Below are 72,089 nucleotides of genomic sequence, written 5' to 3'. Positions count from 1 at the left end.
GCGGCAGTGGAAGCCCGCACGGAGAGGACTACGAGGGTTCACTGGTTCGGCTACGGTGTGAGGCTGCCGTCGCCGCAGGGCCTGACCAGCGATGGGAATAGTAGGGGGCGTTGAGGCCTCTGCAGCAGCACAACCGGCCACGGGAGGCAGGAGCATGCGGCACGACCGGCGCTGCTTTGGGCGGCTGGAGCAAGAAGACCATAGGTTGAAGAAGCACTACGGCCGTTGGATGGACATCGTATGGTCACTGGAGCTAGAATCGTTCATATTGACTAAGTTGACAAAGCCCTTCGTCCCCATCAACTTAGTAGGCCCACAAGTCAGCCTCCCAGCAAGGTGGGTCCTAGCTAGCCGGGTGAGTATTCATTTTTTTGTGCGTAATAAGGAGGCACTTCCGGTGGGTCTGAGCTGATAGCGGGGGGGATGTTTTTTCGTGAAATACGGTGGCTCGTCCGGTGGGTCCCAGCAATCAGGGGGAAACGAGTTTTTTCGCAAAATACTGGTGGCCCGTCCGGTCGGTCCCCGCTGTCAGGTGGAGGAATAATTATTTTCCACGTAATAAGGAGGCACTTGCGGCTGCCGTGGACCAAGCTGTCAGCCTCTCTACATACAGTACTCTTCCGATGGAAGTCGATCGTTGACCACGTTGACCACGCCGTGCCGATTGCACCAGGGCGGTGGATGACAGCGAGGACTAGGAAGGGGACGACTTGGAGCCGGGGAAGATGCAGCAGTGGATGCCCACGCGAAGAGGAGTACGAGGGTTCACTAGTTCGGCTGCGCTGTGAGGCTGCTGTTGCCACAGAATAACAGGGGGTGTGGGTGAGTAGAGGGATGGCCTGGCCAGCGGTGGGAGTAGTAGGGGGCGGTGAGGCCTCCGCGGCATCACAGCCGGCCACGGGAGGCAGGAGCACGCGGCACGACCGGCGCTGGTTTGGGCGGCTGGAGCAAGAAGACCAGAGGTTGAAGAAGCACTACGGCCGTTGGATGAACATCGTATGATTAGAGGAGCTAGAATCATTCATATTGACTGAGTTGACAAAGCCCTCCGTCGCCGTCAACTTGGTAGGCCCACAAGTCAGCCTCCCACTATGCTGGGTTCCAGCTGGCAGGGGGAATATTCATTTTTTGTGCGTAATAAGGAGGCACTTCCTTGCGTGCGAAGATAGCTAGTGGGTCCGACATGTCAGCGGGGGGCACTTTATTTCGCGAAATACAGAGGCCCTTCCGGTGGGTCCCAGATGTCAGGTGGAGGAATCATTATTTTGCGCGTAATAAGGAGGCATTTCCTTGTGTGCGGCCATGGACCCAGCTGTCAGCCTCTCCACGCACAGTCTACTTCCGATGGTGTCGTACGTTGACCACGTTGACCACGCCGCGCCGAGCGCATCCAAGGTGGTGGACGACGGCGAGGCCCCGGACAGCAATGAGCCGGAGATGGGAAGATGCGGGAGTAGAGTCGCAGATAGAGAGGTGTACGAGGGTTAACTGGTTCTAGTGCGGTGTGGTTCGGCAATCGGTGGAGAAGAACAAGAGGTGTGGAGGGGTGGAGGGATGGCCTGGCCAATGGTGGAGTAGCGCTTCATAGCGAAGCGTGCTAAGCAGAGCTGCTAGCAGCAGGAGGCAGGAGGTGGTCCCGGTGGCGCTGGAGGAAGAAGACGAGAGATTGAAGATGGATGTCGGTCGTTAGATGTAAATCCAACGGCTAACATGTCAGAATCATTTGTTGACTAAATTGACAACAACTTGCATTGGCTTCGACCTATTGGCCCACATTTCAGCCTCCAAAAATGTGGCACGTATTCAACCCATTTTTTCAGAATTTAGAGTCTTTTTTGCATGGTAGAATTTACAGTCAATTTGATTTTTTTTTGAATTACAGCCATTAGCTGGGCTGGGTGAACAAATAATGTAGCATCCATGCGTCCCGTTTATTTTATTTCCTAAAAAATTACAGGCCATTTGCACTACATGATTTTGCTGGGCTGATTCTAATTATAATGTTGGGTTGGGCCAGCAATGTTATCAAAAAATAAAAAGGGGCTGAGCATTTTGTTATAAATATATTTAAATAATAGGTGATATTATTACATTCGTCCTTAAATCTTACCAAGCTTTTGTACACAATCACTAGGATTTTCGTGCCAAAACAATCCAAGAGTTAATAAGATGTGGGATATTGTTTTCTTACATATGTAAGTATCTGTTAAATATATGATGAAAATAAAAATAATATATAATAACATATAAAATATATATTTTTAGAAAAACTGGGAGCATCTCCCCAGTTCCATTGCTGAGAACGAAACCACAACATATTCTGATACAGCAGCTCAAAGAGCAGTTCGAAAGCAAAGGTAGAAAAGCTACAAACTAGGGGGTGGATGAACAAGTTTTCTGAATAACACAAATCACCCGAGCGGTGCCAAAGGCAGAGCGGATAGAGCACTCAAATGACACAAGGAGGATCCACCGAAGACTTCATGGTCTTCAGCCGAGGGGCTGTGTCAGCCTGCGGCGACCAGTAAGCAAGCGAGACACCGGGCTAGAAGGCGTAGCATGGTGGATGTCCCTCTTTTTCGGCGCCAGGTGCCCATCATCTTCATCATAGATCTTGAGACGAGCCCACAGGTCCAGCCCCAGAGCAGGTCGAGCCTTGTTCAGCCACAAGTGATCGCCAACGGTTTCTGGAGGGAACTTGTTAGGGTTTCCATGAAGCTCATCAACTTGTCCTTGTCCGATCCGGAGGAGAGAATCGCTCAGTTCCTCACCATGTTCCTGATCAACCTCAAGACCTGTGGAATGGAAATCCAGGAGGTGTTACTGAAAATCATAGAATTTCTATATTTCCAGAGGCACCAAAGGACAGCTGAGCTAACAGTGTTTAAAACTGAGCACTTTTTGGTAGCAATCCAAAATCTGGCGATAGATTCGAAGGATGAGCCAATCTGACTAGAGAAATATTTCTCAATGTGGGCCCAGAGATGTTTAGCAACTATACATTCAAAAAATAGGTGAGAACAAGACTCTTCTTCCAAGCAGTAAATAGAATCAAGGGGTTTGATGATGTGTCTCTTCCTAAGGTTATCCCTAGTCATCAATTTGTTTTTGGAGAGAAGCCAGATAAATACATGAATTTTAGGGGGAACTCTCAATTTCCAGACAACAGGGATAAACACGGATTGAACCCCTCTAAAGTTGATAACATCATAGAGGGAGCTGGAGCAATACTTCCCCTTATTGTCCAGCTGCCAAATTAGGGCATCCGGCTCGGCAGTAAAGGTAATGCTTTTGGCAATTTCCTCCAACTGGAACCGTTGTTCCATGAGACTATCACTAAAGTTCCTTATAAAAGAGAGTTTTAGGCATTGACCGTCCCAAAATTCATTGACACTTTTGTTAAGCTCATTGTGGACAGAGTAAATAGGCCAAAATTGGACTGCTAGGGGGGATGTGCCAAACCAAGTATCTTCCCAGAACCTGGTTCTGCTCCCATCCCCTATGTTCCATCTGTAGCCAAATTTCACAGCATGCATAATAGATTTTAATCCTTTCCAGAATCTAGAGGTCTTAGTGTTGGAGGAAGGGACAAAAATATTAGGTTTATTTTCTAGGTATTTATGGGCAATAAGAAGCTTCCAGGGTTTCAGGTCTTCCTCATAGAATCTTTTAATCCAAGACCCTAGAAGACAGATGTTAATTTCTTGGAGGTTAGGTATGCCTAGGCCTCCAAAATCTTTTTTCAGAGACTAGGGCCCAATTAGCAAGGTGTAGCTTCCTATTTCCCTAAAAATCATTCCACAAGAAATGAGACATCTGAGAATTGATGAGGTTCACTACCCATTTAGGGAACTTGAAGAAGGAGAGGAGATACACTGGAATGCCAGCCAAACAAGCTTGTATGAGGATCAATCTACCTCTGTAAGAGAGAAGTTTTCCCCTCCACCCAGCAATACTTTTAATGATTTTATCCAGAAGGGGTTGGATATCCTCTCTCCTCAGTTTATCATAGTGGAGAGGGATACCTTGGTACTTAATGGGGAAGTTACCTTTATTACAGACTAGAATAGAGAGGAAGTCGGCTAACTCCTAATCATCCATGTTGATAGGGATGAGTTCACTTTTAGAGTAGTTGATTCTCATGCGTGAGACTTGTTCAAACCAGGTTAGAACAGTTTTCAGATTGCTAGCATGTGTGGAGTTATTGTCTAAGAAAAGGATGGTATCATCTGCATATTGAAGGCAGATGATGCCACCAGGGCAGACCTCGGGATAGAGCCCTGCAATCAGACTATGATCAGCAGATTTGCTCAGCATTTTAGTAAGAACGTCCACTACTAAATTAAACAAAAGCGGGGATGAGGGAGTCCTGGATTAGGGGGTGTTCGGTTAGCCAGACTATACCTTCAGCCGAACTCTTGGACTATGAAGATACAAGATTGAAGACTCCGTCCCGTGTCCGGAAGGGACTTTCCTTGGCATGGAAGGCAAGCTTGGCGATACGGATATGAAGATCTCCTACCATTGTAACCGACTTTGTGTAACCCTAACCCTCTCCGGTGTCTATATAAACCGGAGGGTTTTAGTCCGTAGGACAACATACACATCAACAATCATACCATAGGCTATCTTCTAGGGTTTAGCCTCCTTGATCTCGTGGTAGATCTACTCTTGTACTACCCATATCATCAATATTAATCAAGCATGACGTAGGGTTTTACCTCCATTGAGAGGGCCCCTGGGAAAAACTTCGTGTCCCTTGTCTCCTGTTACCATCTGGCCTAGACGCATAGTTCGGGACCCCCTACCCGAGATCCGCCGGTTTTGACACCGACATTGGTGCTTTCATTGAGAGTTCCTCTGTGTCATTGCCGTCAGGCTCGATGGCTCCTACGATCATCGATAGCGATGCAGTCCAGGGTGAGACCTTCCTCCCCGGACAGATCTTCGTCTTCGGCAGCTTCGCACTGCGGGCCCATTCGCTTGGTCGTCTAGAGCAGATCAAAAGCTACGCCCCTGGCCGTCAGGTCAGATTTGGAAGTTTTAACTACACGGCTGACATCCGCAGGGACTTGATCTTCGACGGATTCGAGCCACTGCCGAGCGTGCCGCACTGTCACGACGAGCATGATCTAGCTCTATCGCCGAACAGTGCCCTGGAGGCCGCACCCTCATCGGCTCTGACCCTTAATTCGGAGCCAACTGCGCCGATCGAGGATGGGCGGTTGGACGTCACCTCAGGGGCTGCGACCCCAACGGCGATTGAGCCAAGCACCAGCCCCGTACTCTGCGAGACTCGTAACTCCAAGGAGCCGGACTCTTCTCCGGACTCCGAACCCTCGGCGCCCCTGCCGATCTAATCCGATTGGGCGCCGATCATGGAGTTCACTGCTGCGGACATCTTTCAGCACTTGCCTTTCGGCGATATCCTGAAGTCACTGAAGTCTCTCTCTTTATCAGGAGAGCCCTGGCTGGACTATGGTCAGCGAGGTTGGGGTACGGACGATGAAGAAATTCAAAGCCCACCCACCACCCACTTTATAGCCACCGTCGACGACTTAACCTACATGCTTGACTTCGACTCCGAGGACATCGACGGTATGGACGCCGATGAAGGAGATGATGAAGAACAGCGCCTACTAGGCCCTGGAAAGCCACCTCATCGTATGACATATACATGGTGGACACCCCAAAAGAGGGAGATGGCGATGGAACAGCGGAGGATGACCCCTCCAAGAACAGCCTAAGCGCCGGCGTCAGCGGCGCCGCTCAAAATCCCGCCAAAACAAACATGGTGATTCCAGCACGGGAGATAATAATACTCCGGAAAGCGCCGAAGAAAACCCCCTCCAGCAAGATTTAGCACAGGAGGATGGAGAAACCAGCCCTCATGAGAGAGCGGCAGACAGAGAGGTCGAGGACGATAATTATATGCCTCCCTCCGAAGACGAGGCAAGCCTCGATGACGACGAATTCGTCGTGCCAGAGGATCCCATCGAGCAAAAGCATTTTCAACGCAGGCTTATGGCCACGGCAAGAAGCCTCAAGAAAAAATAGCAACAACTTAGAGCTGATCAAGATTTGCTAGTCGACAGATGGACTGAAGTCCTTGCGGCCGAAGAGCATAAACTCGAACGCCCCTCCAAGAGCTACCCAAAGAGCAGGTTGCTACCCCGATTAGAGGAGGAAGCACTTGATGCGGCCGACCGGCCACCTCGTGGTCGCGACAGAGAGGCCTCTCGGCCCTCCACTCAAGCCGCACCCCGTACCAAGGCACGGGAATATGCGCCGGACTTACGAGACATGTTGGAGGACAAGGCAAGGCAAACAAGATCAATCTACGGATCGCATGGGCACCCCACGGCTCGAGACGGTAACCGTCACGTCGGCCACAAATTTGGCGGGGCCGACCACAGTAGACAAGGCTCATTGGAGCTACGTCATGATATAGCCCAGTACAGAGGCGCCGCACACCCACTCTGCTTTACAGACGAAATAATGGATCATTAAATCCCCGAGGGTTTCAAACCCGTAAACATCGAATCATATGATGGCACAACAGATCCTGCGGTATGGATCAAGGATTATCTCCTTCATATCCACATGGCCCGCGGCGATGATTTCCACGCCATCAAATACCCCCCACTCAAGCTTAAAGGACCAGCTCAGCATTGGCTTAATAGCTTGCCAATAGGATCAATCAGTTGTTGGGAGGACCTAGAAGCCGCATTCCTCGACTATTTCCAGGGCACTTACGTGCGACCCCCAGACGCCGATGACCTAAGTCACGTAATTCAGTAGCCAGAGGAATCGGCCAGGCAATTCTGGACACGGTTCCTAACAAAGAAAAATCAAATAGTCGACTGTCCGGACGCCGAGGCCCTAGCAGCCTTCAAACACAATATCCGTGACGAGTGGCTGGCCCGGCACCTTGGACAGGAAAAGCCGAAATCTATGGCAGCACTCACGACACTCATGACCCGCTTTTGCGCGGGAGAAGACAGCTGGCTTGCTTGTAGCAACAATATGACCAAGAACCCTGGTAATTCGGACACCAAGGACAGTAGTGGCAGGTCGCGTCGCAACAAGCAGAAGCGCCGCATTAACGGCGACAATGCTGAGGATACGGCAGTTAATGCGGGATTCAGAGGCTCTAAATCCGGTCAGCGGAAAAAGCCATTCAAAAGGAATCCTAGGGGCCCGTCCAGTTTGGACCGAATACTCGACCGCTCATGCCAGATACATGGCACCCCCGAAAAGCCAGCCAATCACACCAACAGAGATTGTTGGGTGTTCAAGCAGGCAGGCAAGTTAAACGCCGAAAATGAAGACAAGGGGCTGCATAGTGATGACGACGAGGAGCCCCGGCCGCCGAACAACAGTGGATAGAAGGGTTTTCCCCCACAAGTGCGGACGGTGAACATGATATACGCAACCCATGTCCCCAAAAGGGAGCGGAAGCGTGCGTTAAGGGACGTATACGCGGTAGAGCCAGTCGCCCCAAAGTTCAACCCATGGTCCTCCTGCCAGATCACCTTTGATCGAAGGGACTATCCCACTAGCATCGGTCATGGCGGATTCGCCGCATTGGTTCTAGACCCAATTATTGACGGATTTCATCTCACTAGAGTCCTTATGGATGGCGGCAGCAGCCTGAACCTGCTTTACCAGGATACAGTGCGGAAAATGGGCATAGATCCCTCGAGGATTAAGCCCACCAAAACGACCTTTAAAGGCGTAATACCAGGTGTAGAGGCCAACTGTACAGGCTCAGTCACACTTGAAGTGGTCTTCGGATCTCCGGATAATTTCCGAAGCGAGGAGTTAATCTTCGACATAGTCCCGTTTCGCAGTGGCTATCACGCACTGCTCAGGCGAACCGCATTCGCTAAGTTCAATGCGGTATCACATTACGCATACCTTAAGCTCAAGATGCCAGGCCCTCGAGGAGTAATTACGGTCAATGGAAACACCGAACGCTCCCTACGAACAGAGGAGCACACGGTGGCCCTTGCAGCGGAAGTTCAAAGCAGCCTCTCCAGGCAGTTGTCCAGTCCGGCCACTAAACGACCGGACACCGTCAAGCGCGCCCGGAGTAACCTACAACAAGACCGCCTGGCACGATCCAAGCAGGCGTAGCAATGCGGCCCCAACCCCAACCCTCGCAAAAAGGCGACGCCGGTACTTCGCGTACATAACTTCGCTCTAGAAAACACGGCTTAAACCATACTAGGGGCTGCCGATTTTTTAATTTTCTCTTACTTTCAGGACTTCCTCCTTTGGAAGGCCTGTTCGGCAGTTCAATTGCCACACAAACGATGCAAGAACCAGGGAAGCAGACAAGCCACGCCGCACTACGGAACTCCCAGGTGGTCTCTATCACGAGCAGTATACCCGTTCCGCATACTATTCCGCAGCTTGCCCCTGGAACGGACATGTTAACTAGTCCAACCTTCCACTCATCGCATTATTTGTATCGTTCTGCCTTGATCGCACACCTTTTTAATAAACAATGCATAGCTTTCATCTATTTTTGCATTACCTTTTTTTCTTTATATATGTTCCTTAACGACATGTTGCACCCGTACACGTTGGTATGGCCAAAATACGCCAGGGGCTTTACTAACCCTCAATATGGTGTGAGAAGTCCGAACACTTTAACAAGTGCGGCACCCCAAACTTATAGCATTATATGCATCGGCTCCGAATCATGTCTTGGGTCAATAGTTGGGTTTGCCCGGCTCCTATGTTTTGGTGCCTTATGTTCCGCTATATCGGCTAAGGTAGCACTAGGAGAACCACTGCGATTGTGCCCCGGTTGAGCTGGGTCGAGCACCTCAGTGGAGAAAGCTAAAACTGACTGTCATGATGAAGCGAGAGCTAGTCGCTGTTCGAGAGGTTTTTTCGAGTCCCTAAAGACTTATGCCGCTTAGGGCGAGGAGCCGGCTCTGTCCGTCCAAGGCGTGGATAGCGCCCCGAACTCGGTCTTCCGAATACCAGGGGCTTCGCCGAAATTTAAAATTATAGAATTCTATGGCTAAGTGAGAGTGTTCACGCATTATAGTCTGATTGCCTTGTTCGTTGGGCTGAGCGCCTCCCTCGAAGGACCCAAACATGGGAAAAAGAGCGCTTAGGTTTATCCCCGAAACACCCCAGCACTAGCGGCACGGGGGCAGAAGCCGACGACTCGCCATCTCTCAGAATTGATAAACAGCTGCACAGAAGGTAATATTTTAAATTCCAACAGCATTGCTTAGCGCATATAAACAAGTTTTCAGCGCACAGGACAAAACGAGCAAGTTTCACTCAAAAATTACATCCCTAGAACATTCATCCGCCACAAGGCGGGCACCCTTCAGAACATCCTTATAGTAATTCTCGGGCTTGCGATGCTCTTTCCCCGGCGGTGGCCCGTCCTTCACAAGCTTCTCAGCATCCAGCTTCCCCAGTGCACCTTAGCACGGGCAAGGGCCCTACGGGCACCCTCAATGCAGACGGAGCGCTTGATGACTTCGAGCCTTGGACAGGCCTCCACCAGCCGCCGCACCAACCCGAAATAGCTCCCAGGCAGAGCCCCTCCAGGCCACAGCCAAACAATAAGGCCCTTCATGGCCTGTTCGGCCGCCTTGTGGAGCTCGACCAGTTGCTTCAGCTGGTCGCTCAGGGGCACGGGGTGTCCGGCCTCAGCGTACTGAGACCAGAACACCTTCTCCATCGAGCTGCCCTCCTCAGCTCGATAGAATGCGGCGGCATCAGACACACTCCGGGGAAGATCTGCGAATGCTCCTGGAGAACTCCGGATTCGGGTAAGTAACAAGTAACTCACGTTTATGTGTTTGCTTTGCATAAAGAATGCCTTACGCGCCGCTATCTTCTTCACCTCATCCAACTCCTGGAGGGTCTTCTGGGATTCGGCCTTGGCAGATTTGGCATTTTCAATAGCCAACGCAAGCTCGGATGCTTGCGTCTTCGAGTCAAGCTCCAAACTCTCATGTTTTTCCATGAGAGCCTGGAGCTATTGCCGCACCTTGCCAACCTCGGCCTCATATTTCTCCCGCTCGGTGCGCTCCGAGGCCGCACTCTTCTCGGCCTCGACTAGCGCTTGCTTAAGGGTCGCCACTTCAGACGTGGCCCCTACAATAGCCACGATAATCCTGTCATTCTTTGCAATTGCACCTTTTTATATATATTTTAACAAGGTATTTCTTACCTTCATTTTCCTCGAGCTGCTTCTTGGCACGCTCGAGCTCTTGCTCGGACCGCTCAAGGTTCTGCTTTAGCGTGTCCACTTCCGCAGTCAGTGCGGCGGACGCAAGCCGGGAAGCTTGCATACGCATATTGACTCATTTTTGTTAGACTCCTACGAATTCTATTTGATCCTCTATTCGGCTTTTCTTCCCGAACGCCAAATAGAGCAGCAGGGGCTACTGTCTATGTAGTACTATTATTTACACATTCTTTACTTACCTCAAAGCCTGTCAAAAGGCTAGTACAAGCTTCAGTCAGTCCGCTTTTGGCGGACTGAACCTTCTGGACCACCGCACTCATAATAGCGCGGTGCTCCTCGTCGATGGAGGTGCCTTGGAGCGCCTCCAACATATTGTCCGGCGCCTCCGGTTGGACGGGGGCCACCGGCACGGCGGACTTGCTCCTCTTGGAAGGAGGTCCCCCGCCAGACTCTGGAACCTCTAAAGGTTCCGGAGCGGTGTCCGGCCTAGAGCCGGACTTGGAGCCCCGGGGGGTTTCATCCCCTTTACTCCTGGAGTCCGGGAGGTCGCCCTGCGGTGCCTCCAGGACCATCTCCTCCCGGCTTGGAACCTGTTGGGACAACACTTCAGTGTTGTCCGTAGGGCGGGGGGAGGAAACCGTCAGAAGCGAGTTCACATCCGATGAGTCCAGTGAGCCGCTCGACGATGCGTCGAGCCGGTCTTTGGGTGGGCTGCATAAACATATTCGACGTAAGGGAAAGTTGTGCAATAAACGAATACTATGAATTACTCTGGTATCGGGATACTTACGATTTTGCCAGGGGCTTGGCCCTGGGCTGCCACTCCTCTCCGCTGCCGTCGGTGTCGGTGGAGTAATCCGAAGGAAGGGTTTTCCCCTTGTTGGACCCACCAGCCTCCCCCGAGAGGGCGGCCTTCCTTTTCTTCTCTCCCCCCGCTGGAGAGGTCTCTTCTTCTTCCTCCTCGTCTTCATGGGAGGAATGCGCATCGGAACCGTCGGATGATGGATCCGACGCCTCCTGGCGCCGGGCACTCTTTCGAGTCCCCGTGGCCTTTTTTGTGGCCTTCTTCTCCGGCACTACATAGGGCGCCAGAACCAGCAGCTTCGCCAAGCGAGTATCCGCTGGGCCTTCGGGCAAAGGAGCCGGACAGTTGATCTGTCCGGACTTCGCCTGCCAATCCTATCAAGGGTAAGGGAGCTTAAATCCCGCACAGAGTTAAAACTATGAAAAACTAGTGCCCTGTAAAAGGTACAAAAAACTTACCGCGCTAGCGTGAGGCTGCGCGTTGAATCCCCGATCCTCGGTAGAGGATGCGGGAGCCTCCGCGCCCTTGAAAAGCACCTTCCAGGCATCTTCATACGTCGTGTCGAAGAGCCTGCTCAGAGTTCGGTGCTGCACCGGATTGAACTCCCACAGATGGAAGGCCCGTTGTTGACACGGGAGGCTCAGGCGTATGAGCATAACCTGGACTACGTTGACGAGCCTGAGCTGCTTGTTCGCCATGGATTGGATGCATGTTTGCAGTCCGGTCACCTCCTTTTGGCTGCCCCACGACAGGCCCATCTCTTTCCAGGACATGAGCCGCGTTGGGGGTCCGGACCGGAACTCGGGGGCTGCGACCCACTTAGGGTCACGTGGCTCGGTGATGTAAAACCACCCCGATTGCCACCCCTTCAGGGTCTCCACAAAGGAGCCCTCGAGCCATAGGACGTTGGCCATCTTGCCGACCATGGCTCCTCCGCACTTCGCCTGGTTGCCACGCACCACCTTCGGCCTGACGTTGAAAGTCTCGAGCCATAGGCCGAAATGGGGGCGGGTGCGGAGGAAAGCCTCGCACACGACGATAAACGCCGAGATGTTGAGGACAAAATTCGGGGCTAGATCGTGGAAATCCAGGCCATAGTAGAACATGAGCCCCCGGACAAATGGATGGAGAGGGAAACCCAGTCCGCGGAGGAAATGGGGGAGGAACACCACCCTATCATTGGGCCTAGGGGTAGGGATGAGCTGCCCCTCTTCGGGAAGCCGGTGCGCAATGTCGTTGGACAAGTATCCGACCTTCCTTAGTCTTTTGATGTGTCTCTCCGTAACAGAGGAGACCATCCACTTGCCTCCCGCTCCGGACATGACTGGAGAAGGTTGAGTTGGGCAGTGCGGAGTTGGGCGCTGGAGCTCGAGTCCGCAAGAATGGATAGGCGAAGGAGGAAGAAGGCGTAGGTGAAAAGGTGGATCTTTATCACCTTATATGGGTGGACGCAACTACATGTCCCCACCAGCCTGGTAAGACTCGCTTATCTCCAAGCGCTGTAATCAATGGCGCGGTTGGGTTACCCACGCCCGTATTGATGAGAATCCCGGAATAAGGGGACACGATCTCTGCTTCAACAAGACGTGCCAAGGAAACCGCCTTGCATAACGCACTGGGATGGGACAGTAAAACGGTTCGAATAAAAGCTTGGCCGTGGTGTGATGTCACACTACGGAATACGTCAGTAGATTAGATTTGTGTAAATATTATTATCTCTATGGCAATATGTGGAAACTTATTTTGCAGAGCCGGACAATATCTTTGTTTTCAAAATCTTCTATGAAGTACTTGGAGGAGGAACCCGCCTTGCAATGCCGAAGACAATCTGCACGCCGTACTCGTCGTCATTGAAGCCTGGTTCAGGGGCTACTGAGGGAGTCCTGGATTAGGGGTGTTTGGATAGCCGGACTATACCTTCAGCTAGACTCCTGGACTATGAAGATACAAAATTGAAGACTCCGTCCCGTGTCTGGAAGGGACTTTCCTTGGCGTGGAAGGCAAGCTTGGCGATACGGATATGAAGATCTCCTACCATTGTAACCGACTTTGTGTAACCCTAACCCTCTCCGGTGTCTATATAAACCGGAGGGTTTTAGTCCGTAGGACAACATACACATCAACAATCATACCATAGGCTAGCTTCTAGGGTTTAGCCTCCTTGATCTCGTGGTAGATCTACTCTTGTACTACCCATATCATCAATATTAATCAAGCAGGACGTAGGGTTTTACCTCCATCGAGAGGGCCCGAACCTGGGTAAAACTTCGTGTCCCTTGTCTCCTGTTACCATCCGGCCTAGACGCACAGTTCGGGACCCCCTACCCGAGATCCGCCGGTTTTGACACCGACAGGGGAGATGGGGTCACCTTGCCTAAGGCCTTTACCAGCAAGGAAAAAAATCACTTTCACGGTTATTTAACTTGACCCCAATAGACCCCCCATGAGTAAGTTGCTGGATCCAACTCTCCTCTATGAAAGGCTTGGAAAATATCTAAGAGATCATTTTTCACCAAGTCCCCAAAACGCTGGTAAAACAAGAAGGGAATCCCATCAGGACCAGGAGCCCCATCAGGATATGAGCTAAAAATGGCTTCCTTCACCTCTGTTTCTGAAAAAGGGGCTTCTAGTAGCTCATTTTCAGCAGGAGAGACTTTTTCAGAAGCAGAGAAAAAATTGTTTTGTAGAGAGAACCCAGAAGGGTTTTCTTTCTGAAACAGATCTTTGTAGAAGTCAATAGCCACTTTCAGCATCTCATCTACCTCAGTAACAGGGCCATTAGGGCCATCAAGGGAGTGAATGAGGGTTTTCCTCCTCCTCTGGTTAGCTACTGCATGGAAGTAAGCAGTATTTCTATCACCCTCCTTAATGTTCCTTTCTCTAGACCTTTGTTTGGCTTTGATTTCTTCTTGAAGCCAAATTTTCTTGAGCTCTCCATGGACAAAGTTTAATCTATTAGTCTCAACCTCAGAGAGGTCAGTGGTTTCTGCCTTAATATCTAGAGAATCGAACTCAAGGAGGAGAAGCCTTTTGTATCTTCTAAGATTAGCTTCCTCATTGGAGTTCCACTCTTTGGTAGTTCTTCTAAATCTCCTGATTTTGATCTGCCAATTTTTTAGGGGGCAGCTGCTCCCAGTAGGCTCATTCCAGATTTTCCTGACTAGCTCAGTAAAATCTTCTCTAAGCATCCACCACTTTTCAAATTTAAAACTATTGCTCTTTGGAGTTTGGTTAAGACCAGAGTCCCAGAGAAAAGGAGTGTGGTCACTACCACATCTAGGCAGAGCTCTACAACTAGAAAGGCGAAAGAAACTATCTAATTATGTGTCACAGAAAATCCTGTCAATGGTGGACATAATCCTGGAGCAGCACTTCCAACATATCTAGTAGAACTATGGGTTTTCCTTCTGACAGGGCAATTCTCAACTTTATGGGTAACCATTTTGCAGATAAAACAACTCTTGGGCTTGACACATTTATCCAAATGATGCCCTGGTTCCCCACAGTTGTAGCAGATCACCTCAGAGTATGCCATAAGGCCCGAAGCAGGGGCAGGAGCAGTTTTCTGGATGTCCTATCTCTTCTTTTGCTGATTCTTGCCTTGAGATTTCCCATTGATCTGAGAGTCAGAACCACCAGCAGATTGATCTTGGGAAATTACAGGAGCCTGCCCAGATTATGCCCCCATTTGGGGCGGAGGTGGGACGTACCACTGCCCAACCGACGCTCCCCCCATTGTGATAGGGGAAATTCATCAGAGTTCCTGGTTCCTTATCATCCTCCAGCCAGATGTTGTCTCTCAGGAAGCAGAAATAACCATCAGACAGCTCAATTGAAGCAAATTGCAAGCCTAATTTCAATCTTCTGCAGGTTTGGGGGAGAGATAAGGTAGGGGATCCACCTGCTCCGTCTCCGGTGGCGTGCTGGTGGGCAGGAGTCCAGTGAAGCATTCCCATCTCGCAGCACGGCGTGGATCTCCTGAATTCACTTCTCCTTTCGCCCATCGAACGAACACAATCGGCGGCTCACTGGGGTGGGGCATCCTGTGCTTCTCCGAGAAATCTCCTTCGAAGTAGATCCGCAGGGCTAGATTCAGTAGCTCCCAATCCACCTGATCCTTGCACATCCGAGCATACCTGCGCGAGTGAGAGAACGGATTCGGTCCCTGCTCGGCTTCCTCTCTCACAGCTTCCTCCTCTGCTTCCCTCCATTCGCGCGTGCACTGGGTCCAGGAGAGAGTGTCATCGCGGATCCGCATCGCTCGCTCCCTCCATCTCCTCCCCCGAGTCTCCCGCAGCAGCGCCGGCGCGACGGAGTCGAGCGGTTGGATCATCCGCGAGAAGGCATTGTAGACATGTGGGAGATGCATCTTGTACATCTGCCTGTCTTCCAGCCATTCCCCCGTGGATATGGCCGGTGACTCCATGGGGCGCGCGAGCGGACTTGCTGAGGGGGGCAGGCGCGCTCGTAGTCAGGAGGCGGGGGTGGCGGCGAGATCTATTTGCCAATTACTCCCTCCTTTTCGGTTTATAGGGCTCAATTCAAAAATCTCACCAACCAAGGTAGATGATGAATGGTGGAATACTTTTTGTAGTTTGCAAAAGGACCTAATTAATGCACTTGTTTTCCTCAAAAAATTATGTTTATCAATGCATAAATTGCAATGCATGCATGCATAAAGTACATCCATTGGTCAATTTTCTCTTAATACTTGCATGCAATGATTTAATGCACCTTGGAATCTGAACATGTGATGGAAAACAACCAAATTGAGCCTTATAAAATGGAAAAACTAAAATTTTGAGATAAGCCCTATAAAACGAAAAGGAGGGAGTATGTGAACTAAACAGTCAACATATAAAATAATTTAAATATATATAATATAGTTAGAAGGGAAACATAAGTTGGACCTGGCGTTCCTATTCTTATATAGAAAAATAGAACAGACCTCTGCGTTTTCTTCAAAAAATACATAAATTGGGCTGCCAAAAATAAAACCTCGGATGGGAGGTCCATAGGCCGGTCGATACATGACGGCCCTAAGAAAATACAAACAGGCCTATGGACCTCCCATCCGAGGTCGTGGGCTGTGCATGTTAAAAATGAAAGCCTAGACAGGGTAGGCCAAAACCACGTCCAACACTTGCCAAAACTTCGTCCCTCGTTTTCTCTGTGTTTCGCACACTCGACATTGTGTGGGAATTTTGACTGTGCATCATATGAAGATGTGCTATGCATGAATGTTGATTAGCATGATGTTAACTGGCTGGTAGTTCCATTTTCGACCATGAATAGAACTTCCAACATGATGTTAACCCTGTTTGAAAAGGTCGTGTTAATATAAATGATCTGCCTCTGAAAGTTTCAGTTTCTTATCTAAAACTGAACTTGCAGTTTCTTATCTGAAACTAAAACTTGCAGTTTCTTCTCTGAGAATCACATTGTCTGCACTTTTATACTCCTATGAAACTACATTTTTTTAGTGCGAAAAATAGATCTCTAGAATTCATAAAATACTTTATATGCTCAATACTGCAAATTTGAAATTCAAAAGACATTCATATCTGAAAGTACTCTCAAAATACACAGCACAAAACACAATTCACAACCTGCAAATACTGACAACCCTAAGCTCCTCCTGACAATTCACAACCTGCCCGACTATTGGGCTGGGGGGGGGGGCAGCCCCCTCCTATTCCTCGGCGGCAGACAGCCGCCCCGTGAGACGATGTGAACAGCGAGGGAGACGATGGCGGGGAAGCGTCATCGAGCCAACTGCTTTTCTCCTCTTGCAGTTGGGTTCGGTCGACGAAGACTCCACCGGCTCACTCTGGCAGGACACCCTCACAAACGGCACCCTGTAGATGCTCAATCCTTCAATCTCTGGTGGATGCTCCATCTGGGATCGATACTCCCACCACCGCTCCCTCACGATCGGATTCGATGAATCTCTTCGCTCTATGGCCCAAAGGAGCAGCTCTATGTACTCCAGCGTGACTCCCTCCGGGAGTATCGCCGCCTTTTCGCTCTGTTGCAGATATTTGGCCATGGATGTCGTCGTCGCCGCTAGTTGGTCCTTGTTGTCAAACCAAGACTGTATCTCCAACATCCTAGCTAGCTTCATAGGGTCGCCATCTGCGATCCTCATGTATCGGTTGTACTCCTCCATCGATCTACTTCTCCACAGCACCTTCACTCGCCGGCGGTGGTTTTTGAATGGAAGAGGAGAGGAGCAGCGCTGGTTTTGGATTAGAACGGGAGAGGAGCGATGCTGGTTTTGGACTAGAACAGGAGAGGAGGAGCGGTGGTTTTGAAATGGAAGAGGAGAGGAGCGGCGCTGCATTTAGATTGGAACAGGAGAGGAGCGGCGGTGGTTTAAGAGGAGAAGAGCGGAAGAGCGGCGTTGGTCTTGGAAGTATTTTGTTGTTGTTTCGCGTATTTTGGGTCAAAGTTTGACCACGTACTGTATTTGACAAGCAAAATGTGAATGCATGTCACCAAAAATTGTATCGTTTGGTTCGTATCTGAATGTACTTTCAAATTATACTCCCTCCATTTTTGTAGACAAGGCCACAAACTCATATTACAGGTACCAAGGTAAAAATCAATGCTATGTTTAAGTCAATGTTGCAAGCTAGCTTGTCACCTTGATTGTCGTGTTAATTAATGTGGTTTTTCTCTCCCAAGCACAACAAGCCAACCCTCTTACTCCTCATTGGTTGATTAATGTTGGGAATGCAAGCTAACCTTCTCACTCCCTCATGCACACAAGGGATATTAATGTCCTCGGGTGCTAGTACGAGGCAAACGCCATCAATTTTGCCTCGATTAATGTTAGTGGCCTTGTATAGTTGCAAATTGTAATTTTGATAGTGGCCTTGTATACAACGTATAACATATATTTTATATGTGAAAATCATGATCAATTATGACCCAGAATAAAAGGGAGACTAGTTAATGTTGGGTTGCTTTCTTAATTGAAGGGTAAATTGATTTTGATTTTGATCCAGTCAGAGGGCGCCGACCCTCTCGTCCAATCCTAAATCGCTGCCGCACGCTCCTCTCCCTCTTCTCCATTGCAAAACCACCTCCTCTCCTCTCCATCATCTCCATTCCAAAACCACCGTCTCGCCTCTCCCTCTTCTCTATTGCAAGACCACCGTCTCTCCTCCGTTTTCTAGACGCTTTGCTCCATTGCACGGGCGCAATCCATGGATACAAAATTAGTATACTGTATACTATTTAAAAGTCGAGGGCGGGGCTTTTCCTGCGCGGTAGGCGGCGGTTCGATAGAGATGCGAGAAGACGAGGGAGTAGACTGCTGCAAACATAGGGCTATGTGATTTGACAGCGAGTTACTGCTGGACAGGTGGGGCCCCGTGATTTGACTTTCCATTATCATTTTAACTGCGATGCTACGACCGGCGTGAGTCTCCCAGATTCCTGACCACCTCCATACAGGTGCTTCTCCCAATGCTCCACCATGTAGTAGAGGCTGGCTCTTGCATGAGAGCCCACTTCTCAACTTTTTCCTTGCCTCTCTTTCCTCCACATATGCAAAAATGCCATGTAAAGCGCACTATTGTACTTACTTTTACTTGCTCCTACAGGTGCTTAAGCTTGCCACATAGGCATAAAGTGTGATGTGGCAAGTTAATCAAGAAGAGAGAGATTACTTTGGTGCTAAGTGCGTGTACCTAGGTGAAAAGACAATTTTGCGTCTATAGCTAATTAAATGAAGCAAACTTAGCAACACCATTTCATTGGAAGAGGTAACTCCTTGGCAAATGCAATAAATACACGCTCTTAGCACCGTTTCTTCCTTGAGTACGAAGAAAGAGATAGAGAGGAGTAAAAAAATACACTTATAGCCAACCTTGTTGTAGTATGAGTGACTAAGCGATGACTATGTATGACATGCCAACATCAGATAGCTTAACGCACCGTGTTAAATCTCCAAGGGCGCGACCGCGCGAGCGACGCGACGGTCGTGGTAGGCGCGACCATGATACGGGCTGCTGGCAGCCCTTGGATCTGAGATCAAACGGTCGCATGCTAAGTTGCTGAAAATTTGCAGAATAACCCTCCAGGATAGGATATTCACCGATAGGTCTAGAATCACGCCATGCAACCGTTCGATCTTAGATCCAAAGGCTCTCGGAAGTCCATATCATGGGAGAATGGAAAGCCACTACCCTTCTGTTCGCACGCTGGCAGTTCGCTCCTACTTGTCCCCACACATCCTTCAATACTACGGCGGTTCGCTCCTAGTCGTCCCGTCCATTCACATTACGGCAGTTCCACTAATCCTAACCCTCCTCCCAAATCCATGGCATCCCAAATCTCCACGATCATTGGTTAGTACAAGGTTAGAACCATCACCGGCGATGAGTTCGACGTCATCTACACCCGTTCTTCCGCGATGGTGAAAGGATGCCTTTCTCACTTCAGACGCATGGTCGAAAACTCAGATGATGAGTGGGTCACTGGGCTAGATGTTGAGTACACCACAGTCCTGGGACGAGAGAAGGATCTAAACGACGAAGAGAGAAAGAAGCCCGCTGTGATCCAGGTTTGCGTACATAATGTTTGCTTGGTCTACCACATATGCCATGCCGACGTTGAGTGCCAGGATTTTAAGAACTTCCTCGAGAGCAACCTAGTCAAATTCGTTAATGTAGACTTTGGTAACGACAAAGAAGTCCTGCGTCGGATAGGCCTCGTTGTAGGCAACACCTTCGACCTCCAGAAGAATCGGCTGGTGTCCTCTCATCAGCCTTCAATGTTGACCCTGGCAGGAGGCATGGTTCATCCTTCGTACGGTAAACTGGAGAAACCTCATTACACGTTTCATCGTCATGCATGGCAGTGGAATGTACTAGATATAGACCACATCTACTACGCTGCAATGGATGGCTACCTTTGCTTCAATATCTACAAGGGTTGGATGAAGAGCAACAACCAAGTGTGCGGTTCAAGCAAAGAAGTATCGGCCAAGAGGAAGAGGGACAAGGACGAAGTCGAGGATGTGGACGAGGACTCCAAGTAAGGTGGCAGTGTCATTGCTCATGGTGGTTCTAATGCAGTGTCTACCGGAATAGTTGCAAAGTTTAATTTCAGGTGTGCTTAATTTAATTTGAGGGGTGTGTTGTGCTGAGCCCCCAGCAGAACTATGTTATGTTTCTTCTCGTTACTTTAACTCTTTAGTTCGTACATACTAGTATTTCTTACATTTCATCTTTTAGTTAGTATAGTACTACCACTCGTTTCTTCACATTATATACGTACAATATATATGGCCAACATCATATAGCCAGCAGTTTAGTTGTCAAAGAATTTCAGCGTGCTTAGTTTTGTCAAAGAATTCCAGGATGCTTAGAGGGTGCTTGGATCCAAGGGACTTATTTTAGTCTGACTAAAAATAATCTCTTTAAGAGGCTAAAGTTCCAAGCACCCCTGACTAAAGAGGGGCTAAAACTAGTCTTGAGACTAAAAAAATTTTAGTCAGGGGTACCCCTACTAAAATGTGGATTAGTCCTCTCTCTACTCATTTAACTCCTCTCCTTTAACACAGGCGAGTTCTGGATTGGAGGGTTTGGAGGATAATAAATGCTCATTAACTTGATTTTAGCCTTTTTAGTATTTGGATCCAAGCATGGGTGAGGCTAGCATGTTTTAGTCCCACTACTTTTAGTCATGGGAGCAAAACGTATCCAAGCACCATCTTAGTTTTATTTGAGGGGTGGGTTGTGCTGGACACCATTATTGTGACTAGCCTTTTTAATAGTACTATATGCATAATTTGGTGACGAGCGCTCTCTATATGTACCACCTTTTTTTAATTTCAAGTTTTGCTCCATGGCACAATCCATCGATACTACTTCTGTACAAAAGTATACATTTTTTAAAAGGCTAAAGGGTGGGGCAGTCTAGCTTGGTTGGTTTCACGAGAGGTGAGGGCCTTTGTGATTTGACGGCTCATTACTGCTGGAAGGCGGGGCCTTGTGATTTGACTGCTCGTATAAATGCGCCGATGAACTGATCGAGGAGGAGCAAAGAACCGTGCAGTATACTCAAGTTTTCCACTGGAGTAGTACTGCGACGGAGGAGCACGAAACATGGCAGCCCAGTGCCATATGGCGATAAAAAATGATCTAATTTGCTAGTCATCTCATTGTTAGCATTGTTCTATTCATTCCCTCAAAAAAACATTGTTCTATTCATGCCTCATAGAGAACGTGACACGTGCGGCGAAACACCCGAAGCAAAAGATGAAACACAGGAGCAAAAGAAGAAGGAAGATTATCACCCCAAATGATCTATTTCGCCACGGAGTCGTAACTGCTTCTTCATCGCCTCCACGACCTCCATCTCCATGTGTCTCCTCCGCCATCTTCATCATTGTGTCCATGACGCGGCATTTCTCGACGAGCCTTCATCATCTGTTCCACGGCCATATTACGTACCTGGACACCAGCCGGGTGCTCGATGCGGAGCTTCGCCAACGGTTCCTTCTGTTCCATGGCGAGGGCCTGCAGAATCTTCATCGAGGAACTACTATTCTCATGCAACTTCTTCCAGCCGGCGTTCTTCTCCTTCAACAGGTCGATCTCGTGGAAGAGCTTCGCATTGTCCTCCCGAAGTCGCAAGATTCCGTCGGTCGCCTTCTTCTCCGAGGCAATGCTCTTCTTCAGCAGCATCACCAAGCCGGCGGTCAACTCCCCCTGCTGAATGAGCTCGGCGGGCATGTCGTCGAGGCTCTCCTTCAGCATATCCATCAAGCCTTGGATGAACTCCTTCTTCTTATTGAGCTGATCGGGCATGCAATCAAGGGATAACGACTCCAGCTCCGCCGGCTCAGCATGTTCGCCTCCACGGATAGGGCGCTCCTGTGAGCCATCGCCTGCCCGTGAGAGATCTTTCGAGGTCTCTGCGTGGCAGTGAGCCCTCTCTTTTTTTCCGCAGCCTTGGTTGCCGCTCCCTTGTTACGAGTAGTTCTCGACCTAGAGCTCTGCTCACCGGCCATGGCAACGACGGACGAAGAAGATGCACTTATGAGGAGGAACGGTAGAGTGATTTTCGGTTAGGTAGTTCCCCTTTTTATAACCCAAGTACTAGCACTAGTACTAATACCTGCATAGTGGGAACACGTTCAGGTTTGGTACATACTACTAGTAGGTCTGAGCAGGCTTTCGAATGTCATGGGAATAAGGTAAAGATTAATTGATGGTTTTGGTTTCGAGGCCCGAAACGGCTCCCGATAGGTTTAGCGGAACATAAATTTTAAGTACTACACTGCTCAAATGCGTAAATATTATGTTACTGTTAAAAATTGGCACAAAATACGAAGGAGACCAATGGAAGTACTACTAGCAACCCATGATTTAACTACTCGCATGCGCGCAGTGGGGTAATAATGTCTTTCTTCTGCCCTCACGTCCACTCAATTTGCATGCGCTGCATTAATTGGCCATCAATAAAGTGAACGACTTTACACGCGTAAAATTATCACATCGGGTGGATCTTGGTACAAAATTGCGTCCGCCCGTGTACCCGCGTGTGAGTGCGAGGAATGAGTGCGTGCATGGCGTGCGTGCACATCTTCGCTTTGTGCATGTACCGCCAGTATGGCTCAGGGAGGACGAATACATTCTTCTGGAACCAGCAACACGTCACTGTGATCAATCCACGCAAGGAGGTCGCGACAACGCCTACACATGTGCCACGTGGCTTCATGAACTGTAAGAGAGACACTGTTTAGCGTGCCATTGGTATTTCTAATTTACGTGTTTTGCACATACTCGAAGTACTATTAAGGTACATGTGCATTGCACGCATCAGATTTTGCAACCAAATTATGAATAAATACCACACTATAGCATGTAAGCTCTGAGTCATATATGCCTGATGTAGCCCTTCGTTTAATTCTTATAGTTCATCTCATTCAAAATCAATTAGTTTTTATAAAAAAGCTAAGAACACGGGAATAGGAAAAACATGGGATTATAGTGGAATGTCGTCTTGAATCCTACATGATTGTACGAGTGTTTGATTGTGCATAGAAAAAACGCAGAATTCTTTCAAAGAGGTTTGAGTGGATGGGATGTTTCCTATGAAATCTAGTGCAAATGAATCATATGGAAAAATTCCTATGGTTTACAATCCTACAAATCAAACAACCAAGATAGGAAAAATTCCTAATGATTAGAATCCTCCAAAATTCCCTTGAGAATCCTTTGAATCAAAGAAGCCCTTAATCTATTTTATGATTCATGGAAATGTGTGTTGTAAAGCATAAAGTAAAAACAAATAATGGCAATTCAACTAGAAAAAAGTTTGGGCAGTTATGATACGGAAGATTCTAGAACAAGAGAGAACCACTGTTGTTTTGAGATTTGTGCATTATGCTTAAGTTCAACCATGGAGTCTGCTAGATTGTTCATGTGGCAAAATCTGGTGGGGGGCTAGAAGATGGTGTGAGGGGCCGAGTGGAGGGAGACTATGAAGGAATGCACAAGTGCGAGATTGATATTTAGAGAGAGGGGGCAAACACGTGCGCTGATGCGCGCAGTGGCGGAGCCATGAAAAATAAACGAGCTAGGGGGCCAAGCATTGCTAATCCTTTACGAGGAGGGTCAATTCATGAACTTAAACCATTTTTAGCAGCAATTGTCTAATGATCACATTCATATTAGCCTTGATATATAGTAATGTTAGGGGGGAGGGGGGCAGGGCCCTTACTGCCCCCTGTCTTCGCCATTGTGCACGCGTCCGAGAGATGAAGCAGAAGGCATGGATGATGAGAGGGGGACGTTGGATACATAATTAATGTGGGTGTATTAGCTATATATGTTAATCCTATATAGAGAGGTATAGATTGATCGATGTGGACGTGGGAAAGAGGGTGAGACCTCACTGGATATATCGATTGATCGGTTTGTGTGGAAAACTATGAATGACCTAGCTATATACACACATACATAGAGGAACATCGATCGTTGCGCATGCACGCGTGAGAGATAAAGAATGCCCGATATGATGGAGAGGGGGATGTGTGTTGGTGTGTGACTTCATGGGAGACCGACCTGAAGAAAAAGATTGCATGTGTGCGATGGATAATGCCGACTGATAGTGCGTGTGCATGCATGCATGAGAGAAAGTTAGTGGTACAATTATAAAGAGAAGACTACTGTGTGGGTGTAAAAGAATAGCTGAATAGGTGAGGTCACAATCAATGTAAAGTTGAATTCAAATATTTGAATAAGAGATCCTGATGTTTGAAACCCATGCATGCAGGAATATAATGGAGATCTGCGCGGTGTGGTTTGGAAACGAGCATGTTGTAATGTATACACATTGAACAAGGTCAGACTGATTTGAATTTGAGATACCGATGGCAGACATCATTTGGCCACGTCGCATCCGTGCATGGACACACTATTCTAATTGGAGATGATGGACGCCTTTTGCATCACATATCTATATCTATACCCCTATATATATTATATATTTTTTATTGTGTGCGGGTAACTTTAACTTTGAAAGATGGTCGTTGGATGAGGCGAATCCGATGGTCCAAAGATGGCAAATTTGAGCATTATTGGCCATTGGATATCATCTAGATTCCACCAGATTTCGCCACATGTATAATCTAGAAGACTCCATGGTTGAACTTAAGCATAATACACAAACATCAAAACACAAGCACTTCTTATTTGTTCTAGAATCTTCCATATCAGAATTGCCCAAATGTTTTTCTACATGATTTGCCATTATTTATTTTTACTTTATGTCTTACGACGCACAATTCCATGAATCTTAAAATAGATTAGCTTTCTTATAAAAACTAGATGATTTAGAATGAAATGAACTATAAGAGTTAAACGAACATCTACATCATGCATATATGACTCAAAACTTGCATGCTATAATGTGGTACCTATCTATTATATAATTAAGACAGAAGTAAAACAAGCCATCACGTTTATCCACATATGCTAATATTATTTGCACCGTTTGATCAAAATAATAATGGCTAAGATTTAAAATTGCTACGTAACATGGTAAACATGTACATATGGTCGCATTGAACCGTCACGTGTATATATATGCATATGTAGGGCAACTACATCTGGAATCATAAACGGAAGCGTGCGGCAGTTAAAATTAACAAATAAAAAAGTTACATGCAAATATATCTATCACGTGCCTACATAGAAGTACACACCTATACGTTTGCATGCACCCAAAGAAAAACTGCTGTGGGAGATGCACAGTTTCAAACGGACACGGCGACAGGCCAACCCACCAAGCGGCCGGTAATCAACTGATTAAAAAGTTATAAAACTATAAACCAGAGGCACTCTATAAAAAAGGTCCCGATAACTGCCACACGTGTGGTGTATCAGGTAGTTGTGCCACACGCCACGTCTGGCATGGACAGCAACCAGTCCACACACCTACGTGTGGGCAAAACAACTAATGCCCACACACATCTTTTTTTCCCTCCTGAACCCTCTCACATGCATGCGTGTGGGCGAAGTTGATAACGCCCACACGCCCGTATGTCAGGCCTCGTACCCTTCTGGTCCCGCTCGCGATGCGTGACGCCCACCGCGCGCCCGCAGTTGCCATGGTCCAGACCCTCGTCCATATTCGTTTATCTGCAGTTGCCATGTCGCTGAACTACGGTTGCCATGTCGAACAACTGTAGTTGCCATGGTTGCTCAACTGCAGTTGCCATGTATGGTCTGATCTAATGTAGTTGCCATGATTTCATAACTTTAGGAGCTGCCACATACTAACACTAGGCAGTTGAGAGAGTTGCCATGTGCTCACAAGCATGCTAGGGTAGTTGCCATGTAAAAGGAAGAGTTGCCATCTGCTTACGTGCACGTTAGGGCAGTTGTCATGTACCATGCAAAAACACATGGCAACTCGGTAAAAGACAGTTGCCATCTGCTTACGTGCACACTAGGCAGTTATCGTGTACCCTGCAAAAATACATGGCAACTCGGGTAAAAAAAGAGAGTTGCCACCTGCTTATAAAGCACACTAGAGGCAGTTGCCATGTGCACTGCAAAAACACATGGCAACTAGCAGCTTACGTATGGGAGAGGAGACGGGCCTGTGGGCGAGATGGCAAACGCCCACACACCAGCCCTTGTGCGTGACTGAAAATTGGTGTGTGGGTGAACTGCTAAACGCCCACACACCGACCCCTCCGTGTGGTAAAACGGATGTGTGGGCGAACTATGTCACACACCACACACACGCCTTGTCCTACGTGACACAGAAAATCAGCCAGATTGTGTCAAGATTCGTGCATATAATACTGGACGGTGATGGATGCGTGTGATCGAGATGGTCAACGCCCACATGGGTGGGCGTTAACATTTCCGTAAAAAGAAGGCTAAAACCAGCCCGTACTTGAAAATATTAATGTTAGAAAGAAAAAAACAAGCCACCACATCCGTTCATGGTACAAAATTATTTAATCCATTGATTATAAAAATTTATGGCCCATATAAAAGATATTTTATAAATAAATAAAGGATGTGTATGTTCCCGTCTGTACCAAGGACACGATCAATCATTCTGCTTAGCTTAACTATTTTGCCTCCCTAAGAAAGATAATAATATCCCCGTTGAGAGCAGCAAATCGCTTCACCGCAAAAAGGAAAAAGGAAGAAAAGTATAGTAAATCTTTTGGTGGCCAATCTAAGCCCAACGCCTACGTGAATACATGTTACTCATGTGCTCCAGCAAACAATTCTAAAAAATGTATTCCAACGAAAATTAAATAGCTGAACCATTCAATTGCCTAGAAAACAACCAAATCAGTCAATAAAAAAGAGTCTTGACACTTCAAAAAAGATGTTGGATCGTGTTTATTAGAAGGATCTCAAAAATTATTTCTGGCAAAAAAATATAAAATTATAACTAATATGATTATAAAAAAATATATCTGATATAATGTCTTGATATCGCGTGCATGTCCATTGGTAGAAGTCGAGCAAGTAATTCTAGAAGACATGTGTTTGTCAATTTGTGGGAGATAAAAGTAATATTTGACAACTCCCCAACTCTAAATCTTCTCTAGAATTTACTTTTTTTAATGCCAAATATTCTCTAGAGATATTCTGCATGTTGCGGGTGGATGGCACGATGGGTCACAAGGACCTTTGAGACATGGCATAGATGCATCAACATGTCCTAGCCGGCTGGGATAACTGAGACTCACATGTCGTGACGAAATTTACTATCCAAAATACATGCATGATCAACTACTTGCATTTCCATATTGCTTATGTGATGATTAATGGTGATAAGTAGGCGGGCTTTGCAAAGCATGATTAACAACAGATAGCACATGGTCGTTCAGGCGCAAAATCATAAATATAAAACATAATTTCCAATAATCCATCCAAGTGCAATTAATTATATATATTGAATTCAAAATAAAGGGGAAAAGACAAATTTTATTTTCTGCGACTGCCATATTGAGAGTCCATACAGAACTAAAATTAAAAGTCTTCTATTCAAAATTGAATCTAGACACGGCATGAAGTTATCATTTTGAATCATATTGAGTCTATGATTTGGCACAACATGTAGTTGAGTGGAGGCAATCATGGTTGAAGGACACTCACGAGATGCAATGGAAAGGATGCTAGGAACATTGTAAGTTTCGTCTTTCTTTTACCACCCTAGGTTGCTTATCTCACCGACACCACTCATTTGTTGTCATAGATAGATCAGTGATCTACCCAACAAATACAATTGTCAGAAGGATCTCTAACAAATCTCCAACGATGATTTATGTACATATTGGCTGCAATATTTCTATGTATTTTAGACCCTCTATATTTTAGACCATAAATTGATGCTACTATTGGGGCCAATCTACTATGTTCTTCCACATAGGCTAAATTATCAAAACTATTGATCGTGACAAGTTCGAAATTACATTAGCGTAGGTGGAACCATTTGGGTTGCCATAAATATTCCACTTTCAAAGGTTCATATGAAGCTCAGAAGTAAATAGCATGATGAACAAAATTTTGGTTTTTGTGCGCATTCCATATAAAGCCCATGGATAAATGAGGGGTGTCAAAGTAAAAAAGCTTCGGGTTAGCAGAGTACTTAACGACAACCCATCTGCAGAATGTGTTTCTAATAAAGCCTAATCATGTTGTGTGAAATTAAATCGATTAAAGTTCACTATGGGGCCAGTGATCGTCGGACATAAAAATACAAGATAATTTTGAGCATGTTATGATGTGGCTCCATGGTCTAATACAATTTAGAATGCTTATCTAATAGAAAACCAGTAGTTCATGACTAACATATGTATATAGATGTAAAAATATGAACAAGACAATACCTTATACATCTAGCCGCGCAAATGCGCGGGTCACACTGCTAGTTTATTCATAATTTGGTTGCCAAATCTCATGCGTGCAATGCACGTGTACCTTACTCTAGTCTAAAGGGTGTTTGTGTGTGTGTTGTGCGTGTTGAGGTGCAAATTGTCTTTTTTTGGGTACACGTTAAGCTTGTTCTTCCGAAATTTCAAGCCGCGCCTTGTTATGCCGAAAATTCAAGCTAGCGTCTCTGTCTATCGTGCTGCGAAACTCCCGCCTCTTCAACCCGCGCCTTGTTAGCCCGAAATATTTAAGATATATCTTTGTCTCGTTGTGCTCCGACAACTCCCTCCATCTCAACCCGCGCCTTGCTATTCCGAAATTACAACGCGCGCAAAAACTCCCACCTCCTGTGAAATCCCGACACGCGAAATGCCCGTGATACCCCTGAACCGAAAGAACCTGCCTCAAATCGGTGCGGGTACTTTTGTAACTTACCCCACATTTCGGACAAGCGTGTCTCTAAGCCATGGTTTCCCACTGCCATCCCATCCGCCCACCCATTCGTACACCGAGGCCGCGAAAACCCACGACGAAACCCCACACCCTGCTCCGTCCGCCACCCAGCCGGAGCCTCTTCCCCGACGACGTCGTCCACAACAACACCTCGACGTCCTTCATCCACCGTACCGGATGAGGATCCGTTGTCGATCTCATCGTCCCGTCGGTTCAGCCACCCGGTCCTCCACCTCTAAGGAGCTGCCTCGACATTCCCCTCATCTTTCGCGCCACCTCCATTCCCACATCGCCGTCTTCACCTGCACCACTGGAAGAGCATCACCATCACCGTTTCCTCGGATGAATCTGTGGCCTAATCGGCGCCACCAAAGAGGTTGTACACCAATCGCTTCATTTTCTTCTTGATTCGATCTCACGGTGCTGCCGGCGCTCGGTCCCGAGCCGACACGGCGCGGCTCCATCCACGGCGGCGTCGCCAGCCACTTCCTCCACGACGTCGCTCCCTCGGCGGCGACGTCCACATCAGTAGGACCTGCTGCTGCTTTAGCTCTCGCTCGCGCTGCTGCTCTGCTCTTGCTCTTGGTCCCCTGCCTGGTCTGCTCTTGCTATTGCTCTTGCTCGCGCTGCTGCTCTCGCTCTTGCTCTTGCTTGCGATGCTGCTCCGATTTAGCTACACTTCACTCCGATGCCGCCGGGGTGAAGGAAGAACCAGCCGCCGCGGGGAGGGGGGCTTGCCGGAGAGGTACCCCACTATCTATCTTAGGGTTCAGGATGGGGGGCGGTGGTCGCTGGCGGTGGCGGGGCGTTGGCGAGGCGGTGGCGTGGGGATCGCCCTTAGAAAAAGCTCGACACGGGGGGCGTAGAGGGATGGCCGGGGCGGCGGCAGACCGGCGGTGGGGAGTGTTTTTGGGGCGGGTGGGGCGGCGCACCACCGGCCGCGGGCGGCGCGGGGCTACTGTTTGGCCGGCTCAGGGGTGGAGGTTGAAGATGAACCGCATGCCCTTAATTTCGTATCCAACGGCTGCAAAATCAACTGACCAGAGATGAAAAAGTCAGTCGACCGACGTGAAGCCTCACCTTGCTAGTGCGTTCAGTTTCGACAGCAAAATTCAGTTTCGACAGCAAAATTCAGTTGCAACAGTTAAGTTCAGTTTCGACAGTTAAGTTCAGTTTCAATAGTTAAATTCAGTTTCGACAGTTAAGTTCATGTCACAGCCCTAGCTTAGTCTTGCCTATCCTTGCATAACCTCCATGCATCATGTTTACTTTTTCTCAGAAACTTGAAATGGGGACGTTCAAACCCTAGCACCACATGGATTTCAAATAGGCTCAACTAAAGTCATTTTCAATGAACCCAAAAATGCCCTTTGAAAATGTTCATGATTTCTGATAAGGGTGAAAACCTCTGCCAAAAATGATGAACATATTTCTAGGTCATTCCTGGATTTTTGAATTAATTCATATTGTATTTGACTTTGGGCATTTAAATACTATAAATAAATTAAATGCTCAGATAATGCTGAAATTAAATGTGGGCCACTAGAATAATCTAGAGAGTGTCCACAAATTATTCCAGCATTTTACAAAATGCTTTAGTATTTTTACTAAAGCCAAAACAACAGTAGAAAAATAGAAAACACAAGAAAAATAGAATAGGAAGGAAACCCACCTAACTTACCTGGCAGCCCATCCGCAGCCCAACACTGTGCAGCCCAGCAGCAGCCCAGCCCACCGCAGCCGCCACCGTCTTCAACCTCCTGCCAGTAGGCAGGAGGGCGTGTGCCCGACGCGCGCGCGCACGTGCCGGCCACCTCCTTCTTGCCTGCACGCCGTTGGATCCACCTGAGGGCGCCACGCACCCTCCCTCGACCCTCTGCACCTCCTCCCTCCTCGCAGCTCTCTCCCCTCCCCTCGCTCTTCCGAAGCCGAGCGGAGCTCGTCGCCGCCGTACACCATAGACGCGGCCTCCGTGCTTCCCTCGCCTTCCCGACGTGTCCACGAGCATCGCCACGCCTCCCTCGTCCTCTCCGTCCGGCCACGGCTCGCCGGAGGCCTTGCATCGACGCCATCTTCATCGTCTTCGTCGCCAGCCACCGGAGATGCCTCTCGCCGCCCCGCTCGCTCCAGTGCTTCCCCGATCACGCCGAGGCCACCTCTGTGTCCACCGTGAGCCCCTGCCCCTAACCCGCCTCCTCTATGCCTCGGTTGCGCCCCCTAGCCGCCATCTCCACCGAGCCCGAGCACTCTGCTCTGCCGGTGACGCCGTCGACGTGGCCACAGCCACGCGGGCTCGAAACCGAGTCCGTCACCGCGTTTGCCACACTCCCAGGAGGCCGTAGCCCCTCTCCACGCCTCTGTTGTGCATCCCAGCGCCGAACCCGAGCACACCCGAGCTCCGGCCGCCGCCACGAGCTCCGTTCTGGCGAGCTCCGGTGCCCCCACGGCCACCCACCTACCTCCCTGGATGCGGGCCAGTCTAGGCTACGCCCCGATGCCCTTAGCCACCGCCCCCGTCGCCTTTAGCACAAGTCCGGCGCGTTGCCGCCGCGGGTTTGGTCGCCGCCGGCCAACTCCGGCGACAGCCGACGTGGCGGGGTCATTAGTGCTAATCCCCGCCAGCTGGACTTCACCTAGTCACTGACATGCGGGCCTCGCCCGGCTAACCCAGTTAGTTAGAGCTAAACTTAATTAAGTTAGTTTAGTTAGTCACTGACGAGTGGGCTCAGTGTTGTTTAGTTAGTCTAGTTAACCCAAATAGTTAACTGTGAGACTGACTAGTGGGGCCCAGCCGTCAGGTTTGACCTGCACATCCCTATTGACCTGCTGACGCCAGCATGACGCAATGCTGACGCAGTTAATCATTTTCTGGATTTAAAATAACTCAGAAATTCTAGAAAATGCCTAAAACTTCTAAAAATCATAAAAATTCAACCATAACTCCAAATGAAATAAATTATATATGAAAAATTATCAGAAAAATTCAAGGAATCCATCTGTACAATTTTCATGCATGTTAGAACAACTTAAGGCCACTTTTTAGGACAAATCAAATGAATGGTATTTTTATAACCACATGTGGAATTTGAATTTGAACTTTGGGTTCAAACCAACTTCATTTAATTGTGTTGCTAGTTGCATTAGCTCAATAAACAACATATTGCCATGTCATTGTCATGCATCATGTTGTGCATTGCATTGATTGTGTTCCTTCACTGTTGCCCGTGGTTGTCCCCTCTCGATAGACGTTGTACCGACGCTATGATCGTTGACACTGATGAAGACCCAATGATATCTTCAGAAGTGCCAGGCAATCAAAACCCCCTTGTTCATTCTGATACAACCCCACTCTCTCGCTCCTGCTCTCTTTTACTGCATTAGGACAACAACGATTCATTTGTTACTTGTTGCGGTAGTTGAACCCCTTATCCTCTGCATGACCTGTCATTGCCACAGTAAATAGATGAAACCCACTAGAATGAGTAGGAGTTGTTTGAGCCCTGATGTGCCTACTCATTCATGCTTGTTTGTCATGCCTGCTATTGCATAGAGTTGCGTCCGGTCTGATTCATCGGGAATGAATCGGAGGTGTGTGAACATGTCCTACTGTGTGTGAGCTAAGTGTGTGAACACGTTTTTGGTAAAGGTAGCAGTGAGAGGCCATGTAGGAGTACATGGTGGGTTGTCTCATTGCAGCCGTCCTCAGGAACTGAGTTCTGTGTCTGTGATCCATGAACAGCTACTACCACTCATTGGGATCCTTAATTGACCCTCTCGGCTTCTTAATCACCCTAGTACTCTATCCAGGAGTTGCAACTAGTTTCTGGTGTTTGTAGGTTATGTGTTGGCGGCTGTGCGTAGCGCTGACCCTAGGGGTGGGCTATGATGCGGTAGATACACCGTGGCACGGTGTACCGGGCGCACGTTTGGTGTCTCGGGAACCCTGTTCACATCGTTCGGGCCGTATGTGGAAACCTCGGCCGGACTCCCTGTGGATGGAACCTGGATAGGCGATAAACCTGGACTAGAGACTTGAGTGTTTAGGTAGGTCGTGGCCGACACCCTCGGTGGGCTTCCTCTTGAAGGTTTCCGAGTACATGTCATGTAAACGGCGGTAAGTGGTGGGAGCGTGTGTGAAGAAGTACACCCCTGCAGGGTTATCATTATCTATTCGAATAGCCGGATTCCTCGGATATGGAAACTTGGACCCCTTGCATAGTTCATAGACAAGTGAAAGTGGATACTCTAAAATGCGCAAGATAAGCGTGAGTGCTATGGATGGCCTTCTCGTAGGGAGACGCGAGCGGATCCATAGTGGTGTATTGAATGGTGAATATGTGGACTCGTGTGCGCCACCTCAAAAGAGTTGCTTGCAGTCGTAGCTTAGGTTAGCCACTGAGTCAAAGCTGGCTTGCTGCAGTTAAACTCCACCACCCCCCCCTTGTTGATACCGATGCATATGTAGCTAGTTCTGATGTAAGTCTTGCTGAGTACCTTTGTACTCACGTTTGCTTAATTTATGTTTTGCAGAGAGAGACTTCAGTCTCGCTAGTAGTTCCGCGTGGACTTCGACGTTTAGCTTGATACCTCAGCTACGATCTTGTGCCCTCGGCAGGATCTGGTAGATAGTCAGGCTTCTTAGCCTTTTTTCCATTTGTAGATGTCTGTACTCAGACATGTTAAGCTTCCGCATGTGCTTGATTTGTATGCTATGATTGTTGGGTCATGAGACCCATGTTTGTAATATCTCGCTCCTCGGAGCCTAATGATAAATACTTGAGTTGTAGAGTTATGTTGTGATGCCATGTTGTATTTACACATATCGAGCATATTGTGTGTATGATTGAAATGCTTGGTATGTGTGGGATCCGACAATCTAGTTGTTTATCCTTGGCAGCCTCTCTTATGGGGAAATGTAGTCTAGTGCTTCCATGAGCCATAGTAGTCCGCTACAGCCCGGTTCACCGGAGTCCTGCTAGCCCAGCACTACTGCTCAGGACACTTGACTGGCCGGCATGTGTTTCACTTCGTTCCTGTGTCTGTCCCTTCGGGGAAATGTCACGCGGTGACATCCGGAGTCCTGCCTAGCCTGCTACAGCCCGGGTTCCCGGAGTCCTGTTAGCCCAGTGCTACAGCCCGGATTCACACGCTGCTGACCGACATGCTCGATGTGATTCATGTATGCCTGTCCCATAGGTTAGTGCCGCTTTGGGTTCACGACTAGCCATGTCGGCCCGGGTTCTCTGTCATATGGATGCTAGCGACACTATCATATACGTGAGCCAAAAGGCGCAAACGGTCCCGGGCCATGGTAAGGCGACACCCGTGGGAATACCGTGCGTGAGGCCGCAAAGTGATATGAGGTGTTACCGGCTAGATCGATGTGACTTGGAATCGGGGTCCTGACAGCTTTGGGTATCAGAGCCTGACTGCCTGTAGGATTACCAAGCCAAACTGGTCGAAGTCGAGTCTAGAAATGCTTTAGTTATGTAAGGGAATTGATTGTGGAAGGGAATGTAAGGCTCTTTTTACTCCTTATATCTCATGCCCTCTGATCTGAGTCACCCTGTTCCTTTCTACGGGGTTAAGAAACTAGGCCTTCTCATCTATCTATCAGGATGATGTGTTACTAGCACGTTGACTTATAGGATTGATGGATTCATGCCGCAGTTCAGTTTCCAGTACTTCCTTGTGTTCATAATTGGTCTTGGAACCTTGATATTATGATGTTGAGTAGTTATGCCACCATTTTGCAGGATGTCTCAAATCTTTTTGAGCATTTACAGCCGTTATGTTGTCCGAGTCATCCCAGGTTTCTAAATAGTCTGATGCATTTGCAAATCCCTTCTTTCCGTTTCCGATGTCCCTTTGGGCCAGTTCAATCACACTAACCGTTCTGTTGAGGTACTCCATTGCCTTGACATATATGTTGGAGCTATTACTATGACCATAGGTGTCCTAGAGGATCACCTAGTAATCTAGCCATGTTTGTGTTCCAGTGTGATGATTCTGGCCATTCTTCTCGAAAGCATCCCGTGATGTTATTAGTTAGTAGGTATTCTACTCCTGGGTTTTGAGCCCGAGACTCACCCTACTTACCTCATGTCGATAGTGTTGCTAGTTCCTTTAGGATATTAGTAACCTTTGCGATAGTCCTCGAGGTTCGTGGTACATCCTTCTTCCAATTATCATGGACCATTCTTGGCAGGATTTCTTTTGAACCAAAAGGTCATGACAGAGTGCTCCTGATGAGTTCTCCATTCTATATTGTGACTCTGCCAGTTCAACATTTCTGCATGGGTTATCCGGAAGAAATAACATGCTAATCCATGCATCCATAACTCAGAAAATTATGTGTTCCTTTGAGTTGTTCCCCTTCCGTTATATTCCGACCTTCATCTATCAATTTATAGTCAAGAGTATGTGAGAATTCGTTCATCGGTGCCTATTATTCTTGTGGTCCGTCAAGCCATTCTATTTCAGAATGACTAGGAGAAACAAACTCCAGTACCTCATCCATTTCTAGGATTGGGTCAAAGCAGTTGTATTTTGCAGATCAAATGCAATCAAGATATTGGTCTGTTCTACCCTGAAGTACTATCCACTTATGTCAGGAATATCATGAGAATTTCACCCTCCCTTATGAATCCTTGACGTAGTGATACTTCTCGCCATCATTATTCATTCCTCGGTGTCGTGCTGTCGCAACCGGAATACCGACAAGTGAATCGTGATGTGTGAAATCAATACTCCTAGCAACCCGTTTCTTGGTAGCTAATGGACAATAATTTCATTCTTAGCATGTTGGTTATTGAATCATCATCCTAAGATGGATCGTGCTACCTAGTCCTTATTCTCGGTACACTCTTCGATCAATGAGATAGGATTGTGGCAATCCATCACTATCTTGGTCCCATCATCTTGCTCTGAAAAGCAAGATTGTTCTCGAGCTTAGTAACATATCGGTGGTTCATGATGTTCCGAATATCTTCTCGGAAGTATTACCAGGTTGTCACCTGACCGATATGTTGAGTTTGTGATCAAGTTGGTTTTCCAATAAACCACTCTTTCTCCAAGAATCTATGTTGGATATCCCTGAGCTAGTTGGTTAAGCCAAACAACAACTTGGAGAGTTGGAAGAAAAGCTTGTCTGAATTAGTTCATTCCAAAGGGATATCCTTGTGTGTGTGTGTTGAAGAAAGATGATATCTTCATCGATTGGTCCTCGTGATCAGTTATTGAATCTATTGTCTTGTCCAAACCTTGATTTGAGTATGGGCTATTGTCAAATCAAATCAGAACCAACGATATTCATAATGTTGTCTTACTCGTGGTTGACCCCTCGAGCATGCACCATTATATCTTTGGGACTGACCAGTGCTATCACCTTGTTCACATAATGGTGGAATTCCAGTGATATGGAAATCCCGATGAGTTGTTGTTGAGCCCATCAGTAGCATCTTATCTCCTCCATGATTCATGTTGAACATTAAACTAGTGTTGGAAACTTTTGTAAGCATTTCTTCATGCTAGCTCATGAAGCATACGCTTGGATGGAAGAAGTGACTTCCTTTGAATCACGTGCATTTGATGCAAGTTGCTGCCGTGGATTTGAGAAAGTTTGTTTTGCTTCTTCTGGAATCATCCCAAATCAGTCATGCATACGTGCGAAGTATTCTGTGGTTTGGAGACTTGCAACCTTCATTCTGTATGTGTCCCTAGCACACCAAGCCACTGATTGATTTGTTCAAGGAGAAGAAGTTCCTTCTTAACAATCATGACTTATGTTAGAACTTCGTTGCCCTTGATGACGGTTCCCCCACCTGAACTTGGAAGTATTTTATTATAAGACTACCATGTGGTCACGCTTGCCTCGGACAATGTGTTCACCTGTTTGTAGCAAAACCAGCTCATATTTTGGAGCTTACTACCGTAGTCCATTTCCCGAGAATCTCACAATGTCGATTCGTCGATTCGTGTTGCAAAATATCATTTTTCTTTCTAGACTTGATGAGTCTGGAATATCCTGACACCAACCAGATCTGAATCTCAGGCAGATATGATGGTTGGAACGTTTCCCAAGAGCTATAATATTGGTCTTTGTGTAACTCGGTAAAGTGGATGTCGTGGCTAACACACCTAGCCGGAAGGCCTATTATTGTAGTATCTTGGTTCAAGAAGTTGGTCACCTCCCCATAAGGATCTCGCAGGATCTGCCTCCGTAGTTATTCCTTATGGATTCTTGAGCTTCCGAAGTCCGACCTTTTACTTGATGTTCTAGATATCCAACCATATCTATGAATGGATTACGCTAGCACATCAAGGAGAACATTAGAAGCGGAGTGCTAAATGTCTCTCGGTCGATTATCCAGTTTCTATCCCCTTGGCCTCGCTAAGGTGAAATCTGAGGAAGTATTATCTTCCTTTGCATCTGCATCATCCATCACCATTCATCATGGTGGTATGTTGTGTTGCCAGGATCCTTGACACGGATATTGGTAAAACCTTGATGAATATGGAGATGCTCAAGTTCTTGAGAGCACGCGCAAGCACTAGGTTTTATCGTTGGCGTTAACTGGGATTTGCTTCCAGTTTCCTCGGTTATGTCATAACCTTTTAAAACAGTGGACTCACTCTCGACTGTTGAGTTCTTCCCCAGTTACCAGAATCATTCCCAACATTTGCATTTTGTTCCCAGCTTGCATCTCAGTAGTTGTTGTTCAGGATCATCTCCAAAAGTGGACTTACCATGGGTCCCATCCATTTCCGGTGATCAGCAAAAGTCATCCATTACGTTGTCTTCAACAAGGTAGTCCACATCATCTATTCTAGTCAGGGTATGCCATTTCTTTGAGCTCTTTCAAACGATCGATTATGATTACCTCAGGCTCGTATAAAGAGTTCCAATGATCTTTGTATCAAAAGTAATTCTTTTTGCCACTTAAGGGAAAATTCCACGGGTCATCTCCCCTAAGGTGCCCCATTATGGAATCATGGCAATTATTTCATCGCTATCTTCAAATCATGCACCATCCTTTTCAGCGTGGAATTTTGCCTACCCAGTAGAACCTTGTCATCTACCTCCTTTCCATCATTCCTGATCTGTGTTTCATGTCTCCGCTCAAGAGATGTTTCAACGTCTCACTCCATGAGTTGATCTTGAGTTGCCCTATCTTTGAGAAGATCGTTCCCTGTAGAGTTTCCTTCCGTCGTCATCGTGTTGGATGAAGATCTCGAAGACAGAGATGTCAAGAGCAATGAGATGCAATATATCGGTATCTTCGAGAAGGGCAGCTGGATCGAGAAGACTGTGATAGTTTTGTGACACCTCTGTCTTCTCACTCCACTTCTTGAATCTCGGGACGAGATTATTCTTTAGTGGGGGTGAGCTGTCACAGCCCTAGCTTAGTCTTGCCTATCCTTGCATAACCTCCATGCATCATGCTTACTTTTTCTCAGAAACTTGAAATGGGGATGTTCAAACCCTAGCACCACATGGATTTCAAATAGGCTCAATTAAAGTCATTTTCAATGAACCCAAAAATGCCCTTTGAAAATGTTCATGATTTCTGATAAGGGTGAAAACCTCTGCCAAAAATGATGAACATATTTCTAGGTCATTCCTGGATTTTTGAATTAATTCATATTGTATTTGACTTTGGGCATTTAAATACTATAAATAAAATAAATGCTCTGATAATGCTGAAATTAAATGTGGGCCACTAGAATAATCTAGAGAGTGTCCACAAATTATTCCAGCATTTTACAAAATGCTTTAGTATTTTTACTAAAGCCAAAACAGTAGCAGAAAAATAGAAAACAGAAGAAAAATAGAATAGGAAGGAAACCCACCTAACTTACCTGGCAGCCCATCCGCTGCCCAACACTGTGCAGCCCAGCAGCAGCCCAGCCCACCGCAGCCGCCACCGTCTTCAACCTCCTGCCACTAGGCAGGAGGGCGTGTGCCCGACGCGCGCGCGCACGCGCCGGCCACCTCCTGCTTGCCTGCACGCCGCTGGATCCACCTGAGGGCGCCACGCACCCTCCCTCGACCCTCTGCACCTCCTCCCTCCTCGCAGCTCTCTCCCCTCCCCTCGCTCTCCAGAAGCCGAGCGGAGCTCGTCGCCGCCGTACGCCGTAGACGCGGCCTCCGTGCTTCCCTCGCCTCCCTGACGTGTCCATGAGCATCGCCACGCCTCCCTCGTCCTCTCCGTACGGCCACGCCTCGCCGGAGGCCTTGCATCGATGCCATCTTCATCGTCTTCGTCGCCGGCCACCGGAGATGCCTCTTGCCGCCCCGCTCGCTCCGGTGCTTCCCCGAGCACGCCGAGGCCACCTCTGCGTCCACCGTGAGCCCCTGCCCCTAACCCCCCTCCTCTATGCCTCGGTTGCGCCCCCTAGCCGCCATCTCCACCGAGCCCGAGCACTCTGCTCCGTCGGCGACGCCGTTGATGTGGCCACAGCCACGCGGGCTCGAAACCGAGTGCGTCACCGCGTTTGCCACACTCCCAGGAGGCCGTAGCCCCTCTCCACGCCCCTGTTGTGCATCCCAGCGCCGAACCCGAGCACACCCGAGCTCCGGCGGCCGCCGCGAGCTCCGTTCCGGTGAGCTCCGATGCCCCCACGGCAACCCACCTACCTCCCTGGATGCGGGCGAGTCCAGGCTACGCCCCGATGCCCTTAGCCACCGCTCCCGTCGCCTTTAGCGCAAGTCCAGCGCGTTGCCACCGCGGGTTTGGTCGCCGCCGGCCAACTCCGGCGACAGCCGACGTGGCGGGGTCATTAGTGCTAATCCCCGCCAGCTGGACCTCACCTAGTCACTGACATGCGGGCCTCGCCCGGCTAACCCAGTTAGTTAGAGCTAAACTTAATTAAGTTAGTTTAGTTAGTCACTGACCAGTGGGCCCAGTGTTAGTTAGTCTAGTTAACCCAAATAGTTAACTATGAGACTGACTAGTGGGGCCCAGCTGTCAGGTTTGACCTGGACTGCCCTGTTGACCTGCTGACGCCAGCATGACGCAATGCTGATGCAGTTAATCATTTTCTGGATTTAAAATAATTCATAAATTCCAAAAAATGCCCAAAACTTCTAAAAATCATAGAAATTCAACCGTAACTCCAAATGAAATAAATTATATATGAAAAATTATCAGAAAAATTCAATGAATCCATCTGTACCATTTTCATGCATGTTAGAACAACTTAAGGCCACTGTTTAGGACAAATCAAATGAATGGTATTTTTATAACCACATGTGGAGTTTGAATTTGAACTTTGGGTTCAAACCAACTTCATTTAATTGTGTTGCTAGTTGCATTAGCTCAAGAAACAACATATTGCCATGTCATTGTCATGCATCATGTTGCGCATTGCATTGATTGTGTTCCTTCACTGTTGCCCGTGGTTGTCCCCTCTCGATAGACGTTGTACCGACGCTGTGATCGTTGACACTGATGAAGACCCAATGATATCTTCAGAAGTGCCAGGCAATCAAAACCCCCTTGTTCATTCTGATACAACCCCACTCTCTTGCTCCTGCTCTCTTTTACTGCATTAGGACAACAACGATTCATTTGTTACTTGTTGCGGTAGTTGAACCCCTTATCCTCTGCATGACCTGTCATTGCCACAGTAAATAGATCCATGGTGGGTTGTCTCATTGCAGCCGTCCTCAGGAACTAAGTTCTGTGTCTGTGATCCATGAACAGCTACTACCACTCATTGGGATCCTTAATTGACCCTCTCGGCTTCTTAATCACCCTAGTACTCTGTCCAGGAGTTGCAACTAGTTTCTGGTGTTTGTAGGTTATGTGTTGGCGGCCGTGCGTAGCGCTGACCCTAGGGGTGGGCTATGATGCGGTAGATACACCATGGCACGGTGTACCGGGCGCACGTTTGGTGTCTCGGGAACCCTGGTCACATCGTTCGGGCCGTATGTGGAAACCTCGGCCGGACTCCCTATGGATGGAACCTGGATAGGCGATAAACCTGGACTAGAGACTTGAGTGTTTAGGTAGGCCGTGGCCGACACCCTCAGTGGGCTTCCGCTTGAAGGTTGCCGAGTACATGTCATGTAAACGGCGGTAAGTGGTGGGAGCGTGTGTGAAGAAGTACACCCCTGCAGGGTTATCATTATCTATTCGAATAGCCGGATTCCTCGGATATGGAAACTTGGACACCTTGCATAGTTCATAGACAAGTGAAAGTGGATACTCTAAAATGCGCAAGATAAGCGTGAGTGCTATGGATGGCCTTCTCGTAGGGAGACGCGAGCGGATCCATAGTGGTGTATTGAATGGTGAATATGTGGACTCGTGTGCGCCACCTCAAAAGAGTTGCTTGCAGTCGTAGCTTAGGTTAGCCACTGAGTCAAAGCTGGCTTGCTGCAGTTAAACTCCACCACCCCCCCCCTTGTTGATACCGATGCATATGTAGCTAGTCCTGATGTACGTCTTGCTGAGTACCTTTGTACTCACATTTGCTTAATTTATGTTTTGCAGAGAGAGATTTTAGTCTCGCTAGTAGTTCCGCGTGGACTTCAATGTCAGCTTGATACCTCAGCTATGATCTTGGGCCCTCGGTAGGATCTGGTAGATAGTCAGGCTTCTTAGTTCTTTTTTCCATTTGTAGATGTCTGTACTCAGACATGTTAAGCTTCCGCATGTGCTTGATTTGTATGCTATGATTGTTGGGTCATGTTGGGTCATGAGACCCATGTTTGTAATATCTCGCTCCTCGGAGCCTAAGGAATAAATACTTGAGTTGTAGAGTTATGTTGTGATGCCATGTTGTAGTTACACATATCGAGCATATTGTGTGTATGATTGAAATGCTTGGTATGTGTGGGATCTGACAATCTAGTTGTTTATCCTTGGCAGCCTCTCTTATGGGGAAATGTACTCTAGTGCTTCCATGAGCCATAGTAGTCCGCTACAGCCCGGTTCACCGGAGTCCTGCTAGCCCAGCACTACTGCTCAGGACACTTGACTGGCCGGCATGTGTTTCACTTCGTTCCTGTGTCTGTCCCTTCGGGGAAATGTCACGTGGTGACATCCGGAGTCCTGCCTAGCTGCTACCCCAGGTTCTGAGTCCTATTAGCCCAGCTATACCGGATTCACACGCTGCTGACCGACATGCTCGATGTGATTCATGTATGCATGTCCCCATAGGTTAGTGCCGCTTTGGGTTCACGACTAGCCATGTCGGCCCGGGTTTCTGTCATATGGATGCTAGCGACACTATCATATACGTGAGCCAAAAGGCGCAAACGGTTCCGGGCCATGGTAAGGCGACACCCGTGGGAATACCGTGCGTGAGGCCGCAAAGTGATATGAGGTGTTACCGGCTAGATCGATGTGACCTGGAATCGGGGTCCTGACAGTTCCTGACAGTTGAGAGATGAGCGGCTGATGTATTTTACATCTAGCACTTTGTGGTTATGTCTTTTACGTCATGTATTGGAGATGCTATTAGAATTCCACTCAGGTTAACGTTGTTCGTTGTCTCTCTTCAGCCTCGGCATCGTACAACTCACCGGAGCTGCTCCAACGAGGAAACCCTCGATCACAGCGGAGCAGTACCTCGGGCTCCATCTCCAGATGCCTAAGATCTTCTTCCCCTCCTCCGACAGCCAAGTCAGCCGGAGCATCCTCACCGGCCAACCCAATCACGCTGAGATCGACATTGCTTCGCCAAAGAGGTTGTACACTTGTTGCATCTCTTTTTTACTCTACATGTTATATATATTGTCCACTGAGCACTCGTAGTAACGGGAAATATGATTATTTTATCCTACTATATGACAAGCAGTGAGGTACCAGGCAACTTAGCTATCTGTGATGGACTCTCTTGAACGCCATCATTATTTATCTCTGCGCGTTTGAGCTGTGCATTTGTCGATGGGCATGGGAGTTGAGCTAGTATGGCAGTGCCCTGGGTCCAATGTAATAGAAGTAGCACAAAAACATTTTTTTAGTGTAGGATTTTCCTTGCTCAAGCCTACCTACTAGAATCGCCAGTGCTTGAAAGGAAAAGTGAATGAAAAACATCGGAATTGGAAAGTTTCCTATGGTACTACTTTTCATGAATTTGGTGCAAAGGAATGGAGCAAAGGAAAACTGTAGGATTTGTTCCTTTAGTGTCTCCTTGAAAGAAAAACCGTAGGAATTCTAATTTCCACTTCTCCTCCTTTTCATATTCCTATTCATCAAGCACAAGACTAAGAGATAGTACCATAATAGCATTATAACCATACATTTTCTTGTGGTTTGACTTAATCTCACCATGCTTTTTTGCATCTTGTGATCTTCCAATTGTTGTGAATCAAACACCCAGATTGGCAGAAATCCTGTGTTTATAAATTATCTGTTTTGCACATGCATTCCTATCCTATTCCTGTCTATTTCCTATCCATGCATTGTTAGAATCCTCAAATTCAAACAAGCCCTTACTCAATTACTTCTGTTACAGATATGTGTCAAAGAAAACCTTGTGTGGTTTATCCTGCTCCTGCGGCGCTATGTTCCACCCCAGCTCAGCTGCTCCAACGACGGAAGGGTTCACCACAGCAGGGATCCGCTCTCCAGACTGTCTTTCGCCGCCTCAGATCTTCTTCCCCGCCGTCGGCAGCCACGACAACTGCATTACCATCATCAACTGAGCAGATGACCTTGAGGACTACACGGGCCCGTAAGAGAGGTCGCACTCTTCCGTGTTTGCTTACGTTATGCGTCGCTTAATATGATGACATGCTACATTATCGTCGTGTTCACCTATTAGACTCTGAGTCAGGTCCAAACTAATGCTGAAACTTGAGTTTTTAAATGGTTGTGGGGTACATATTGGGGCAGCAATCAGTACTATCTCTCCACTATTTGGTTAATCTCCGGTGTCTACTATGAGTTTCATGTTGGGTGCAAACAAACATTAAAGGAGCCATTATCTGTATTTTTTAACTAAAGCTATTATCTGCCTGCTATCATTGGTTTTGGGTCTATCCACAGTTTGCTACCATCACTCTGGATTTGTGCATGCACTCCTTACATAATCTCACTATGTTTTATTCCTATGCATGCCGGTTATTGTACACAATGGAACTGATCATGTAGAGCAAAAGAGACGAGCCTTGCGTGGAAATCAAATTTCATGTAGACGTCGTTCCATGGTGGGCGCAAAGGCAGCCCCCCTCCACCCATTTCAGATCGTAATCAAGAGGAAGATAACTGTTATGAGGGGGATTCAGAAGGAGAAGACCACTCCTATTTACCCCATGAGGTCTTCGCTCTAACTTGGCATGCTGATGTAGGTAATATCATGCATATGGTGCCTTGCATTGCTTACTGTATACATTAAAGATGTCATCTGCTTAGTTTAGACATGCTTTGTGTCAATGCCATCTGTTTAGTTTCTTTATCATATATGTGAATCATGCAATGCCATCTTGTCTAGCCAGGCATCATATATGTGAATTTTGCAATGCCACCCTGGTTAGCCAGTCATCTTATATGTGAATTATATCATGCCATCATTTTTTTATTACGTGTTAAATTTGTCAACAATTTTAGTACATTCAATTACTCTTCGTGTGCATCAGCCATTTGGCACGGTCATGGAAAAATCTGGAGTGGAAACAAGGTCTTCAGAGCAGACAATGCTATCTGACGAAGCGCATGTCTTGCTGGTTACCGATAGCTCCTCAGAGGAGGATTCAGAGACAGATGACCAGTCATATTCCCCCCCCCCTCGAGGTGCATGCCCTAACTTGGCAGGGTTATGTTGCTCATATCGTGCGTATGGTATCTTGCATTGCTATGTCATTTGCTTAGTTTAGACATGCTTTGTGTGAATGCCACCTGTTTAGTGTCTAATTACCATATATGTGAATTGTGCAATTCCATCTTGTTGCAAGACATTATATATGTGAATTATGCAATGTTATCTTGTTGCAAGGCATTATGTATGTGAATTATGTAATGCCATGCTGTTTACGCAAGCGTCATATATGTGAATTATATCAAGCCGTCCTTTTTTTGTATTTCTCATTGCTTTTGTCAACAATGTTTGTATATTCAACTACTCTTCCTGTGCGTCAGCCATTTGAATTGGTGATGGAGAAATCTGGAGTGAAAACAAGGTCTTCAGAGCAGACAATGCTACCTGCTGAAGCAAATATCTTGCTGGTTACAGATAGCTCTTCAGAGGAGGATTCAGAGGCAGATGACCAGTCCTATTATCCCCCTGAGGTGTATGCTCAAACTTGGCAAGGTTATATTACTCATATGATGCATATGTTGTATTGCAATGCTTAGTTTTTACATCATATACATAATATTGAATGCCATCTCCTTAGTTGACACATCATATATGCGATTGCCCTCTGCTCACTTCCTTAGTATATAAATCATATATTTGAATTATGTCATGCCATGATGTTTACATAGACAGCATGTATCTGAATTATGGCATGCCAACCCATTTTCTAAAGACATAATATAGTTATATCATCTCATCTTGTTTACATAGTCATCATATTTAAATTATGTCATTCTATCCGGGAATTATATCATGCCATCATGTTTCCATCGACGGCATGTTTGTGATTTATGGCATGCCAACCACTTTAGTAGACACATCGTATAGTTATATCATGTCATCCTATTTACATAGTCATCATATTTTGAAGTATGTCATTCTATCATGTTTAGTTAGCCATCATACATGTGAAATTGTGTCATGCTATCCTGTTTAATTAGCCATCATATATGTGAAATTATGTCCTGCTATTCTGTTTTCTTAGACAACATAAATGTGAATTATTTCATGCCCTGTTTTCTTCCCTACTATCCATTTCACCTGTCTATCTTACAATGTCTGTACATTCAATTACTTTTCTTGTTTATCAGCCATTTCAATTGGAGGGAGTGATGGCAGTATCTGTGGGAGTAAAAACACGGTCTTCAAAGAAGATCGTGCTACCTGTCGATGCAGATAAAACCACGGTTGTACTTGCCCAAGAACCAGCCCCACCACACATAACCCACACTCATGCAGATTGTACCCCTACCCAGTTGGACAGAGAACCAGCTACACCCCTTCTAACCCCAACCCCAGCAGATAGACACCCAGTTCCCGTTGACACAGCACCGTCTCCACCACAGAGCACCCAAACACGAGCAGTTAGTAAAGCAACTGCAGTGCCCAAATCACGAGGACCACCACTTCAAACCCAAAGTCAACGCTTAAAGCGGAAGAAGAATTGTTCTCAGGTCAGGTTCCGTAGCTATGGTTCATACTACTTTGCTCTTGCATCATTGTATTTACTGATACAACTAATTTCAAATTTGAAGGATGCAATTGAAACTCCAATGGCGCAACAAGTATGTTTTAAACCTGTTTCTTCAATGTGTTTTGCTGTTGTAACTTGTTCTATGTTGATTTCAGTTTCAATTAAATAAACAGTTATGTTCTCATGCCATGCACATTATAAGTGTTGTTATTGTTGTGTAGTTTCCCACACTTATATTTTGTCTATGATGCTTTGTCTTAAATAGATATGATTCGAATTGTATCTATCTTGATTTGGCAACATAAACTAGAATGATATAGACCATACAGTAACCATACTACATAGAGATATATTTGTTTCATGTTGTTATCCTGTCCACCTTACTACTGAACTAGTTTACCAAAATGAGTTTCATATACTACATTGTAAACCTGAGATGTGTTTGTTTGTTTCTCTTTTAGAACGCGGATAAAATATTGGAGAAGAGTACCCTATTATGCAATGGTAAAGGAAGTAATGCAGATAAGGTTCAAGATAGTGAGACATCCCTGTTGGTCTCCAAGAAAGCTGATAAAAACTATATTGAAGACACTGAGACAACCCCAAAGTCATGTCTTGATGTAGTGTTCGAGTTATTGGCTAACACTGCTGGCACCAGCTCTTCGAACTCATTGCCTGAATCAGTTCGGCTTCTTGAGTAGCAACTTCAAGTTGAAAGACATCAATCAGATGTTATGCGACAGGAAGCTGAAGGACTGAGGAAGTCCCTGCAGAATTCAGATGCATACTTTCTGGTGTAACAACAAGCGCTGGAGCACTTAAGCACCAAACAAGTGAAAGTTAATAAGATTGCTAGCATCTTGCCAGCATTATGGGTACGCAGGATATTGTTTCTTGAGCTCTTCTGAAGTGGTTTCAGTTCTGGACTTGTTTTGCTGCGGCATTTATATGTTGTTGTGTTCCCTATATTTGCACTGGTGGCAAACTTTGATGCCCAGTGGATGTAATATGTGTAATAGCCATGATAGCCTAGTGTAAGTTGCTTGCTTATTTATTTCCTTGTTGTCTTGTTTATTTGTTTGCTTGTAGTCAGTGCAAGTCTCTTTCTGCAGTTTGCTAGTGGCTGCAATAACCTATTTTTTAAAACTAGGCCACAATAACCATGGGCTAATATTTACTGTAGTGACACTGGGCCTCCTACGGGCAGTAGAAACAGTGGGCCTTCTACGGGCCGTATAAACAATGGGCCTTCTACGGGCCGTAGAAACAGTGGGCCTTCTACGGGCTATAGAAACAATGGGCCTTCTACGAGCCATATCATCAATGGGCCTTCTACGGGCCATATCATCAATGGGCTTTATACGGGCCATATGATCGATTGGCCAAACATGGGCCAAACAGACCGCATTCTGGCCGTAAACGGGCTAGAGTTAGAATCGCCCGTTCATGGGACGACCATAACGGGCAATCATTAATAGGCCATATTTGATGATGCTCTGAAAACGGCCCAACGTATTAACGGACCACAAACGGGCCGACTGTAACCATGGGCTGAATTTGGACCACAAGCAGAAAATGACAGTAACGGGTCGTAAGTAAACGAATGCTGGAAATGAGCCCAAGAATAAATGGGCTCTGAGAAGGCCTAAAGATAACATGGGCTAGAGACGGCCTAGCGGAATAACGGGCCGTTAATGGGTATAAAGTGATACACTGTTCATTATGGGCCAGTTTCACCACGGGCCGTTAATGGGTGTAAAGTGATACACTGTTCATTACGGGCTAGTTTCACCACGGGCTGTCAATAGGCCAAGAGTTACATAGGGCCTCATATGGGCCGAAAGACGTCATGGGCCATACATGGGCCAGAAGTGAAAACGGGATGGAATCATATTGGATGGCCCAGATGATGCTACTGCGCCTAATTCGGATAGGGCGTAACGGGCCTTGGGTTAGCAGGTTGTAAATGGGCTATATGCGAACATGCCATTAACAGGCTTTCCATGGGCCAGCCCGCCACCTTTTGACCAAGTCAAACGGGCCGGCCTTTTCACAGGAATGGGCCTCTGTTGGGCCGTGCCACGTGTCAACGTATCATAGGCGCCTTCTGTCCAATGAGTGGATGACATCTGTCCCGACGATGAGCCGACACGTGTTTCCTCCAGCCAATGATGATTTTACACGTGGAAAATCCCCATTGGTCGGGGCTGCTAACGGGTTATCGGATCCAAAACCCGACCTGATTGCTTAACGGTGTTCCGTTACGGTGGATGCCACGTGTCGGTCACCCTTGACGAAAGCACTTCTGTGACGCGCGATTTATCGTCATGGAAGTGGACACTTCCGTGATGATAATTTTGGTAATGTCATGGAACACTTCTATGATAGCACAGGTATGACTATCTTGATTCTGTCATAAATTTGTCATGGATGTACATGCATGACAAAAAACGCGACCTACTGTGACAAACACGTATCATCACGGAAGTGTATTTTTTTTGTAGTGTATGTGCCTAGATCACGCCAATGTCACAACGGGAATCCACAAGTTGATTACCAAAATATGTATCAAGTGACTCAATATAATACGCCATTGTCACCACGGGTATCCATATGCAAGACATACATTAAGTGTTCTCAAATCCAAAATATTGAATCCAACATAGCAAAACCTCAAAGAGCAAGACTCAATTCATCACAGGAAAGATAGAGAAGGAAAAGATCATATGATCCTACTATATTAACAAATCCCATGGTTACATCAAGATCGTGCCGGAGCAAGAACACAAGAGAGGAAAAGATATATATATATATAGTAGCACTATTCTAATCCCAGGATTAGAATAACTATTCGGATCACGGAACGCCCTATATAGGAGGCGACCGGACCTTCCTGAGATCTAAAAAAACACCGAACCCCACCTCCCACATCTCCACCTCTCCACCTCTCGGCCCTCATCCCCGACCCACTTCCCCCACGACGCAGTGCCTCCTCCCCCGTGGCCGGCGCGCCACCTCCCCTACTCCCAACGGCGACGCAGCCCCTCCCCTTCCCCCCGGGCCGGCTTGCCACCTCCCCTCCTCCCAACGGTGGCGCGCCACCTCCCCTCCTCCCAACGGTGGCGCGGCCCCTCCCCTCCCCCCCGGACCGGCTCGCCACCTCACTTCCTCCCAAACGGCGGCGCGGCCCTGGATCCCACGAGCAGCAACCGCCTCCCTCCCCATGAATCCACTGTAGTGGTGGCCTCTCCCCCCTGAATCCATCACGGCAGCGACCCCCTCCCCTGGATCCACCTCGGTGGTGGCCTACCTCCCCCTGAATCCACCATGGCGGCGGCCTCCTCCGCGGGCCGTCAACCTCGCGCGCACCGCTGCCCAAATCCTCACTCGCTATTGTCCCGGCTACAGCGGCACCCTCCTTCCAATGGGCCCATCCACCTCCTCGGTCGTCGATGCGGATCTGACGCATGTGTCCTCCCAGGATCCAGTGTCATCCGAGGTGCGCGGGAGGGCAGGTCGCGGCAGCGCCCTGGGAAGGTCGCGGGCAACCCCTTGGGCAGGTCATGCGCCACACCAGTCCGAGTGCCTAATACTGGCGGTGAGGAAGCAGAGCAAGGGCGTCGGCAGCTACCTCATCAGCACCCGGTGGCACAAGAACTTCTGGCTCCTCGCTTGACCTGCCCATCCACCATTTCCACCACGATGGTGTTTTGTAATGTTTGCTGCTAAGTTTGTCTGTCCAGTTCATGTGTGATCCTCATATTTTACTCCCGTATATCTGTCCCATTTTGTGCTTTTGAACCTGTCGATCGAGTATAAAAAATAAAAAAGATGTCCGTGCGTGCATGTAGTGCGCATGCGGCCATGTCGTGTGTCGCTACGGTGGATCATGCATGCTGCTGCCCCATCGTGTTGTGAAGTGTAAAGTCTGAAAGAGTCCTAGGATTTTACCCTCCTACAGCCTTGATGTATTTTCAGTGTGTGTAATTTGTAGTACCAACTTTTTTATCTTTACTGCCGTGAGACTGTAACCTGTACCTACTGTACCATCATGATGTTGTTATGCACAAAAGACTGATGCTGTTGTTGAGTGCTTCTTGCTTGCTCTATTATATTTGAGGTTTTTTTTTCACTGCAATGGTTTGCACTTTGCACCTATGTCCCAATGGCTTGCACCAAACAAAGTCACCACGGTGGCAGATGAAAATTGGAAATCTAAAAGGAATGAGCACATCCAAAATTATACTTGAGCACCTATCTGAGTTCAAATTTAAATAATTGGGCGGTTTGATGTTTTTCACATAACTAAGACTTGAACTATTACTAATGAATAACACCAAGAAAATCCAAATTGAAAAAACCAAGAAGTTCAATTTTAAAAAATAGAATAGTACAATGTACATGAAAAACCAAGAAGATATATTTAAAAGAACAGAGCAGTTCAATATTTATTGCAAAAACTCAAATTTTTCCCGTTACTAATGAATAAACCAAGAAGTTCGGTTTGAAATAAAGAAGAAGTTTGACATTTACTAAAAAAACTCCAATTTTGCACATTTCTAGAAAAATACACAAAAAGGTTCAAAAAATTGAAAAAACTCAGATATTCTCACGTAACCGAGAGAGGTTCAGGTTGATAACTGCCAGAAGTTCACGTACTACACAGTGTGCATTTTGTACGGAAAAAAAGAATAAAAAAGCAAAGGCTAAAAATTTTTTTTGCTAGAAGTTCAAGTGCTCAGCCCGAGAAAGTTCAAAAATTCTTGTGAGAGGTTGAATAAAAGTACGTGACAGAATTTCAAGGTGAAAACAACGAGAAGTTCAACTACTGCAAGGGATGCATTTCAAATGAGAATAAAAGTATAGAAAATTAAAAGCTTAAAAGGTCTGTTGAAAGAAGTTCAAGTGCTTTGTCCGGGGAAGTTAAAAAATTCTTACGAGAGAGGTTCATCTTGTATTTCCATGTTCGATTTTTGTTGTATAAAAATCGAATACAATTATTTAATCAAAATATAAAAAGGTGAAGTTCAAATTGAAATAACATAGAAGTTTGGAGTTTATTAAAACCTAGGATTTACCCGTTCAAAAAATAAAAAACACAACGCCATTTTTTGCACTTTTAAAAACAACCTCATAAACGAAAAATGGTTGCTAGAAGTTCAAGTGCTCGACGAGGAAAAGTTCAAAAAATTCTTGTGAGAGAGGTTCACCGTGTATTTAGATGTCCAAAATACATAAAAAATATGTTGTTTTTTGTGTTTTAAAAAAACTCTCTCAAAGCAGAGAGAAGTTCAACGTGATAACAACTGGAAGTTCACGTACTACATGCTGTGTGTTTCATATAAGAAAAAATACAATAAAGTGAAACAGAGTGAAGTTCAAACAGACATGCCTCAGAAGTTCAACTACTTCATGTAGTGCAAAAAACATCACGTCAAAAACAAAGTGAAGTTCAAACAGACATGCCCAGAAGTTCTACTACTTCACGCAGTGCATTTCCGTTCGTGATGAACGCAGAAATCATGATCTCGCCATTTTCTAATTTACCTTAAAATGGCAAGAATATTATTTGTGTAAATTCAAGTCCTCAGTCGGAGAAAGTTAAAAAAATATTGTGAGAGAGGTTGGTACAAAAAGAATATCATTTGTGTAACACTGACAAAATGGATGAGAAAATTACAAACGAAAATATGTCATAGAAGTTCAACGTGAAAACAGCAGGAAGTTCACCTACTACACTGAATGAATTTCAGATGGAAAACTTTCAAAATCGTCGCGAGTATGAAAAAATGATCAACACGGGAAAGTTGCGTGTTTACGACAGCTTTCCATCGGTATATCACCCGCTCAATTCCCGTGAGTGGGACGGAGAGCTACGAGCTGTGGATGAAGATCTACGAGCAAAAAAATCACGTGAAAAATAGAGTGAAGTTCAGGTACATGCATCGAGAAGTTCAGGTTCTTCACGCGGTGCATTTTTGAAGAATCTATTTCGCGATATAGGCAGAACGCATGATCCTGCCGTTTTCAAAATTACTTGAAAACGGCTAGGAATCAAAGAAAACCATCAACATGAAAAAGTTTCACATTTTCCGTAGCTTTTCAGCGGTATATTATTTGCTCCATTCCGATAAAGTTTGTAGAAATTACGGCGAAAATACGTTTTTCGCCATTTTCGAAACTGACTTAAAACCGTAAAGAACTGGGACAAACAATACATAGCAAAACGTTTCGCATTTGTTCAAGCTTTCCAACGCCATATCATTTGCTGCATTCGGATGCACGGTTAAAAATTAGCTCGAAAATACGAACTCGATAGGACTTGGACCATTTTCTAGATTACTCTTAAACCATTCAAAATTAGAAAAAAACTTTCAAGATGAAAAAGTAGCGCATTTTCATAAGCTTTCCAACTCCATATCATATGCCTCCATTGGATTAGCCGTTTAGAAATGACATCAAAAAAACTAACTCAGCTGTTCGGTTTACGAAATTTTACGTTTTTTCAAATTACTCTTTAACCATAGGGAATTAGAGAAAACTTTCAACATGTGGAAGGAGCTGTTTTGCAGCAGCTTTCCAATGCCATATTATATGCCTCATTCCGATAAAAGGTTTAGAAATGCGATCGAAAATACGATTCACGTTTTTTGTGCGAAGAAAAAACGGTTTTCAAAACTGCTCTTAAACCGCTTATATTTTGCCAAAAATTTAAGTCCATAGCTTTCCAACGGTATATGGCAAGCCCCGTTTGGGCAATGTTAGCGGAAGTTCAACCGAGTTCACAGGGAAGTTCAAGGTACTACTAGCGGGGCAGGTCAGGTTGTGATCAGAATATTATTCTGATCCCGTGATCAAAATAGTGTTTATGTATATATATATAGCTATGGTACACGAGAGAGAGAGAGAGAACACATAACTATGGTACCTACCCTTAGCCCCGAGGGTGAACTACTCCCTCCTCGTCATGAAGACCACCAGGACAATGAAGATGGCCCTCAGTGATGATTTCCCACTTGGGCAGGGTGCCGAAACAGGGCTCCAGATGAGATCGCTTCAGAACAGAGGCTTACAGCGGCGGAGCGGAAGTTTTTGGTTTCTTTCTGGGGTTTTTGGTATTTATAGGAATTTTTGGCGTTGGATTCACGTCAGGGGGCCGAGGGGGGTACGAGGGAGCGACAAGCTCGGTAGGCGCGCCCTATCGGGGGTGCCCACGGTCCTTGAGCTTGTCGTGTCCTAGTGACTCTTTTGATCCTTCCTTGAAGCTTTGGGTATCTCTTTTTGTCCATAAAAAATCAACGTAAATTTTCAACCCTGAGAAATTTTATTTGTGCACAAAAAAAGAAAGCACGGTAGTTCTGCTGAAAACAACGTCTGCCCGGGTTAGTTCCATTCAAATCATACCAAAACCATATAAAATTGTTGTAAATATGGCATGAATACTTCATAAATTATAGATATGTTGGAGACGTATCAACCGGATGGACTCCATCGGTGTGTGTCGGTGTCAACACCGGCGGATCTCGAGTAGGGGGTCCCGAACTGTGCGTCTAAGGCGGATGGTAACAGGAGGCAGGGGACACGATGTTTACCCAGGTTCGGGCCCTCTTGATGGAGGTAATACCCTACGTCCTGCTTGATTGATCTTGATGATATGAGTATTACAAGAGTTGATCTACCACGAGATCGTAGAGGCTAAACCCTAGAAGCCAGCCTATGGTATGATTGTATGTTGTCCTACAGACTAAACCCTCCGGTTTATATAGACACCGGAGGGGGCTAGGGTTACACAGAGTCGGTTACAAGGGAGGAGATCTACATATCCGTATTGCCAAGGTTGCCTTCCACGCTAAGAAAAGTCCCATCCGGACACGGGACAAAGTCTTCAATCTTGTATCTTCATAGTCCAACAGTCCGACCAAAGGATATAGTCCGGCTGTCCGGAGACCCCTTAATCCAGGACTCCCTCAGTAGCCCCTGAACCAGGCTTCAATGATGATGAGTCCGGCGTGCAGATTTGTCTTCGGCATTGCAAGTCGGGTTCCTCCTCCGAATACACCATAGAAGATCTTGAACACGAGGATAGTGTCCAGCTCTGCAAAATAAGTTCCACATACCATCGTAGAGAGAATAATATTTCCACAAATCTAATCTGCTGACACGTTTAGCAACATGACATCATGTCATGGCCCGGTCATTATTCGAACCGTTTTTCTCAACCAACACTTCACATATCGTGAGGCGATTTTCTTGACACGTCTTGTCAAAGCAGAGATTGTGTCCCTCTTATTACGGGATTCTCATCAATACGGATGTGGGTAACCCAACCGCGCCATCAATTACGACGCTTGGAGAATAAGAGATTTTACCAGGTGAGTGGGGAGGCGCACCGCCTCTTTTGCCCTTATAAAGGGACAAGGATTCACTCTTTTCACCCATGCCTTCTTCCCGATTCATTCCCTTCTGCTCAGGCTCCAGCACCCAAGCGTTCACCTTCTCTGCCAACAAAAGGCCTTCCAAAGATGTTCGGATCCAGAGCAGGAGGCAAATGGATGGCCTCTACCGTCCGAGAGAAGGATATCAAAAAGCTTCGGGGGGGCGGGTATCTGGCCAAGAAAATCAGCCACCATCTCCCGACGGTGGGACAGATCGTCCCAACTCCGGAACCCCGCGAGAGGGTCGTATTCCTCCCTCACTTTTTCCGTGGGCTAGGGTTCCCCCTCCACCCATTCGTTCGTGGCATCATGTACTATTATGGGATCGATCTTCACGATCTGTCCCCTAATTCCTTCCTCAACATATCGACATTCATTGTCATGTGCGAGGCTTTCCTCCGCATTTCGTCGCACTTCGGTTTATGGCTGAAGGTTTTTAATGTGAAGCCCAAGGTGGTGGGCGGCGAGCACACCGAGTGCGGGGGCGCTATGGTGAGCAAGATACCCAATGTCATATGGCCAACGGGAACCTTTAATGATTCTGTCAAGGAGTGGCAACAGCAGTGGTTTTACATCACTGAGCCGTGCGGCAAGGAATGGGCTGCATCGCCCAAGTTCCGATCCAGCGCCCCTCTACGGCTTACATCCTGGGTCAAGAAAGGCCTGGACTGGTCCTCATCCGACGAACTGTCGGTGCTCCAGACGCGCGTTAAAGATATGGGAGATAAGAACATTGAACTTGTCAACGTAGTCCAGGTGATGTTAGTCCGCCGGATACTGCCTTGTTAACACCGGACTTGCAATCTATGGGAATTCGATCCGTCCAGGCACCAAACCTTGCGAGGGTTCTTTGGCTCCTCGCACAAGGACATTTGGAAGGTGCTTTTCAAGTCCAGCAAATCATGGCCAGACTCCGCTGAAGACCGCGGGTACCAACTATCCCGCCCTGCAACTTCGCTGAGTTTATCAAACTTTTCTATCCGCATGACCCAAAGGAAGCGCTTAATGCATGTTTATTCAACTCTCCCAGAGCTGGACGAACAAGGCGGAGCGGATCCATTGTCCGGCCCCGCTGCCTAAAGACCCGGCCATCCCACTTCTGATGAAGATGCTGGTCCTGGCGCCTTACAAGGTGCCGAAGAAGACGGCCGAGAAGGAGGCCAAAAGGACCCGGGGCGGCCTTCCTCGTCGCGGCACTTTGGACACCATACCCGAAGCTCTGATGCCCATTCTGCCTCCGAAGAGGATGAAAAGGAGGAGGAAGATGAATCCCCTGCGGGGGGGAAGAAGGAAGAGGACGGCCTCCGCACCCTTGGAGGCCGAACTGCCCAAAAGGGGAAGGGCTTCTCTTCCGAAGGAATCCACCGCCGCCGCCGATAGCGGCCCGGCATGGGATCCTAGGGCCCAGCCCCTGGTGAACTCGTAAGTATGTAAAATCCGAGTACGTTTAAGCGTCTAGACTCATCGTGGCTTAGTATTTTAACCTTAAGCCATATTTTTTGGTAGTCCGGTGAGGTCCCGTACCAAACAATCCTCATCAGAGGACTTGCTGAGCTCAAATGCTATGGAGAGCGGGACGCCCACAAAGGCCCCTTCCTCCAAATAGGTGCATAACACCGAGGCTTCATCCTAGAAGGACCCGGCCAAGGAGGAAAGGAAGAAACCGTGAAGGCAGCGCCTGGAGGTCAAACCGCAGGGGTCGGACACATGGAAAAGATTCCCATGGGGTCTGACGGCAGGGGCGATCCTGAGTTCGGCTCCACACCGGATGCGATTCCAGAGGCCTATACGGCTCCAGAATCAAGAAGGCAGCCTCCTTCGGCTGGAGGGGGCGTGCCTGTTCCGCTGGCGACCTCTGTCCATCCAGAGGTGTCGGATGCTTTGTTGGTGGCGTTACGAGACGCCTCCATCGTTGACGAACACCTTGCCCTTATGGGTGCGGTGATTGAGAAGATTTAGTCAACTGAGAGTGGACTGAACGAAGCCTGTATCAACCTTATAAGAGGCTTTGAGGTATGTTTTATAAGTTGCCGAAGAGTGTCATAGTATAGATAGTAGCCCCTGATACACTGTTCTGTGAAAGAAAGAACCGGACAGGGGATCGCATTGATGATCACAGGAAGACTCATTGAATGATATTGATTTCTCTTCTATTTCAAGCAGATACCTATAGCAGCTGCTGCCTCTCGTACTGCGGAGATCTCCGGACTGAATCAAAGTCTGGAGCTGGCCATAGAAGAAATTGGTCAATTGAAAATGCAGTTGAGGGATAAACAAGGTATGCACAAGCATTGCACGCATTTATTGTGAAATAAATGTTCAGTATGAAATAAGTCGCATAATTTGTGCTAGGGGTTATGACCGAAGTCGAGGCCCTCAAAAGGGTCATTGCCGAGGCCGAGGAAAAGGCGGCCACAGAGCGGACTCTTTGTGAGAAACACGAGGCCAGAGTTATTAAAGCTGCGCAGGAGCTGCAATAGGCCGTAAGTAAATTCGAGACCTTGGAGCGGAGTTTAACGGAGAAAGAGTCCCAGCTCACCAAGGCGCGTCAAGCCACGAGCGATGCCCAGGGGGAAACCCAAAGCGCCCTACAGGGGATCCAAGAGGCGAGGAAGATCGCGGCAGGTAAGGCTTTTCCCATGTAAAGCAAGTATTTGAAGGGAAAAGTATGTTTCTGATTGTGAATCCGAACTTCTCAGGTGTATTTGCCGAGCTACCTCACAGCATATCAGAGGCCGCTCAATTCTACCGAGCCGAGGGAAGGAACACCGCCGATAAGCTCTTTTGGTCACAGTATTTGGCGCTGAATTATCCAGTGCCTTTTGCCGATCAACTGAAACAGCTGATCGAACTGCATAAGGCGGAGGAACTAGCCATGAAATATATGGTTATCCGGCTATGGCCTGCCGAGCCAATTCCAAGCAGCTACTTCAGGCTCGTGAGGCGGCTTGTAAGCTCTTGCCCTCGACTTGACATCATCAAGCGGTCGGTCTATATAGAAGGAGCGCGAATGGCCTTCGCCCTCGCAAAGGTGCACTAGGGGAAGATGGATGCCGAAAAGCTAGTGACCGAGGGACCGCTAGAGGGGTAGGAGCACCACAAGCCCGAATTATATTATAAGAGTGTCCTGAAAGGATCCTACCTTGCAGCGGAGCTATGCACCAAGGACATTATATTTCCATGAATTCCAATCATGTTGTCCTTTGTAATGTTTGAACAAGGTCATTTATATGTCGCCTGTTATATAAAAGTTTACCCTCCTATGCGGCCGTTTTTATGTTAAAATTGAGAGTTGGCCAGTCGTCGGCTTCTGCCCCCACGTAAGAAGTACGGGGGTGTTCGGGATAAACCTGAGCACTCTTTATCCCAGTTTTGGGTCCTCCGAAGGAGGTGCTCAGCACAACGAACCAGGCAATCGGACTATAGGGCTTTATCACTCTCACTTCGCCATAGGAGCTTTAGTATGGTCGGCACAGCCCCTTGTGTTTGGAAGACCGTACTAGGGGCTCTATAAGCACCTGATCGGAGAAAAAGCTGATCCATCGCATGCTGCATTGGTTATGGCATTATGCGGGAGAAATCCTTAAATATTTTGTGACCGCTCGAATAGCTGACCAGCTCTCGCGTATCATGACAGACAGTTTTCAGCTTTCTCTACTGAGGTGCTCATCCGGAAGAACCAGGACACAATCACAGTAGTTCTCCCAGTGCTACCTTAGCCGATATAGCGAAACGTAAGGTACCAAAACATGGGAGCCGGGCAAACTCAACTATTGACCCAAGACATGATTCGGAGCTGATGCATATAAGGCTATAGGTTCGGGGTGCCGAACTTCCATGAAGGTGTTCGGACTTTTATTGCCGTGTTATGGGAAAAACGAAGCCCCTGGCATATTTAAGGCATATCGCTGTGTATGGATGCCACTTGACGAAATGATTCCAATAAGAAATAATCAGCAGGTAAATGTCATATAAATCCACATGTTGTATTGGAATAATACGTCTATGTGTATGGGTACAAGTAATGTGATAAAAAAGGAGTTGTGATAGCAGAACCTGCTATGACCAGGGGGAAGAGGTTGAGTGCGGATCCGTATTATAGCCGGACGTTCACTGTGGGGAATGTCTAAGGATTCCCTAACGCATTCAAGCCTCCTTCGTGTAGTCCGTCCTGGTCGGTGCAAAGGTGAACCTGCGAAGGAAATATAAGAAATGTTTATGTGCCGGAGGGCAGTTGAACCGCTGAGTTCGGCCTATCATGGCCTTCGCCGGAGTGTTTAGTTGAGCTCTGGACGAGCCGGGGTATCCTTCCGCGAAATAGTTCGGAGCCCCTTGACGGTGTCCAGGAGCCTGGAAGTCGACTCGATGTTCGGCTGCAAGGTGCTGCTTGTTGTTTCTGCTGCTAAGGAAGTGGTGTATTTGTTTGTGCCGAAGGGAGGTTCGGCCTTGCCATGAACCGTGATGACGCCGCGTGGACCGGGCATCTTGAGCTTACGGTAGGCACAATGTGGCATGACTTGAATCGAGCGAACACGGTTTGCCTAAGCAGTGCTTGATTATCACTGGTATGACGCCTCTAAAAGTGGCTTTAGTGGGTTTGGTCGCCGAACGATCAATGTCCATCTTGCGCACTGTGTCCTGGTAAAGCAGATTTAAACTGTTGCCTCCGTCCATAAGGACTCGAGTGAGGTGGAACCCGTCTACTATTGGGTCAAGGATTAGTGCAGCTGGATTACCCTGATTGGCGTTAACCGGACGATCCGTGCGGTTGAAGGTGACCGGCCCTAATTTATATTGTGGGATGGCTAGTTCTGTTGAGTCGCCATCCCTAACAGTGCATATCTGGTCCGAGTTGGCAATTTGGGTGGTATTTACCACATTCACCGATTGAATATGGGGGAAAATTTCTTTTGCCCTCCTGTATTCGGTGGTCTGGGATCTTCGTCGCTACCGTCACTTTGAGACCCCTCTTCGTCTTTGGCGCCTACCTTGCCTGCTTGTTTGAAGACCCAACATTCTCTATTGGTATGGGTGGCTGGCGTTTCTGGGGTGCCATGAATTTGGCATTGGCGATCGAGTATGCGGTCCAGACTAGATGCACCCGGATTTTTATTTTTGGGTGGCCCTTTCCGTTGACCGGACTTTGAGCCCCTGAACCCGGCATTAACTGCCGTATTTTTGGCGTTTTCACCATATTTGTGGCGCTTGTGTTTGTTGCGTCGTGGTTTGCCGTTGCTATCCCTGGCTTCTGATATGCCAGGTTTGCTTGCTATAATGGTACTACGAGCCAACTAGCTATCTTCGCCCGCACAAAAGCGGGTCATAAGTGTCGTGAGGGCTGCCATGGATTTTGGCTTCTCTTGGCCGAGGTGCCGGGTGAGGGAGTCTTGGATTAGGGGGTGTCCGGATGGCCGGACTATACCTTCAGCCGGACTCCTGGACTATGAAGATACAAAGTTGAAGACTTCGTCCCGTGTCCGGAAGGGACTTTCCTTGGCGTGGAAGGCAAGCTTGGCGATACGGATATGTAGATCTCCTACCATTGTAACCGACTTTGTGTAACCCTAACCCTCTCCATTTTCTATATAAACCGGAGGGTTTTAGTTCGTAGGACAACATACAGAACAACAATCATACCATAGCCTAGCTTCTAGGGTTTAGCCTCTCCGATCTCGTGGTAGATCTACTCTTGTACTACCCATATCATCAATATTAATCAAGCAGGACGTAGGGTTTTATCTCCATCAAGAGGGCCCGAACCTGGGTAAAACTTCGTGTCCCTTGCCTCCTGTTACCATCCGGCCTAGACGAACAGTTCGGGACCCCCTACCCGAGATCCGCCGGTTTTGACACCGACATTGGTGCTTTCATTGAGAGTTCCTCTGTGTCGTCGCCGTCAGGCTTGAGGGCTCTCCTGACATCCGCGGGGACTTGGTCTTCGACAGATTCGAGCCACTGCCTAGCGCGCCTCACTGTCACGACGAGCATGATCTAGCTCTGCCGCCGAACAGTGCCCTGGAGGCCACACCCGCATCGGCTTCGACCCTTAATTCGGAGCCAACTGCGCCGATCGAGGATGGGTGGTTGGACGCCGCCTTGGTGGCTCCGATCCCAACGGCGATCGAGCCGAACACCAGCCCCGCACTCCGCGAGACTCGTGACTCCAAGGAGCCGGACTCCTCTCTGGATTCCGAACCCTCCGTGCCCCTGCCGATCGAATCCGATTGGGCGCCGATCATGGAGTTTACTGCCGCGGACATCTTTCAACACTCGCCTTTCGGCGATATTCTGAAGACACTAAAGTCTCTCTCTTTATCAGGAGAGCCCTGGCCGGACTACGGTCAGCAAGGTTGGGATACGGACGATGAAGAAATTCAAAGACCACCCACCACCCACTTTGTAGCCACTGTCGACGATTTAACCGACATGCTTGACTTCGACTCTGAAGACATCGACGGTTTGGACGCCGATGAAGGAGACTATGAAGAACCAGCGCCTACTGGGCCCTGGAAAGCCACCTCGTCATATGACGTATACATGGTGGATGCACCAAAAGATGACGACGAGGAGCGGAAGGACGCACCGAAGGCTTGTTCCCTCGAGAAGCAGTCAAAGCGGCGACGCAAGCGCCGCCCCAAATCCCGCCTCGATAGAAATAACGATCACACAGACCCAGCACTGGAGCAGGGCAACCACTGCCGGACAACGGCAATCTGGATAATCAAACCGAACAAACAAATTCTATCAAGGATAATGGTCCGGATGACATAACGCCGGACAGGCACCCAGAGCAGAAGAATGCCCATAAAAGGCTTGTTGCCACCGCGAGGAGTCTTAAAAAGTAGAAGCAAAGGCTCAAGACTGCGCAAGACACACTCCAACAGATGGAGTAAAATACTCAACACAGCAGCGAGGTACGGCGACAATCGCCCCTCCAAGAGCTACCCAAAGCGGAAGCCGCTACCTGAATTCGATGAGGAGGCCTCAGACCCCCCACAACCAAATATCAAAGCAGCCACCTGGCCGGATAGACGACCCCTCTACCAACACAGAGCGGCATACAACGCCACTCACAATACAACACGCGACCCTTGCGAGGGCTCGCACCCAAAGGACGGTGCAACAAGATCCATCTATGGACCACGCAAGCGCGCCCCAGCATACAATGCAACACAACAAACATCCGAACAACGCGGTACACCCAGCTACAGGGGTGCCGCACACCCCCTATGTTTCACCGATGAGGTGCTGGACCATTAATTTCCAGAGGGATTCAAACCCGTAAACATAGAGACATACGACGGAAAAACAGACCCTGGGGTCTGGATTGAGGACTACATCCTTCATATCCATATGGCTCGAGGAGATGATCTCCACGCCATCAAGTACTTACCCCTCAAGCTCAAAGGGCTAGCTCGTCACTGGCTTAAAGGCCTCCCCGAAAGCTCCATTGGAAGTTGGGAAGAGCTCAAAGACGCCTTTTGGGCAAATTTTCAAGGGACTTATGTCCGACCTCCGGATGCGGACGATTTGAGTCATATAACTCAATAGCCCGGAGAGTCAGACCGAAAGCTATGGAACAGGTGTCTTACTAAAAAGAACCAGATTGTCGACTGTCCGGACGTCGAAGCCTTGGCAGCTTTTAAGCATAGCGTCCGTGATGAATGGCTCACCAGACACCTCGGCCAAAATAAGCCGAGAACGATGGCCGCATTAACAAGCCTCATGACCCGCTTTTGCACGGGTGAGGACAGCTGGCTAGCCAGATGCAGCACCAGCGACCCCAGTACATCTGAAGTTAGAGATGGCAACGGGAAATCACGGCGCAACAGCAACAAACACCGGAATAAAGAGGACAGCACGAAGGGCATGACAGTAAATGCCGGATTCAAAAGCTCTCGGCCAGGTCAAAAGCCACCCTCTAAAGGCACCAGGGATGAACTGTCCAGCCTCAACAAAATTCTGGACCAAGTATGTCAGATCCATAGTACCCCTGGTAAACCTGCTAATCATACCCACAGAGAATGTTGGGTCTTCAAGCAGTCCGGCAAGCTCAACGCCGTACACAAGGGGGAGGATACACCAAGTGAAGACGAGGACGAGCCTGCCAAGCAAGACACTTGGGAACAAAAGAAATTTCCACCAGAAGTCAAAACAGTAAACGTGTTACACGTGATCAAGGGAAAAAACAACGCGGCACTCCCAGGAAAATATACCCAAGTGCCTGTCACCGCGAAGTCCTGCCACTGGTCGTCTCAACCGATCACTTTCGACCATCGCGATTACTCAGTAAGTATCCGACGCGCAGGATGGGCTGCCCTGGTATTAAACCCAGTAATTGGCGGATATCACTTCACACGAGTCTTGATGGACGGTGGCAGCAATCTAAACCTAATATATCAGGATACAATTCGCGGGATGGGGTTAGACCCAACAAAAATTCGCCATAGCAATACTACCTTTAAAGGAGTAACGCCAGGCCCAAGGACTCGTTGTACGGGCTCCCTCCTACTACAAGTTATATTCGGCTCCCCCGATAACTTCCGTCGCGAGCATTTAACCTTCCACATCGCTCCATTCCAAAGTGGCTATCAAGCACTGCTCAGACGCAAAGCTTTCACTCGCTTTAATGCAATACCACACTACGCCTCCCTCACACTCAAGATGCCCGGTCCACGTGGCATCATTTCAGTGAACGGAAATATCAAGTGATCTCTGCGCGCCGAAGAGAGTGCGGCTGCCTTGGCAGCCGCACACTAAAGGCGCCCGGACCAGCGAAAGCATCCAATAGGTCATCAAGACCTCAGACACAACTAATCAAGTCCGGCGCCGCTAGTTATACCGAATAAATGGTAACACCCCTATTTTTCAATACAAGGGGCTCAACGCGCGCAGACAAGTGGCAATTTTTTCTCATCTTGAATTATACATGGTTTCTTTAAAAACTATCCTTTTTGCACGACAACTTTTTCACCTAAATTCCTCTCTTTTACAGACGATCATCGTGCTACACCCGTCCAGGATACGGCACAGGCGCAGACGTGCAGCAGGGACCCGCCCCAAGGATTCTTTTTAGATTAAGACCCTGCGTAAACCTTTTTTACTGTCTCTTGTTGATACATATCCACCGTTGAGAAGGATGCTGACGTCTTGGCATGTGGCCACGCCAGAACAATGCACGTACCTGGACACAGGGGGCTTCTTACAAAGGCCATTATTTAGGCCCGGTTTATACCACAAAGACCGAATACCTTAGGGAGTGTTCGGCATCGCGAGTTTGGCCCTATATGCATCAGCTCTGAATCATTGTCTTTGGTCAAATGTTGGGTTTGCCCGGCTCCTATGTTTTGGTGCCTTATGTTCCGCTTTACCGGCTAAGGTAGCACCAGGAGAACTACTGCGATTGTGCCCTGGTTCATTTGGACGAGCACCTCAGTAGAGAAAGCCGAAAACTGACTGTCATGATATAGCATGAGACTGGTCAACCACTCGATGACCTTTTGGAATGTTAGAATTCCTCCGCCTTAACAAAGGGCCGTTTTCCGGCCAGGCATGTATGCACCCCGGGATTGGGAGAGTGCGGAGCCACCAGGGGCTATCTAGTAGCCCCACTGTCAAACTCCTATGGCTAAGTGAAAGTGTTAAAGCATTATAGTCCGGTTGCCTTGCTCGCTCCGCTATCACCTCCTTAATAGGACCAAGACGTTGGGTTAAGTGTGAACGCGTGTTTTTTGCGAGCACCTCCGCATTATATGCGTGGGGGTCGAAGCCGACGGCTGCAATCTTTCAGGTTATACACATGTATACATAAACGGCCTCCCGGGAGGCATCATATTACTTTCACACAAAAGTATAAAAATAGCCTTATAAAAATTTATAAAAGCATTTCGCTTACAATGAGATTACATATCACTCAAACATAATATTTTTTGAGCATTGGGTCTCTATCAAACGATCACCCTCAAGGACTTCTTCAAAGTAGTGCTCAGCAGCCCTTCGGCCTATGGCCGAATCCCGCGCTGCAACAGTGGTAGCATCCATCTCCGCCCAGTATGCTTTAACACGAGCAAAGGCCATCCGTGATCCCTCTATGCACGCCGACCTCTTCATCGCATTAATGTGCGGCACCACGTCAAGGAACTACTGCACCAAGCTGAAATAGTTGTTCGGCTTTGGCCTTTCCGGCCATAGCTGATCCACAACAGACCTCATGGCGAGTCCGGACAACCTATTCAGTTCGGCCCATTCAGCTAATTGGTCAGTCAATGAAAGCGGATGCTCGGGAGAATGGAATTATCTCCAAAACAGCTGGTCTACTTCACGGTCCGTCTGACCCTGGAAGTACTTGGCCGCATCGGCAGCGCTCGCCGCTAAATCCATATACACATTCTCCGAACTCCACAGCCGATCCAGAGTGGCATACCGTGGATCTCCGAACTTCCTCCACAACATAAAGGATTTCCCAGCTACAATATCCCCGGCTTCCCGCAGCTCCTCCTTCTTCGCCCTCATAGCAGAGCGGATGTCTTTCCTCATCACAACAGCCTTCTCAAGGTCCGATGCCTTCGCTAGGTTTTCCTTTTCAAGAACCCGGCAACGGTCGGCGGCGGCTTTTAATTCTATGGCCATCTTGGACATCTTATCCCGGCTCTCGCCATGCGCGGCCTTCTCGGCTTTCAACTCTTCGGCCGCCTTCAAAGCAGCCGCATTACCAAACCTCGCTTGTTCCTTGGCTCGGGCAAGTTCCGCCCGCAAGGCTTCAACAGTGGCAGCTCCATCTGCAGTCACAACGTATTAAAGATACTGGCATCATGCTGCTCTTACTATGTGGCGTTTACCAGATAATGACACTTACCCTGTGCCTCGTCAAGCCTTTTGTTAACAAGCTCGATGTAGGCGTCTGCCGCATCCAACTGCCATTTTAAATGGGAAAACTCGCTAGTCCGGATAGCCACCGGAGCTTCCATCACCTGCACATAGAGGCAGTATGGTTATTACCTGGGAATATGATCCTCTGTTTGTCGTCGTTTCCGACGACAACCAGTCTCAGGGGCTACTATCTACACAGGGCACACTTAGCATGTGCAGGACTATCATACGTTATTTTACGTACCTCAAAGCCTGTCAGTAGACTCATAAAAGCTTCATGCAATCCGCTTTCGGCGGACAAGATTCTCTCCATCACCGTATTCATCAGCACACGGTGTTCATTTGAGATGGCCGCTCGCCCCACCAACTCCCTCAGAACATTCGATCGCACACCAGTCGGTGCCGGACTCTTTTGTCCGCTCTCTTCGGGAGCCGGACACTGGGAGCTTCGGGGGTCAATGGGATTATCTTCTGGCCTCACCGGACTCGGAGAGGCCCTCCGTGATGACACTTCGGGGTCGCCCGCTTCTGGAGCGGAGGAGTCCGGAGGAGGCATTTCGCTCTCCATCATCTCTGGAAGAAGATCCCCCGAAGACGAGCTCATTTGAGAGGGGCTAAGGCCCGAACTGCAAAGATATATGCAGTGGTTATTTTCTCAGAAGAAAAAGATGGCATACCTGTACTATTAAAGTATTTCGGGTCACTTACGACTCGCTGGAGAATTGATCCCCCGCGGACTTTGTGCAGCAAAGGCACCCCCCAAGGTAGGACCCTCTGTGGGAGACTTCTTCTCCCGTTTGGAAGCTTCGGCTTCCGAATCCCCGGGCGAAGTCCTTTTCCTCCTCCGGTCATCTTCCTTCATGGGGACGCTCACTCCCTCAGTTAGAATGGGCAGCGTTGGGGGCCCGCGTCCGCCCATATTATCCTCCCCAGTATCTTCCTTCAAGGGCTCCGGGCAAGGTGCGACCTGGAGCATCTTTTCCAATACCGGATTGTCCAAACCCTCAGGGAGGGGGCCGAACACCGAATCAACTTCGCCTTTGTTAGCCAGTCCTGGTCAAAAAGCAAACTCTCAGAAATAACTTCGTAACAAATGAGAGATAGTATGTTCGGCCGGAAGATTCCTTACCTGTTCGGCGGCGCGGTTACTACTCAGGCCCACGTCCTCGGTGATTTCCGGACACTCTACCTGAGGTCCGAAGAATGACTTGTACATCTCCTCATGCGTCAGGCCGAGGAAATTTAGAATGACGCGCGGTCCCTCGGGATTGAACTCCCACAAGCGAAGGGGGCGACGTTTGCAAGGCTGGACTTGACGAACCAGCATAACTTGTATTACCGCAACCAAACTAAAATCTCCATTGAAGAGATCTCGAATGCGGCTTTGCAGTATAGGCACGTCCTTGGCTGGACCCCAGCTCAGACCTCTGCTGATCCATGACATCAGCTGTGGTGGAGGGCCCGAGTGGAAAACAGGGGCGGTCGCCCATTTGGCACTTCTAGGAGTCGTGATGTAGAACCACTCCTGTTGCCACAATTCAGACACCTCTAGAATGGAACCTTTGGGCCATGGAGCGCCCATCATCTTGCGTATTGAGGCACCTCCACACGCTGCATGTTGCCCCTTGATCATCTTTGGCTTTACTTCAAAGGTCTTGAGCCACAGGCCAAAGTGAGGGGTAACCCGGAGGAAGGCCTCACACACGACAATAAATGTCGTGATATGAAGAAAGAAGTCCGGAGCTAGATCATGGAAATCTAGCCCGTAATAAAACATCAAACCCCTGACGAAAGGATCCAGAGCAAGGCCTAGACCTCGGAGGAAGTGGGAGACGAACACGACGTTCTCGTTGGGTTCGAGGGAGGGGATGGCCTGCCCTCGGGCAGGAAGCCGATGCAAAACCTCAGCGGTCAGATATCTGGCCTCCCTCAACTTTTTGATGTCTTCTTCCGTGACGGAGGAAGGCACCCATCGACCTTGAAGGCTAGATCCAGACATGATTGAAGGTTCGGAGCACCTGACCTGAACTTTGGGTGTTCGAGCTTGAGGTGGGGGAAGGATTCGATTGAGCACGGGAGGGAAAAAAGTAAAAGCCTTGTCCCTTTATAAAGAGGGTGAATATCAAGTGTCCTCTCCGTGGCCGTTTGGACTTGCCTATAGTCCAGGAGTCCTAGAAGCGGTTGGGTTACCCACGCCCGTATTGATGAGATTCCCGGAATAAGGGGACACGATCTCTGCTTTAACAAGACGTGCCAAGGAAACCGCCTCGCATGACACGGTGAGGTGGGACAATAAAACAATTCGAATAAAGGCTTGGCCGTGGTGCGATGTCACACTACGGAATATGTCAGCAGATTAGATTTGTGTAAATATTATTCTCTCTATGGCAATATGTGGAAACTTATTTTGCAGAGCCGGACACTATCTTTGTGTTCAAAATCTTCTATGAAGTACTTGGAGGAGGAACCCGCCTTGCAATGTCGAAGACAATCTGCGCGCCGGGCTCGTCGTCATTGAAGCCTGGTTTAGGGGCTACTGAGGGAGTCCTGGATTAGGGGGTGTCCGGATGGCCGGACTATACCTTCAGCCGGACTCCTGGACTATGAAGATACAAGATTGAAGACTTCGTCCCGTGTCCGGAAGGGACTTTCCTTGGCGTGGAAGGCAAGCTTGGCGATACGGATATGTAGATCTCCTACCATTGTAACCGACTTTGTGTAACCCTAACCCTCTCCGGTGTCTATATAAACCGGAGGGTTTTAGTCCGTAGGACAACATATAGAACAACAATCATACCATAGGCTAGCTTCTAGGGTTTAGCCTCTTCGATCTCGTGGTAGATCTACTCTTGTACTACCCATATCATCAATATTAATCAAGCAGGACGTAGGGTTTTACCTCCATCAAGAGGGCCCGAACCTGGGTAAAACTTCGTGTCCCTTGCCTCCTGTTACCATCCGGCCTAGACGCACAGTTCGGGACCCCCTACCCGAGATCCGCCGGTTTTGACACCGACACCGGCAAGCCATTCGTCACGGATAATTATGCTTAAATGCTGCTAAGGCCTCTGCATGTGGACAGTCAACAATTTGGTTCTTCTTGGTTAGGAACCGGGTCCAGAATTTTCTGGCCGATTCCCCTCGCTGCTGAGTTATATGACTTAAATCGTCAGTGATGTCTACTACACAACCTTCTTCTTGTAGATGTTGTTGGGCCTCCAAGTGCAGAGGTTTGTAGGACAGTAGCAAATTTCCCTCAAGTGGATGACCTAAGGTTTATCAATCCGTAGGAGGCGTAGGATGAAGATGGTCTCTCTCAAGCAACCCTGCAACCAAATAACAAAGAGTCTCTTGTGCCCCCAACACACCCAATACAATGGTAAATTGTATAGGTGCACTAGTTCGGTGAAGAGATGGTGATACAAGTGGTATATGGATGGTAGATAAAGGTATTTGTAATCTGAAAATATAAAAACAGCAAGATAACTAATGATAAAAGTGAGCATAAACGTTATTGCAATGCTAGGAAATAAGGCCTAGGGTTCATACTTTCACTAGTGCAAGTCCTCTCAACAATAATAACATAATTGGATCATATAACTATCCCTCGACATGCAACAAAGAGTCACTCCAAAGTCACTAATAGTGGAGAACAAACGAAGAGATTATGATAGGGTACGAAACCACCTCAAAGTTATTCTTTCCAATCAATCCGTTGGGCTATTCATGTAAGTGTCACAAACAGCCCTAGAGTTCGTACTAGAATAACACCTTAAGACACAAATCAACCAAAACCCTAATGTCACCTAGACACTCCAATGTCACCTCAAGTATCCATGGGTATGATTATATGATATGCATCACACAATCTCAGATTCATCTATTCAACCAACATATAGAACCTCAAAGAGTGCCCCAAAGTTTCTACCGGAGAATCACGACGAAAACGTGTGCCAACACCTATGCATAGGTTCCTGGGCGGAACTCGCAAGTTGATCACCAAAACATACATCAAGTGAATCACGTGATATCCCATTTTCACCACAGATACGCATGGCAAGACATACATCAAGTGCTCTCAAATCTTTAAAGACTCAATCCGATAAGATAAATTCAAAGGGGAAACTCAATCTATTACAAGAGAGTAGAGGGGGGAAGAAACATCATAGGATCCAAATATAATAGCAAAGCTCGCGATACATCAAGATCGTGCCAAATCAAGAATACGAGAGAGAGAGAGAGATCAAACACATAGCTACTGGTACAAAACCTCAGCCCCGAGGGAGAACTACTCCCTCCTTGTCATGGAGAGCACCGGGATGATGAAGATGGCCACCGGAGAAGGATTGCCCCCTACGGAGGCTTCTGGCGGCGGAACTCCCGATCTATTGTGCTCCCTGATCGTTTTAGGGTATATGGAGATATATAGGCGGAAGAAGTACGTCAGGGGAGCCACGAGGGGCCCACGAGGGTGGAGGGCGCGCCCAGGGGGTGGGCGCGCCCCCTGCCTCGTGGCTTCCTCGTTGATCCCCTTACGTGCACTCCAAGTCTTCTGGGTTTCTTCTGGTCCAAAAATAAGTTCCGTGAAGTTTCAGGTCAATTGGACTCCGTTTGATTTTTCTTTTCTGCGATACTCTAAAACAAGGAAAATACAGAAACTGGCACTGGGCTCTAGGTTAATAGGTTAGTCCCAAAGATAATATAAAATTTTATAATAAATCCCATAAACATCGAAAGTTGATAATATAATAGCATGGAACAATCAAAAATTATAGATACGTTGGAGACGTATCAGCATCCCCAAGCTTAATTCCTGCTCGTCCTCGAGTAGATAAATGACAAAAACATAATTTTTGATGTGGAATGCTACCTAACATATTTCTTTAAGTAATTCTCTTCATTTTGGCATGAATGTTCAGATCCATAAGATTCAAGACAAAAGTTTAATATTGACATAAAAATAATACACTACAACAAAACAGACTTTAAGTAACACAATCATGTAACAGACTAAAAAATGTGTGACAAGGGAAATTACTGTAACACATCATTTTGTGTCGAAAACGGGCAGTAACACATACTATATAAGGCCTCAAGGTGTGTTACCGTGATGTTGTAATAGTAACATATAAATATGTGTTGGTCAAATGTGTTACATAGATTTTTACATGGTAACATATAAATATGTGTTAGTGAAATGGTTATGAATATCAACTATAGTAACAGATAATCATGGTTGATACATAGTGTTACAAGCTCTAGTATAGGGGGGACTATAAAATACGAAAACCAACTGCATATATAGCTCACAAAATACGTTGACACACAGGGCCAATATGTCAACATGATTTTTTTATATGTTTTGTTTTGGTAAATAGTGTTTTCATTCTTTGGTAATATGGTATGAAAAAACAATACAATTTGGTTGGTAAATACCAAACTATTTTTAGGTACGGTTGTAGTGAATATCATATTAACCATATTTTATGCGGATTTTAGGATGACTCAGGGACCATAAATGCGAAATGCACACTTTTAAATGATCATATGAACTTAAGTATTTGATATCATTACTCACAAGAGTGGAAGACCAACATCAAACAAGAGCTTAAATTTAAGAACCGCATCGGCTGCCTGACTAGAAAAAAAATGAAACCAACGCCTCATCGAGGTTTTTAAGTATGTCAGCCTTTTAGGGAAAAACTAGTAAATTATATTAAAATTTTGTGTTCTTCTAACGAAATAAAAAAACATGTGAAACTATGAATAGGACCATTGACCTTGAGCCGCCGCATGCCCAACAGCCGAATACCAATCGGACTTGCAATTTGTGAGCAGGAGGGGGCGAACTAGAATGAGGCAAATCCTATGTGACATCTGGAACTCCTATTCCACACTCCAAGCGCCGTTTGGCGCTAACAGTGCTCGTATGGGAGGAAAAAACTACAAAAATATACTTACTGGAATATATAGGGTTGTAGGTGGCGGCCGCGCTGGGCGCTGAAGGGGCGGTGTGCTGGGCGTTGGAGTGCGGCGATGTAGCCGCCGAATGGGGGTTGGGCTGGATGTAGATGGGTTGGAGACCCAATTTATTTAGCGTTTTCTAGTTAATTGGAGGGAAAAGTAAGCGCAAAAATTAGAGCTTTTGCGCCAGAATTAATTTTTCACCAGCAAGAAGTAGAGGGAAATTTGGATCTGCTTTTTTATCCAAGGAGAGCTAGATGGAATTTTTTTTTGGAAGAACCGACATTGTTATATATATTTATTTGTTTGGCATGGAAATTTTCCAAAAAGTGTTTTTGGCATGGAAAATTAGAGTATATTCATTTTTTAGTTATTATTGATTGAAAGGGAAATTAGATACATCTAAATAGTAAAGACTTTATAAAATTGATTTACGTAACATGTGCTAAATGACCTATAGCAATGGTTTTCCTCGGGTAACTAGTTTATATAAAAAAGCATTGAGCTTGAAGCTGCAACGGGCCTTGGATGATGTTGTGATCTGGAGATCCCAGATGTTGGGACGATGGATGCGATAGTGTTGTCATGAATATCGGCAATGAGTTGTCAGATCTTGCTCTTG

Source organism: Triticum urartu, chromosome 1 (genome assembly GCF_003073215.2).
Source record: "Triticum urartu cultivar G1812 chromosome 1, Tu2.1, whole genome shotgun sequence".
Lineage (NCBI taxonomy): Eukaryota > Viridiplantae > Streptophyta > Magnoliopsida > Poales > Poaceae > Triticum > Triticum urartu.
The sequence above is the reverse complement of the archived record's forward strand: the minus strand, read 5'-3'. Positions refer to the sequence as shown.